This window comes from Erythranthe guttata, chromosome 14 (genome assembly GCF_056151865.1).
Source record: "Erythranthe guttata isolate IM_541 chromosome 14, IM_541, whole genome shotgun sequence".
In the NCBI taxonomy this organism is placed as follows: domain Eukaryota; kingdom Viridiplantae; phylum Streptophyta; class Magnoliopsida; order Lamiales; family Phrymaceae; genus Erythranthe; species Erythranthe guttata.
In genome coordinates, this window is record NC_142546.1 from 5778976 (window position 1) to 5851064 (window position 72089).

General features: G+C 34.8%; 3 protein-coding genes and 1 long non-coding RNA gene across 5 annotated transcripts; 2 read left to right on the forward strand and 2 right to left on the reverse strand.

The window, feature by feature from the left end:
* Positions 1-4023: 4023 nt before the first annotated feature.
* Positions 4024-5365, reverse strand: LOC105956603 (transcription factor bHLH149). The gene is made up of 2 exons (XM_012980457.2): positions 5019-5365; positions 4024-4950 (listed from the first exon to the last, which is right to left on the reverse strand). Exon 2 carries the CDS (start codon positions 4895-4897, stop codon positions 4280-4282), a length of 618 nt encoding a protein of 205 aa, XP_012835911.2. The 5' UTR covers positions 4898-4950; positions 5019-5365; the 3' UTR covers positions 4024-4279.
* A 21562-nt stretch (positions 5366-26927) lies between these two features.
* LOC148765004 (uncharacterized) lies at positions 26928-28400 on the forward strand. Its single transcript, XR_016029773.1, has 2 exons — positions 26928-27058; positions 27933-28400. It is a non-coding gene; the product is annotated as an uncharacterized LOC148765004 (long non-coding RNA).
* Positions 28401-36722: 8322 nt separating this feature from the next.
* LOC105956602 (haloacid dehalogenase-like hydrolase family protein) lies at positions 36723-51403 on the reverse strand. Its single transcript, XM_012980456.2, has 28 exons — positions 50947-51403; positions 49449-49549; positions 49296-49352; positions 49121-49215; positions 48784-48883; positions 48389-48447; positions 47806-47930; positions 47379-47496; positions 45960-46047; positions 45781-45853; positions 45498-45558; positions 45289-45364; positions 44733-44843; positions 43253-43348; positions 42488-42610; positions 41548-41745; positions 41149-41253; positions 40948-41012; positions 40606-40699; positions 40273-40430; positions 39963-40012; positions 39760-39881; positions 39570-39677; positions 38832-38924; positions 38445-38481; positions 37627-37874; positions 37319-37468; positions 36723-37090 (listed from the first exon to the last, which is right to left on the reverse strand). Exons 1-28 carry the CDS (start codon positions 51302-51304, stop codon positions 36959-36961), a joined length of 3201 nt encoding a protein of 1066 aa, XP_012835910.2. The 5' UTR covers positions 51305-51403; the 3' UTR covers positions 36723-36958.
* Positions 51404-56242: 4839 nt separating this feature from the next.
* Positions 56243-59726, forward strand: LOC105956601 (uncharacterized). 2 transcript variants are annotated; one of them, XM_012980455.2, is made up of 9 exons: positions 56298-56567; positions 56993-57130; positions 57226-57298; positions 57540-57689; positions 57804-57877; positions 57971-58089; positions 59176-59259; positions 59386-59511; positions 59621-59726. In XM_012980455.2, exons 3-8 carry the CDS (start codon positions 57292-57294, stop codon positions 59480-59482), a joined length of 531 nt encoding a protein of 176 aa, XP_012835909.2. In that variant the 5' UTR covers positions 56298-56567; positions 56993-57130; positions 57226-57291; the 3' UTR covers positions 59483-59511; positions 59621-59726. The 2 variants fall into 2 exon arrangements, with proteins under 2 accessions (XP_088669829.1, XP_012835909.2); XM_088813703.1 differs by having other exon boundaries at positions 56243-56567; positions 59386-59726.
* The last annotated feature ends 12363 nt before the right edge of the window (positions 59727-72089 follow it).

A 72089-nucleotide genomic window follows, 5' to 3' on the forward strand; every position in this document is an offset into this window, starting at 1 on the left:
AACTGAGGGACCAAATGTGATATCGGCACAAATTTGAGGGGTGAAAACTATAATTGTCCCATATATTATTTATAGGTGTACTTTCCGGAAAAAAAAAATCAGAACTTTTCAGAATTAATTTTGGAAATTAAATCGGATCAGAAATTCCAATTTTTTTTTAATATAATTCCATATTCCAATCCAAAATATTCGGAAAAATTCGAAAATAAGAATTTCAGAAGTCGGAATGAAAAAAAGTTGATCCAACATCGAAACTTTTCGGATAATAACCGGCGGAAATTGGAATTTCCGTTCCAACTTGCACCCCTAGAACGGTTTTAAGATGACCGTACCCCTCGAACGGTTTTAAGATGACCGTACTTTGGCTTTTAGATACTCAATGTATGCTAGATTCTGTATAGAAGCAGATGTCTCTAGCCCTTTACTTTTGAAGTTATGGGTTTGAGCATCGTAAGAACTTGGTTGGTGGCAAAAGATCGAACATGAGGGCAACACACATTTGTTACAACTGTGGCCTTCTAAGTCACGCAATAGGTTCATGTAGAAAGCATCGGGTTCCTGTCAAAGTCGGGTTGCTGCCAAAATCCCGCTCGGGATCACGAAAAAAAATCTGAGTAAAGAGCAAATCGATGGTAGAGTCCGCCCGAAAAAAAAAAAAAAAAAAAAAAAAAACCGTTTACGAGCAACGGACAAACGACGACATCCAAATACGCCAGACTCTTGATGAACGTGGACTACGCCATATCTTGAATCTGATTCGTAATCTAAGAGGGTCGATTCCGCGCCGTCCAATGTGCAAGAAATCTTAGAGTAGCTAGTGATCAATGCCGAAGATTCAGATGTGGACAAACTGAATTACCATGTTGAACCAGATGTAGATTTAAAGGATCGAGATGCAGTCGTTGATTCTTTAAATATTGCTAACATACCTCAGGAACTGATGATTATGCAAGTGCACACAAACTCTTTTGAAGGTTTAGAAGTAGAAGAAGAATATCATCGGGGAGAAAAAAGGGGAGGCCTTAACGAAACTCAACATGACAATATGTTGGAGTAAATACTTATACGCAAGTGCACATATTGTACAAACAATAGTGAACAAGAAGGTCTAATATCGATTCCACAAAGAATATTTAACTATTTAATATAAGTGTTAGACTCTCCCAATTATGTTTGTACCCACTCCACACAGTCGAATTTGATTTGATTTATTCTTACTTGTAACTAAACTCGATTATCAAAAGCAAATTACATAGCAAGCTGTAAACATGAAAATTTGTCAAATTTAACAAACATAGGATTTTATCTTCCCCGTGTGTGTTTATTGACTCCACAATTCCCCTCAAGTATGCAACTTATTAACTCCATATATTAACCTATGATGCTATTTAATCACAACCCACTCCACGTGTATTACGATTCTATTATTGAAGACCGAACTACTATATTCGTATGGGATTCAAACAAAAATAAAGTATTAAGCATAAATTTCAATTATGGTTAACGAAGGTGTTAACTATATTCCTATGATAACACATGCCGATTTGACTCGAATATTCTTCTGACACAGTCCTAATTATTAAACCAATCTTCTGATGTAAATATAATAATAGCAATAAGCGCATAAAGTGACTAATCTCATGCACTTAATAAAACAAGTAGAAGAATTATTTACATATTGCATACATCAGGAAAAAGGGTTCACAAATCCCATACAGGGTTCGAATAAAATCCTATAAATAAAAACTTAACTACTCATAATTCCTACGATAAACAAAGTAGAATTTATAAAAAAAAAAAACTATGCTTGAGTCTTCATGAATATTAGTTCTTCGCACGTTGCTAGTTGCTCTAAAACTTCGTGCTTCAGTCCCCCAAATTGTGCCGAAAGACTGCTCTTATATAGTGGTCAAGACTTGATCAAGAAGGTAAGAGATTCCTTGTGCAATTAAAACTTTCTTTATGTGCAGATTCGAGGTCTCGGATGGCCCGCCGAATTTAAGTACAGATTCTCGGACGACCATCTCAAAATGCGTGGGTTGCTTTCTTCCTTCACCGGCTTGGACGGCCGTCCTAGTTTCCAGGTCAATATTGGAATGACCGTCCCAAAATGTGAGACTGGGTTTGCATTTTTTTCTCAATTGGACGTCTTTTCAATTAGTACCCGTTTTGCCTTTCTAATGTCCAATTTTCGAACTTGCTGAAACACATAAAAAAGTCATTGAGCACCATATACTCGATAAAATCTAACGAAATTTCTCGTTATAGAATATAATTTGAGTGTAAAACCTACATTCAACAAAATGCTAGACATTATTTCACTAATCAATTGACTCGACGTACGACAATACTGATCATGATAATTTCTAAGCTTCTTCGGGCCAGAAGTATAACATGTACCAACAGTAATCACATCATTCGACATCCGCATAACCCAAATGAGAAATGGGGTTACCATCTCTAGTAGAATTAAGCATACCCGAACAACGGCGGTAAAAGGGACTCGAGACATCTTGAAAGGTAATCAGCGGCAATCACATAGAGAGTCGGTGAGAGTGTGTTCTAAGACCCCGAGTCGAAACAAAATAACACGTTAATTACATGCTGATCAGTAAGGAAACTGACACGAGGAAACACATCGTCGAATCCATGAACGGAAACAACCGGAAATATCATGAACTCGAGCACTTGAAATAAGAATTGCCACTGAACCCTATCATGGGCCTTCGCCATGCCTATCTTAAGAATGAGATTCTGATTCGGACAACGAGGCAAAATCGAGTGGACCATATCCTGTGCCAATAAAATATTTTCACTAATTAACCGACCCTGAACAAACCCACTCTGAGATGAAAAAATAATATGAGGCAAATGAGGCCCCAGTCTGCTCATAAGGATCTTAGTAATGTTTTGTAGCAAAGGGCATGCAAGCAGGGGGAGTCTACCCTTAGGCAAGGGTGGACTCAAGCCCACCCTCAATTTACAATTTCCCCCTATATTATACTATATATCTATATAGTTCACTCAATTTTTATTAATTAGTCCACCTAAAATTTAAATTAATGCAAAAGAATCCCCATTTTTTATTACTTAGCCTACTCAAAATCCAAATTAATGCAAAAAAAAAATCTCAATTTTTATTAATTAGCCCGCCCAAAATTCAAATAAGTGCAAAAAAAAAAAAAAAAAAAAAAAAAAACTCTAAAGTTAGTTTTTTTTTTCTTTTTTTTCATTTCCTATTTTCTGATTTTATCACAAAAATTCTTAAAAAAATTCAGTGTCGTTGCCCCCGAACCCCTGAAAATTTAAGCTCACCCTGGAACAAATTTCTAGACTCACCACTGCATGCATGTGAAATATATGTTGTAAAATATATTACTATTAGTGTTACATATACTTTCTACCTGTCAACTTTGTAATCTTGTAAAAACCTTTGAAGTTAACATCACAATAATATCGCTAAATAAAAGCTACAAGGACAAAATCAGGTATATTCATAGCTTTTACATAAGGATGCAAATGTGATGTTAACTTCAATATTCTTTTTGAAGATTTTGATATTTCATGGGGTATTTTATAAATGAATGGATGTAAAGTGTATTTAATTCTCTGTATTAATGTTTTTCTTTCATATTTATTTACCTGTATAAATCAAACGAATACCCAACATGAATAAAATATTTTGTATTTGTTATTCATTCAACTATTTGTTTACCAAATATTCCACCTAAAAGAGCTTAAAAACAAGCAAGAACAAAGCTTTATGGGAATCAAATGAATAGACTCAACATTATTATACCATCATATTAGTTGGCATGTTGATTCAATTCATTTGACCAATATAAATCGATGCACAAATAAATAAATTATGTTAAAAATAAATTGAAAAATGATAAAAGAAATATAAGCAAATTACGGCCACCCATGAATTATGGTTAAATTATGAAAATCCCGCTAATGTTTGGTAATTAGTTATATTGGTAAAGTCGAACAAAAATTTCGATACGCCAACATTTCATACTGTTTACCGAACTGAATATACGATTTGGTTCGATAAATAACTGAATTACATAAATTTTGTGTAAAAATATTTAAAAAGAGGGTGGCTGTTATTACCCAAATAAGAGGGGGTTTTTTCGTAATTTGGCCAAGAAAATATATATATCCACAAGAATAAATTAATCAATAACCTTCTCAATTATTCACACAATAAATAAGCATTTTGAAATTAAAAATTGGTAAACGCCAAAATAAAGTAGACCCCCCTAACGTGAACTAATTACTGGTCGCTATTGTTCAACGACCCGCCTCCGCCTCCACCTCCACCTCCGCCGCCGCCGCCGCCGCCGTTGAGGAGTCCCGTGATAAAAGTCATAGCTTTGACTTGCATTTCCAAAGCCGCAATATAATCAGTCGTTTCTTCCAGAAGATTCGGCAGCGATATCTTATGACAGCCTGGAATCAGCCGGCTCAACACCCGCACTTTCCTCTCCAGCGGCGGCAGTTTCTTCCGACCCGCCGCCGCCTTCTTCAACCCGGAATCCGGTCTAGCGGCGGCTCTCCTGTGCTTCTTCTTGATCTGAGAAAGCCGGAGGCTGAGCCGGCGGCTCATTATGGCCCGGCTCCAGCGTGTTCTGCCCTTGGCGGAGACGGCGAGGACTCGGTCCGCCGCGTCGCGAACGGTGGCGCCGGAAGAATCGGCGCGGCGGAGGTGGCAGAGCGCGTCGACGAGCTTCGACGAGTAGATCTGCTGCTCGGCTTCGGTTCTCCACCTGGTTCGGCACGGCGGCTCCGCCTGAGATCGGGCCGCTGAGCCCGGCCCGATTTTTCTCCGCTTGGTGCGAGATGCGTGGGGATTCGTATCCGGATTCAAAATTGACGACGACGCCTCCACCATAACTGCTCTTTTATCCTTTCAATTCTGAATCAAACTCCGATTTTATTTTAGGCCTGCAAAAAAAAAAATCAGATTATTGATGAATTAAAAAAAATAAAAAATAATAAATTATGATATAAACCTTAATTGATCGGTGAATTCGAGAAGTTGTGAGTTGTGCGTGTAAATATATGTATGTATGTATAGCGCACATACAGCTGGGGTGGGGATGGGATATGTGAAGAGGAGAGAGAGAGAGGTTATTTATTTGGGATTTATATGTAGAGAGAGAAAGAGGAGAGAGAGAGAGGGGGTATGGAAAAGGTTAGTGGAGAGGTAGTGGGGGCCTTGTTGTAATGTAAATGTTTGATGAAAAAATTGAAATTAGAGAGAGAGAGTATTGGGAAGGAAACGACAACCCACGCATACTCTCTCTCTCTTTATTGCATCTCCACAAACAATAATCTCTCTTTTTTCCCCTTTTCCCTCTCGTTTTCATGTGCCTAGGTACTAGTAATAGTAGTTACCTTTTTTTCCATTTTATCAAACACTTCTCTTGGTGGGAAATTTCTTTTGTATTCGAGCCAACTCATTTTCTTACATCATAACTAAACTATTACTTGTAATATTTCAAAAGAATTAAAACTATGATTGCGGCCATATGCAGTATTAATTCCACTTGTACAAGATCAAATTATTGAAAGATTCCACAAGATTCCATTTTATTAAGATGAAATGACAAATATACTCATAAATTAAATTGACTTTTGTTTGCTCATGCAAGACCAAATAACAAATAATTAATAAAAAAAAAAAAACAAAAAAAACGTGAAAATAAACCCCCCACCCTTAAATAACAAATAAAATGTGAAAATATATGTCCATAAATTCGACACCTAATGTCAAAATTTAGTATATATTTGGACTAATTTGCTAACTGTTAAATTTCGACACTAAGGTGTCGATTTTGTACTCCGGTATCGACAAAATCGATATTCTAGCTAAAAAACACATAAATGCGTACTTTATTGGGTTCTTTCACCGTAGAATCTTCTATTTTGATGTCTTCTGACTCCATATTTGCCATCTTTGTAAGATTTGTTGAGTTTTGATGATTTTGAATGTTTAGGTTTTGTGGGTTTATGGAGGAGGAAGGATAAAGGTTTTGTGGGTTTTGGAAGATGGAGAAGATGAGAGTTGGTCTTGTGGTTTTGTGATATGTTTTTTGTATTTTTGAGTTTTTGGTTTTGCACATTTAGAATTTTTAATTTTTTTTAACAAGGGTATTATAGTATTTATACATGAAAATTTTAATTTGGTCTTGCACAAGTGGAATTAGTCTTGCATATAACTGCAGAATTAAAACTATTTGGTGTCGAAAAAGCCGCAAATCGAACTCGTGACCTTGGCTAGGAATTTGTTACAAAATGAACTAAAATTTTCGAGGGTTCGGGGGCAGCGCCCCTGTTTATTTTGGATTTTTTTGTGACCAATTAAAAAAAAAGGGGGGAAAAGGAAAAGTAAAAAAAAAAAAAAGTTTTTTTTTTTTTTTTTTGCATTAATTTGAATTTTTGGTGGGGTAATTAAAAAAAATTAGGGCTTTTTTGCATTAATTTGAGTTTTGGGTGGGTTAATTAATAAAAAAATGGGGATTTTCTAGCATTAATTTGGATTTTGAGTGGGCATTTTAATAAAAATATGGTGGGCTAAATAGTTATATATGTATAAGAGCATCTCCGACCGGTCGTTATATCGTTATTTTTCATCTAATTTAGGTGTTTTTAGCCTCCACCCAAAATTCATATATCACCATTACACCTAAAATTATGGAGATTTGGTTTTAGCCTCCCACCGTGGTCAACACCATATACTAAAATCCTATTTTTCCACCAATTTTTTTGTTGAATGAATGTTCATCTTTCACCGGTCCACAATTTTCCTATTTTTTTTTCACCAAATCATATTTTTCCTACTAAATATGGAGGTGAAAATAGGATTTGGTGTAATTAACACCATTTTATTAAGTAGCATATAAAATGACGATTTTAACTAATTGCACCTGATTACAAATTTATTAGCATATTTATTGTAAAAACATTGGTGTTAATTACGAAGTTAATTTTTAAAATATAAATACATTTGTTATTATTAATAAAAACATTAATTCTAATAATATAAATATGTTTATTTTTAATTGATTTGTATATTTTTTTTGGTATCAATGTTGATTAGTTCATTTCTTTACTTAACTGATACACTAATTGTTATTAATAAAATATCATAAGCAACAATAGAATAATTAACGAAACATGCTGTAATTGATAAAATACAGAACGAGGCATTCAAAATTGCAAATATTATTTTTAGAACTGATAACATTATTTTTAGATTATATAGTTAAAAACATTTATTAGTTAACATTGAATCTATAATTAATATTTATGAAATAAAATATAATAAGAGTACGATTAACATTAGATTTATAAATTTGGGGCATATATGGCGAAATGCCATGCGTGACCAAACCAAATCTCATTTTCTGCAAGTGGTGAAATGGTGAAATATTATTATTTTAGTATTTGGTCTAAATTTTGGTGAAACCCATTGGAGACCAAAAACGACATTTTTCCACCAAAAATAGTGGAAGGGTAAAATTATGTGCTACCAGTGGGAGTTGAACCCATTTTTTCACCACAAAAAAATGGAATTTGGTGGAAAAAATGGTGAAACTGGTTGAAGATGCTCTAATACAGGGAAACACATTAGTTGAGGGAAGGCTTGAGTCCACCCTTACCCAATGGTGAACTCGCCCCAACCCTTGGCTCTTGTACTACTTATAGGAACTCATGCGCTGCCAGTTCTCCTGAAACTTATTATTTTCAGCAATAATGCAAACTCTAGCTTTACACTAATTCAACACACATGCGCCCACAACATTTGATTGTGGGCCGCCATACCCATATCTCGTACATGTGGACTATTGTTGTCAAATCCATATTAACAATTTTAATTTGGGATTTTAGTTTGAAATTTGACATCGTAAGACTTCAGATCTGTCGATTATTCTGGAATAAAGTTAAAACACTATCCATGTATAAGCTTTAAACAAGTTCATGTTATAAAAAAACTAGCTAAAATCCCCCTATTAAATGTTTCACATAAGACACTCAAACCATTAACTATTTACCCGTTGACTGGTGGTGAAAACACAAAATTACCCGGGTTTTTTTTTTGCATTTAGAAAAATATATGATTTATGTTTTCATGATTTTTTTACTATTATAATATTGGGCAAAATTTGCAGAAAAAGTATATAACAATGTCACTTAATTAAAAAATGAACATTCTATTAATTTTGTTTGCAAATATATCCTCTCATCGAACACTCATTTGCCTCCTCCGTTTAAGGACAAAAAAACAACAACAACAACAACCTTGATTTTAGAAGAAAAAGTTTCTTATTTAGCAAAATTACCCCCATTGAGTTTTTCAATTTCTCTTTATTGTTGTTTTAATATGTCATTGATGTTGGGGTAGGTAGAGTTGGAGAAAAATAAATTGTGCTATATTGAAACTCGAAAGTGACACTTAATGTGGGAAAAATAAAACTGAAGGAGTACTAAAGAAGACTCTCTCATATATACTAAAATTACCCCAAACCATTTGAAAAACTATAATTTAACCCAAATTTCATGCTTTCCAACTTAACTTGAATTTCACCAATAAACAGATTGTGACCCCTGACCCAATTTTGATCGAAATTTTGACTATCACCGTCGGTCTCTGTCGTTGAAATTTTTAATTTTCCAAAATTTTTTTATAGCTATTTGACCAGCAATGACCGTCATTTAGTAATATTATTGTATTAGATTGCAATATTATTATCTCAGACAATAATCTAACTTTATTAATATTAATATTAATGTGTTGACAATAATATTGTTGCTAGTACAATAACCTTACTGTGTTAATATTATTGTTAACGCAATAATCTTACTAAATAAAAGTTAAAAATATCAATGTCATTGTGAACACAGTAACAACATTACTGTGTAAGACAATAAGATTATAGTGTAAGACAATAAGATTACAATAATATTATTGTGTTGACCGGTCAACGGCGGTAAATAATTAGAAAAATGAGGGGAAAATCAACGTCTGTCAGCGGTCGGAAAGAAACAAATTCTTGAGAGAAAAAACAACTTCCAAAAAGTTGTGAAAATGTGAGTTAATATGATATAGTTCTTTTTAAATTGGGGTCAATGTGCATTATTGATTAAGTTAGGATTTCACGAATGAAATAAATGTAAATTATATAATGAAGTGCTTCGGTTCATTTTTTCGCTTTCCCACCTTAAAAAAAAAGTTGGACGTTCGCACCTGAACTCGTTATTTTGCTACCCATTGCCATATATACTTTATTTTCCAACAATTTGAACATAATTGGAAACATGTGCATTGCACATGACTATTTTAAGTGGAAAATTGTCTTTTCAAATTGTAAACCTTTAAATCTTCCATATCTTCTCATCTTCTTCTTTCTTTCGCTCTCAATTGGTTCTCTTATTCTCATAAAAAAAAAATATAACTCGTGTTTGAAGAACAATTTGTTGTAATCTTGTTCAAATTAGAGAAAACAAAATGCATCCATCGTCAATTTTCAAGAGCCACCTCAAAGAACAAACTAAATCCAGCAACTCCTTCGGCCCCAACAGCTTGTACGCGAAGCTAAGAACCTCAATCCTACTCCAACAAGACAAAGAATCAGGCAAATAACCCATCGAAAAATCCAACTCAAATTCAAAATCTGCAAACCATTCCACATCCCAAGTCCTTCAAGTATATACCCCATGGGCTGATTATTAAGGAACAAAACTTCATTTATTCCAAGTTTCCCACACTGAAAGGATGTTACCATTAATTTTAGGGCAAATTACGACCACCCATGAGTTATGGTCAAATTACGAAAACCCCCCTTCTGTTTGGGTAATTATAGCCACCCCCTCAACTATGTATTGTCTTTCAAAAATACTCCTCCAGAGGTAAATTTAAGAATGTTAAATCGGTAAAATCGAACCGAAATTTCGGTAGGCCAACATTTCATACTGTTTACCGAACTTAATTAATGTACGATTTGGTTCGGTAAATAACCGAATTACATAAATTTTATGTAAAAATATTTAAAAGGAGCGGGTGACTCTAATTACCTCAAAAAGAGGGGGTTTTCGTAATTTGGTCATACCTCAGGGGTTGGCTATAATTTTTCCTTAATTTTATCATAGCATATAAATTAATTACACATAGTAGAGGACTGACGTCGAAGAGGTTGTTGTTGAGAAAGATTACGTCAAGTTTCTAGAACAAATTTTGAGGGATTGAGACTAAAAATCATTGGATTTGATATATAAATAGATGAGATTTGAGATGTAGAGTACTTGTCATAAAAGAGCATGGGAAATGGTTGTTGTTGAGGTCTAAGGATATGTGAGGTGAACAATAGCCAAATTTGTTCCATATTGTTCAGGTCAAGAATAGATATATTTGTTTCATTACAAAGAAGAAAAGAAATTGAGGGAAAGAAAGAAGAAAAATCAAGAACACAGGAAAAAATCAACGATTAATTATGGTTTAGAGAATTTTGATTTAAATAGACAATTATGCCCATGAACTTAGTCATGTGCATCGCCCGCGCACCATAATTTGTCAGCATTCAGCTAAAACTTCACCCTTGGTGGTTAGTGAGCACTACTCAAACTTATTTTATTAACTCTTATGTTATTCACTATTCTTGAACACAACTCAAACTTCTTGTACTCATAGTAGTTCATCAATATGTATGTACTCTTGGACTCCCTCAGTGTAGAATTTCCCTTGAGACGGCGGATCGACTTCTCCCAATATCTATTAAGCACTTCTTGCAAAATGCTGATCTTCTTTGTGGCCTAATAGAAGAAACTGTATAATGTTGAAACTGGCACAATGTTAGTACACTTGCTCCTGACGGACACCCTTCAAAGCCTTCTTCGTTGAGATGTATGTTTTGCGAAAAGCTCTGCCCCTAGGTTATAAATTTTTATTTACAATATTATTTTCTATATACATCTCCCTACCTTTAAAAGCATTAATGTTTTATGTTTCTTAACTTATTTGTGATACCTATTCTACCCTTATTAGTAAGTTATTATATATCTATGTATATTACATATTGTTATGTACGTAAAAATATTATGTATATTGCAATCAATACATCCAATTAATATATTTGCACTTTACTGCTTGTTGGGTTGCTAAATACCCACACGCAAGTGCACGTATCGCAAACAAGTAGTAAAGTAGACTCGTGAGAGTCGGATGCCGATCCCACGGGAATACGCAAATTATTTAATCCTAAGTACCAAATCCTAACAATTATGATTTTTATCCAGCCTACGCAGGGTTGTCAAATTAATTAACTAAATAAATTAAACTAATTAAGAAAGCAATTAAGCACGAGAAAATATCAATATAAAACGGATCTAGGATTTTATCTTCCCCCTATGCGATAATTCTTCACCCAATTAATCTTCTATCATGCAAGTTACGATTCCCGATTATTAACCCAAGACACGAAATTACTCATAACCAGCTGTCGTTGTATTATAAGTCTATTATTCATAAAAGATTCACTATATGTCTATGCAAACCTAGTATAAATAAAACATTAAATAACAAGTCTCGTAAACGGCTACCTAAGGTATTATCTATATGTCTACGATAATACATGCAATCAACACACACATTCGGTGAAAACTACTCGAAGACTCTTCTATCCCTGTTCTAATTATTAAAACGATCTGTCAATCAATTTTAACAATAACACATAGCAACATAAATTAGCTACGTTCATGCGCTAAATAAGATCAAAATAGAAGAAATAATCGAAGAATTAAACTTGCATAAAAGTCGAAAAAGGGGTTCGAATTACCACGCAGGGTTCCAACAAAATCCTAGAATAAAAACTTAGCTACTCATGTTCACTACGGAAAGCATAATAAAAATATGAAAATTCATCAAAGTCGAGAAATAAAAATAAAAGGAAAACTAGGATGAAGATTCGTCAAGTCTTCGTCTTCGTTCTTGTGGTCCTTGATCGCGTGTAGAAAGATGAAAAATAAAAACTCAAGATTAAAAGATCCATCTAATTGTGTGCTTTTGGCCTTTAAATAGGGTGCAAAAATATAATAGGGCGGGTTTCCTTGTGTAATTAAACTTCCTTCACTGCGCCACCTCGCCAATCCGGACGGCTGTGCGAGAATACGCTTTAAAATCCGGACGGCCGTCCGGTCTTTAATTCTTCAGAATTTCGATATTTTCACTTTTGGCCCACCTTTTCTCCGAATTTGCAGTTTTCACCCCATAAGTTGCCAATTCTTCAATTTGCACATAAAATACAAATAATAACCATTTTAAGCACCAATTATCGTTAAAACACACCAAAAGTTCCAATTAAAAGGTATAATTAAGTGTATAAATATACACTTAACACACCCCCAAACTTGAACTTTTGCTTGTCCTCAAGTAAAATCAATTTCAGAGCACAAAACACAACTATACATCTCATTACATAGATCGATTGGTCAACTTCGTGTTTTCAGAACTTGCAATTATGATGATAATTCCTAGGTATTCGCAAGCTTAACATCAACGGTACTTAGTCACTCACTATTACCAAAAACCACAAATCATACAATCGCTTCAAGTATCCAATATTTGCAAGTTAAAGATAGAAAAAATTTATACTTACATGCATATATTTGACTCTAAATACTCACCAAATTATTCTACTCAACTAATATTGAATATTAAGCTATTGGGATCATTGGGACTTTGTGGCTTTCAATTGTTAGGCTCTTTGGTCCGAGGTAGGTAATATGGGTATGTGTGGCTAATTTTTCTTGAATTGAGGTGATTACGCCGAATTTTTAAAGATAGGCGTTTGAAACAATGAATTCACCTCTAGGGACGTTAATAAACTCGATTCTCCAAAATTCACACATCAATACTTTTGCCTTTTAGGCAATGGATCGAGTTTTCAACCCAATTCACAACTAGTCCTTATTTCTCCCTTCTAATCTATTCTTCTTCTTCTTTTTCTTTAAATATATATATATATATATATATATATATATATATATATATATATATATATATTAATATATATGTATATATTTTTTTGACTCGAAGAATTTAGATATATATATGTATAAAGATGCAAATATATATCTATTCTTTCTTTTTTTTCTTTTCTTTTTTTTTTTTTTTTTTTGAAGAAGAAAGATTTTATAAGAATTTTCGATCGACCTCCAAGGGATAATTATTCAACAATCTCCACTTTTCTACATTCCACATATTGGCTAAAAGAAAGAACACCTTTTCTCCGAGGCTCAAATCAAGGTTCTAAGGATAAATTCAACAAAAAGGGTAGGCTTGAAAGGCTCAAACGGTTCAAAGAAGGCACAAATCATATCCCAAATCACTTACTACCCAACACTTCGTATCATAAATGTCCTAAGGTGAGATTTAAAACCGAACAAAGCATGATTTAGCACAAATAAATTCCAAACTTAAAATGCAAAACATTCAACCAAAGCAATGCACAAGGTGTGATTCCTAGCAATAATTCACTTCTACGTTCCGTTGAATCGAAAGCTAAACGAATACATACTCCTTATCAACATAAAACAAGTAATCTCATCATCAAACATTGACCATCTCCCATCATCATAGTTCATCGATGCATCGAACAAAAGTTTTTTTTTTTTTTTTTTTTTTTTCATGCAAACTAAAAAGCAAAACATAAATAAAAACGCACATAAAAGAAAAAAAAGTATTTAACCACTCCCAAACTTAAAATTCACATTGCCCTCAATGTGATTCGCCCGGAGTTTAAGGATAGAAAACACCTGTTTAAACGTCGGGACCATCATCGGGTTGCTCACCAACGCCACCTTGCGCATGAGCATCACCATCCTCCTCGTCATCCAAAAGCTCGGGTACCGGCTCAAGAATCGGTGCGGGCAACGGAGCCGGTTCGGCGCACTCGGGAGTACCGCACGCCAAATGGCGCACTATGGCTTGGAGCATCTTCCCCGACCATCGTTGAAGGGATTCGATTGTGCTCACTTTGTGCTCCACCGTTGCAAGCCGATTTCTCGTGATCACCAACTCTCGCTCCATTCTTCTTTGAAATCGCCGGTCCGAACTTGTACTTGGACCCTCGGGTGGAGCTTGTGGTTGGTTATCGACGGGTTGCTCGCCATCTTGGATGGGTGCCTTGTATTGTCGGGCCGCGAGATTATTCATTGGCTTCCGAATTTGTGTGAGAATATCCGTCGGTTTGGTTGGGACCTTCGCCTTCTTGCATAGCCCGGTAACGAGGCAAGGGAAATAAAACCCTTTGGCATTGTTGACCATGGAGATCCAAAAACGTTCGGTTATGATTTCGCCTATGTTGATCGGTGTGCCCTTGAGGATGTAGTATGCAAGAGCGCACCGTTCGGGGTCCACGTGAGTCCACGAGCGGGTGGGAATGAGGTTGGCACATATGAACGTAAGGCACGCCTTGCCTACTTGGTTGATGCATTTCCACTCCAACTCGTACGCTTCTTCAGTTGAGAGGTTGGACCAAATTGGGGGTCCATCGCAGAACACCTCGGCGATTTGATCTCTTGTAACCGCGAGTTTCATTTGCTCCCAATTGAATGGTGTATGGCGGAGGTGATAGAAGGCGTTGATTGCTTGGGCACACCAATCGACCCGCTTTCCTCGAACCGTGCTCGACTTCCGATCCGTTGTTAGGAGGATACGAGTGTTGGCGTAGAACTCGCGGACTAATGATAAGTTGATCGACCCCTCCGGTTCCCATAGTGCTTGCCACCCTCGTCGTATGAATTCTTGATGTAACGGGGCAAATTGTGGAAGGGTGATCTCATAGGCACGCTCCGTCACTAGTTTCTTCACCTTTTGCTTCTCGAAACGAGCACTGGCGCCTTCGACACAAAAAGCGTCGTCGTCGGGGGTCGGAATTTGGTCGGTTTTCTTGCCCTTCCCCTTGCCTTTTGAAGTGCCTTCGCCCTGTGAAGTGCCCTCCCCGTCACGTCCTCGTTTCTCCATACTTTGAGAATGCTTGTGGAGGAGATTTGGAGTGAATTGGTGTGCAAAATTTCCCCCAAACTTGACTTTGGCAATTCGTCGAACACTTTGTGGGCGTTCTTGGTGGAATGGGTGTGTGGAGAAATTTGCACCTTGCTTGAATCCTCCCTGCACAAATCAACAAGAAATCACCAAGATTTAGTAGTATGTGTGTGTAGTTGGTGGAATTTCGGTGAAATTTGCCAAAGAAAAGAAAAAAAAAATTGAAAGAGGAAGGTGGGGGTTCGAATTGGGGGAGAGGAAGGATGTGAGATTGTGAAAATTAGGGTGTGGAGAATTTTATTTAAAACAACCCGTTTTTTTTTTCTTTTTTTTTTTTCTTCTTTCAGACGGCTGTGCGGGATTTAAGCCTGAAATCCGCACGGCCGCGCCAATTACCGGTTTTGGGCAGTAGCCCCTTGAACTCTCGGACGGCCGTGCGAGATTAAAGCCTTAAATCCGCACGGCCGCGCCAAATTGCGATTTTGGGCAGTAGCTTCCCCGAAATCTCACACGGCCGTGTGAGATTCCTGCCTCTTTCTTGCACGGCCGTGTGAATAATTGCAATTAGGTCCCTGAAAAATAAAAACTTCTTATTAGTGCCCCTAAAAATTGTTTTTTTTTTTTTTTTTTTTTTTTAAAGCTGAAATAAAATAAGAACTAACACTAACAAGCTAAATAAATACAAAAAAAAAATACAAAAAAAAAAAATAATAAAGAAAAACGAAAGATCGGGTTGCCTCCCGAGAAGCGCTAAGTTTACAGTCTTCAGCCGGACTTTGTCTGCTTCTTTGTTCAAGCTAACGTGACCGAAGTCACTTGGCGATTGAATTCCTCTCCCCGATGATGCTCGTTTGATTTTTTAGGTGGCCACATCCTCCTTGCACGTTCATCACCGTTGGCGCCCCAACTCTTTTGACTATCTCTCGGAGGAGTTGAACTTGAGTCCGCACAATAAATGTGTTCCTTCCGATTCCCTTTTCCGTCGTCATCTCCTGCACTCAACGATGCTTTCCCATGGTCCAAAGTTGAAACATCAATTTTTTCATGATTTGTAAAATCCATAAGCTCAATAGTAAAACACTCATTATTCTCACATGGATTTTTATTAGCATAAAAAACATTAAATTTGATCGTTTCATCATGCACCGTCATTGTAAGATCAGCACAATCAATTAGAGTTTTCGAAGTGGCTAAAAACGGTCTCCCTAAAATAAGAGGTATCTCCCTATCTTCATCTATATCGAGTACAACAAAATCAACCGGGAAGATAAATTTGTTCACCTTTACTAGCACATTCTCTTAAATACCTTTTGGGTAAACCAAAGACCTATCGGCTAATTGAAGAGTTATAGCCGTAGGTTCAATCTCACCTAACCCAAGATTTTTATAAGTGGAATAAGGCATAAGATTAATGCTAGCACCTAAATCAATAAGCGATCAAAATTTTTACCTCATATAGTACAAGGGATAGTGAACTTACCTGGATCGCCGAGTTTTTGTGGGAGGGGCCGTGTAAGAATTGCACTACATTGTTCCGTGAGTTGGATCATCTCGTTCCCTTGCAATTTCTTCCTCTTTGTCACGAGATCCTTGAGGAACTTCACCCACTTTGGCATCTTTTGAAGGGCTTCAATGAACGGGATATTTATTTGGATTTTCTTCAGGTTGTCCAAAAATCTTTGATAATCGGCATCGAGCTTTTTCTTTATAAGCTTCTGAGGATATGGAATTGGAGGGGCTCGTGATTTCACTGGAGATGATAGTGGTTCTTCGTGAGTTGCTTCTTTTTCCTCTATCACGCTCGGCTTCTCACTCACCGTGTTTTTCTTCTCTTTTCGTGGGGCTTCCTCCAATTGTCTCCCATTCCTTAAACTCACAGCGTTGCACTGCTCGACGTTGTTCTTCCGAGGATCTTCTGTATTTGACGGCAGTGCTCCTGATGGTCTCGCGGTTAGCTGGGTTGCCAGTTGACCCATTTGTGTTTCCAAATTTCTGATGGAGGCTTGGGTGGTTGTCATAAATTGCGCCAAGATATTTGCGAGATCTCCACCTTGAGGTTGAGCTTGAGCTTGAGGCGGATTTTGGAATCCGGGAGCTGGTCGTGAATAATTAGGCGGTTGACCTTGAGGTGATGCTTGCCTTTGTCCTTGTTGATTTCCTCCCCACCCAAAGTTAGGGTGATCCTTTCATCCCAGATTATACGTGTTGGTGTACGGGTTCCTCTGTTGTCGGTTGGTGTCATGCACATAATTCAGAGACTCCGTTTCTTCTACGCGTTGGTCGGGAACTTGGACTGCGTGGACTTGTTGAGTCTGCAAAGCCGCTACTTGCTTCGATAGCTTCTCCAATTGGGCCGTGATTGCAGTGACTCCGTCTAACTCCAAAATTCCTCCCGTCTTGACTGCTCCGCTATTCGACCGGTCCGATGCCCGCATGTATTTATTTCTAGCGATTCGTTCCAAGAGCTCGTATGCTTCGTCGTAGGTCAAACTCATAAACATACCTCCAGCTGCCGAATCAAGCACGGTTCTCGAGTTGTCTTGCAATCCATCGTAAAATATTTACAATTGGCGCCACTCTTGAAGTCCGTGATTCGGGCACCTCCTTACTAACTGTTTGAACCGCTCCCACGTCTCGAATAATGCTTCACCGGCTTCTTGTATGAAGTTTTGAATTTCTCGCCGGATTCTCTCAGTTTTTGTTGGGGAGTTGTATGTGTTCATGAAAAGTTGTGCTAGCTGGGCCCAAGACGAGATGGAGTGCGGTGCGCGAGTTTGTAACCATTCTCGGGCTGCGCCTTGTAAGGAGTGCTTGAACAGACGGAGTTGTAGTGCTTCGGGGGATACTCCGTTCATCTTGTGTGAATCACAGTTCTCGAGGAAGTTGACCAAGTGGAGATGTGGGTCTTCATGAGCCAATCCGCTGAATAAACCATTGTTTTGGAGCATCGTGAGGAGTCCCGCTCGAATTTCAAAATTGTTGGCTGCAATGGGGGGCTGCTGGATGCTTGATTGGAACCCATTGAGTGTCGGGACGGTGTACTCATGCAGTGCTCGTTGACGAGGTGGTGGATTAATTATCTGGCGTTGCTCTTGCTCGATAACGACTTCCCCTGCCGCATTCGGTAGGCGCCCTTGGTCATCTCTCCCACGATTATTCTCTTCTTCCATCGTTGCCGGAGTGTTTTGGGCTAACCATTGATGTCTCCTGGCTTGCCTAAACGTTCGCTCAATTTCGGGATCAAGAGGTAGCAAGTTCGTGTCGTGTCCTCTTCGCATAAAAAGTACCTAAAAAAAAATAATTAAATAATTAAATAAAAAAAAATGGCTAAAGTAAGAAAAACGGCTCAAATTTAATATTAGGATAAATAAATAATTTAGCCGTATTCCCCGGCAACGGCGCCAAAAACTTGTTGGGTTGCTAAATACCCACACGCAAGTGCACGTATCGAGACAAGCAGCACCTTCTTGTTTGTTCTCATTTGCCTTGGGTGCACTCGGTTATTTGCTCTTCTTTTTGTTTGGCTAGGAAATGTTTCTCTTTCTCTTCTTCGACTTAGAACCATTCTTAGCCGAGGAAAAGGGTGCCACAAACAAAACAGACTTCTCTTTTTTTTTTATGGTCGACTCATATGTCTTCAACATGTAGCAGTTCCAGAGAGGAGGATGATCAAACAAAACAATATTTGCTTTGGTTCAATGGTTGGTTCAGTGGGCACATTTGCGAAATGAAGAAGCAACATCGGAAAGCGCAGTAGAATACAACGAATTAACAGTTTGTTGAAGATTGGTACGACGTTTTGAACTAAAAGAATCGTTATTGCATCAATCAATTTAACACCCTTTTAAGTTATTATCTGAGGTGGTTTTACAATGCCCGTTTTGATGACAATACATAGAGTCCCACACACTTTGTTAGATCGCGTAGCACCTGAATCACTCCGTGTTTCCGTTGAAGATTGTCGATAAAAGGACGACAGCTGCAGTGCTCATTTTTGTCGATTATCTCAGTACTTTAACTTAGTTTGAAAATAAGAGTAGCTTTCCTTCCAAGTTTGTTTTAATTGCACTGCAAAACCCTAGTTCTTGAAGTGCAAAATAATTCAAATATTTCGTTCGATCCATTATGTATTTTCTACCTATTTTGTGAATTATAATTGAATTCATAACAACGGGAAGCCCTTGTGACCGCCACCGAAAGACACATCACTCGTCTCAGCCGCCACAATCTCCAGTCCAATCTGCATGTGCACGTGATCCAAATGGTTAGATTAACCCAATGAAGGTTTCTTCTACACTTTCTTGTTTGTCTGACTTTTTAGTCGCGCCCCCGTCCGACAAGGCTAAGCGAAAGTTGGTTGATGAGGATATTCGATCCTCTTCGCAATGGTTCGTTCAAGTTCCAAAACCCCATCATCTCAGTTTTGCGTTGGTCTGGCGGTGGTTGGTGGTGGGATGGCTAAGTCTCTGTACAGAGTCGGCTCTAAGGTTTCTGGGGCCTTAGGCAGATTAAAAATCGGGGCCCCTATGTTATAAATTTTTATTTACAATATTATTTTCTATAAACACACACACACACACACACACACACACACACACACACACACACATATATATATATATATATATATATATATATATATATATATATATATATATGGTTTTTTTTATTTAATTTTGGGGGCCTAGATTAAAATGGGGTCCTAAGTGATGGCATATCTGGTTTCCCCTCAGGACCGGCTCTGTCTCTATATATGTAAGTTTTGTGTGTGTTTTCCGCCGATTTAGTACTAATTTTGTTGGTTTGAGGGAGAAAATATGAACATGGTAACATTATATAAATTATATGTGTAAGAAGAATATCTCCAGATATCATATATGTCAAGTTGTGAAACACTTTTTAGGGTTTGGGGTGAAATAAAGTGTGGAGGAGAAAGAAAGACGATGGGCAATTCTATCTTTTTATGTCTAAAATGTTGTCACTGGTCGCCTAGGATATACGAACTTTTCAAAAACAAGAAGAGTCCAAGTGTTGGACACCCGACTGCGCGGGACTCGCCAGGACACGGCTTGGACATGGCGTTGGGCCGTATCCGAATTTACATAAAGTATTGGGGTGGGGTGTCGGGGCCGTTCTGCAAAAAGTTGGACATTTCGAGTCCAACTTGGACACGGCTGAGAGGTTTTACACGTTTTTTTAAAAACAAAATCTATAATTGTGTTTCTTCTATTTGGAATCTTTCACTCTTTTGTGTATTTATTTTTTCTTTTTCTAATTAACACGAGAAAGAACAAAAGACAAAAACATTAAAATCTTACATAAGATTTTCTATCGTTTCTTATCTGCCCTCCTCCATTGAACAAAAAACCAACCCTAATAAAATCAACTACGACGGCGACATCGAGTGGGTGCCTAGACGGTGACGGTAAATTACAATTGGCTGATTGCAGATTATTGTAATACAGATTCTCAATATACCGGTAGTAGTGTTAATTCCACATCGGCCACTAAAAAAACTAAGGATAACGATCTCCATCGTTTGTGGAAATATATGGTTAAACTTGGTAAACCGAGGAAGGTGCCGGTGGTAATTGTAGATGGTTGTGTAATTTCTGTAATGAAGAAAAAATAGGGAGTTACACTACAGTTAGGGCTCACCTATTCCAAATAAGTAATAAAGGGATTACTAGATGCAAAAAAAGTGAGTAGAGAAAGTATCACCGAAATGTGTCTTTGCCTATTGCTGGAACTACAACCATGAGTTCGTTGTCAGGTGGTACAAGTGAACAAAATGCTTTTAATGATTTGAAAAGGCAAAAAGCTGGCGATAATCATGTTGCTAAAGCTTTTTATGCTAATGTTAGGAATCAATTGGTTGCAGAGATTGCTAGAATATTTTATACTGCGGGTTTGCATTATAATTTTGGTAGGAATACTTATTATGTGAGTGTTTTTTTATTTGCTTGTAATCACTCGATACATGGTTACAAATTGGGAACCACATTGCTCAAACAAGAAAAGACGCATGTCTAGAGGTTGTTACAGCTAATCATGAGCACATGGTCAGAAAAGGGGGTTAGCATCGTGACCGATGTTTGGAGTGGCCCACAAAGAAGGCCGTTGGTTAATGTTATGGTTGTTTCTAACTGTGGGCCGATGTTTATCAAGGTTGTTGATTGTTTTGGTGAAGTAAAAGATACAAATTTCATCGCGAGTTTATTAAAAGAAGCTATCGATGTGGTGGGGCATCAAAATGTGGTCCAAATCATTACTGATAATGCGAGCAATTGTAAGGCGCCTGGTGAACTCATTGAAGGATGGTATTATCATATTGTTTGGACTCATTGTGTTGTTCACACTCTGAATCTAGCTTTGAAGAATATCTATTCAGCTGGAAATAAGGAATCCAATCAAGAGACATATAATTTGTGTAGTTGGGTTACCATTGTTCATGTGGATGTTGTGCAAGTCAAAAAGTTTATCATGAATCATTCGATGAGGTTGGCTATGTACAATCGATTTTTCCCTTTAAAGTTGCATTCAGTTGCCGACACTCATTTTGCGTCTATTGTTGTCATGCTTAAAATATTTAAGCTTATCAGACATGCTTTACAACTATTGGTGACGAGTAACCAATGGACAAAATACCGAGAAGATGATCAAAGCAAAGCAAAATTTGTCAGGGACACAATGTTGAGTGAACAGTGGTGGGAGAAAGTTTCATATATTTTAGCTTTCACTAGATCTATATATAAGATGATTAGAGTTTATGACACGGATAAGCCATGCCTTCATTTGGTTTATGAGATGTGGGATGCTATGATTGAAAAGGTGATGAAAGTTATTTATGACCAAGAGAAAAAATCGATGTATGGGCTTTCTGCTTTCTTTGATGTGATCCAGCAAATTCTAGTTGACCAATGGGCAAAAAGCAATACTCCTCTTCATTGTCTGGATCACTCTCTAAACTCAAAGTGAGTTTTTAATTAATTATTTTTGTTCCTTATGAGTTTATTCTACTTTTTTTTTAACTTGTTTTTTGTTTTTCTTTTTTTTTCCCCTTTATTGAAGGTATCACGGTGAAAAATGGCTTTTTGAGGGACAAGATGGATTGGCTTCTCATATAGATAGGGAAGTTTCATCCGAAAGAATCACATGTTTAAGAAGATTTTTTTCCAAATATAGAGGAGCGTACGAATGCAATTGATTAATTTGCAAATTTCTCCCTCAAGACTGGGCCATTTGGAGATCCAGATTCGATTGTGAGTAGAAATGATATTAGAGCCTAAGAAATGGTGGGCATGTTATGGTTCGGGTGCTCCTTTACTTCAAAAGTTGGCTTTCAAAGTGCTTAGACAACCTAATTCTTCATCTTGTTCCGAGAGGAGTTGGAGTACTTATTTCTCTGTTCATTCATTTAGAATGAATAAGTTAAATCCTAAACGTGCAGAGGAATTGGTCTTCTTTAATTCATACCAATCTTTGTCTTTTGTCTAGAAGTAACGATCAATACTATGATGAGAAGACAAAAATGTGGGATGTGAGTGGAGATGGTTTTGGCAATATGGAAGATGTAGGAGTTCTTGATACGAATTGGAGGGAGTAATTTTTGCCGAAGATGTGGAGACTGTGAATGTGATGAAAGATGCTAATTGAATTTTTTTTTTTTAATTAAGACTCGAATTAAGTATTGTTTTTTTTAAGCACTTGAATTAAGTATTTGAATGATGAAATTTGTAAACATTATCTTTTGGATTTTGGACTGTTCGTTGTTTGATTGTTTGTTGATTAGTTAATTACTCGTTTGTTTGTTTTTTTAATGTTAAATTGTTAATTGTTCAATGTATAAAAAGAATATACCTAGTGTTGCCGACATTTGCTGCTTTATTTCCTGTGGGAATATATATATATATATATATATAATTTGTAATTTCTAATTATACTCCTATATTTTTAATAGTTACGCTTATCCACCCCAGTGTCCGTATCCTAGTTTTCTAAAAATGCCGTATCGCGGTGTCTATATCCACGTATCGCGGTATCCGTGCTACATAGCTAGTCGCACAAACAGTGAATGTACCTGCCACTCGAACGAACGCGGGTCAGGGGTTTACGCCTTTGACTAAAACTCATAGGGCCCGCGGTTTTTGCTGGATTTTATTTTTCACATAAACATAAACATTGCATTAGGGGTAATTGCCGTTTGCTCGAAGTTAATTTCTGCATAAAGACCACAGCAACTAGACAAACAAAGGAAAGCTAGAAAAATATATATACCTGAAGCCAATATCTTTTTTATATTACTGAAAGTAAATAATAAAAATGTTCTTTTTATTATTTTACCTCAACTCACAAAACATGAATTACGAATTTCTTTCTAATCCAGTATTTCTTTTTTAATTACAATATGGAATAATGTAGATATCATAATGTGTATAAAATGTGCATCATTCAAAAATTACCGCAATATAATAAAAATAATAAAATATGAATAAAAAGAAAAACATGCATTAATAAAAGATACTGGCATGAAAAAACCAACATGCCTCCTCGTTCTCTACTGACTAAATAATTATGGTATGGTAAAATAAAACAAACCGGAATGGCCCATCACCTACTAAGACTATCTCGGACCGGTTTCACCATTTTTTCACAAAATCTCATTTTTTATGGTGAAGAAATGGGTTCATCTCCCACCGGTAGCACACTATTTTACCCTTCCACAATTTTTAGTGGAAAAATAGTGTTTTTGGTCTCCAATAGGTTTCACCAAAATTTAAACATATATAATTTAAAAATATTGATTAATAATATATATATATATATATTAAGAACTAAAAATATAACTCATTTTTACCATACGAAAGTATATAATTGGCTTGCTAGGCCCGATAAGGAGACATGAGACTGCTATATATGTTTGCTGGCGCATCTGTTTTGTCGTTACAATGGGTGTCTGCCGACAAAATTGTGAAACATATTGTGGGTGTAGTGTAGCTACATTTGGATTTATGTTGCTTAAATGTTTTTTTTTTATAATTTAACCCCATAGCAAATGTGAAATTTTACTGTAAAATTTATCTTAAAAGTAGTGGAAAATTAACTATAAATTTCGATGGTTCGTTATTCAGAGATGCAGATATATATAGTCAAGGTATGATCTTTCTTCTCTTCTCTTCTCTATGAAATAGAGGATGGAAATTGAAACGTAAATTTAATCATATGTTCGTTTTTTTCCTATTCATCATCTGTTTCGCGCTTTGTATTTATGGTGAAATTGAAATTATTTAGTTGTGCACAATTTTTTATCTAATTTTATTTCATACAGTGACTAACAATTGTTTTCATAAATTAACTTTTATTGAGAAGAAGGGAGAGCGAAAAAGAAAAAAATAGGGACATCACAGTAAAATTTATGGTGGTTGATGATGATAATTTTCTACCTGCAAGGGCTTTAGAATCTCTTTTGTTGGAGTACGTTGGTGTCTCTTTTGTTTGTGGACAAACGACTTTAAAATCTCTTTTTGTCTTGTTAATTGATTATGATTATTGTAATTTGTAATATTTGTTTATAATAGACATTTTAATTTATTATGGTAATGAAGGAAGGAACTCGCAACCTGCCATATAGGTGTACTAAGTAAATTTAGGGCTCGTTTGGTTATCTATATTGGATTAGATTGAATTACAGGAGATTGGATTAATTCCCTACTGGCTAATTAATTATTTAGTTAGTAGCATGTACGGTTTCTTAGATTAGATGTTCTATTAAATTTGTTAAAATTAGTTACTATATATGAATTGTCTATAAAACCACTTAGTTTACAATAATAAAACATAATTTTAAGAATAAAATTGTATTTTTTTCTTTTTAGTCACCCCCTATTAAATTAATCTCAGGGGGAGGGGTGCTACTAATTTAATGAAATAGTAGCATTTAATAGCGGGCTTTGAATTTAGTAGCGGGTTTGAAAAAATGTGAATCTTCTCGACCTATCGACCGTTGGCAAGGGGATTCGAACTTGAGTCAATTGACACAAGCTAACTTGCTTCAACCGCTAGGTCAAAAAGTAATTTCAAGGGTCCATTTGATATACACCCCTCACATGGAAAATATATAGGGATAGGTCCACCCCAAAAATCTTCCTTTGAGATACCCCTGGAGAGGCAAAAATACTATTGCGCCCTTATTTGCAATTTTCGCCCAACTCCATTCAACATTTTCACCAACTTTATTTATCATTTACAACATCTAGTATTTTTGTACTGCATATATCATAATTGTTAATTTAAAAAAAATTTATTCATGTATATATATATATATATATATATATATATATATATATATATATATATATATATATATATATATATATATATATATATATATATATATATATATATATATATAGGGAAATGTGGGATAACCCCCTAATTTTGAAAATATATATGAGGAGGCCCAATGTTTTTTTCTCTCTAAGGCAAAAACCCAAATTCTGAACTTAATTAGGTAGACCCCCTGAGTAACTTAAAATACCTACTTTACCCTTTTAATTTTTCAAACCCTGGTTTCTCTCCCACCCATCAGCCGGGGGAATACGATGCTACACCCGGTGATTTTCACCGGGTGGCTCTTTTCTTGACATGTGTCCTTTTTTATTTATTTTATAATTATATTTCTAAAACCCATTGGGCCATAACTGAACCCGTAGTGGGAATCTATTTAATTAGGGTCCCCATCAGCCGTTACATATCTCCCCCATCTCTCTTCTTCTCTCTCTAACTCTCTCTCTATCCACACTGTCATACAACCACCTCTGCTCATCTCCCGACTTGCGCCGCCCAGCAGCCGCCGCTCCCTCCACCGCCGTCCGCCGACTTTGCTTCATTCGTCGTCTCCTACCGCTATTGCTCCATCCGCCGTCGCCCGCCGCTACTGGTCTCTCTGTCGTCGCGCGCCGCTACTGCTCTCCTGCTGCCGCTGCTCCCGACGCTGAGAACAGAGCCGCTGCTCCCTCCACCGCCGCCTGCAGCCGCTGCTCCCCGCCGCATATATATATATATATATATATATATATATATATATATATATATATATATATATATATATATATATATATATATATATATATATATATATATATATATATATATATATATATATATATATATATATATATATATATATATATATATATATATATATATATATATATATGTGTGTGTGTGTGTGTGTGTGTGTGTGTGTGCACATATATATGTCACTCTGTTTTTCAGAAAACTAGTTTATCATGTATCATAGTTCTCTTTCGAAACCATTAACAGTCTTCTGATTTATTGTTTTTGTGATTTGTGAATAGATGCCTTTGTTTATGTTATTGTACATTCAAGATGCATAATGCAATTTTTCGTGTTTCTCCGTGTTTTGAATTGAAGAGTAATGTGTTCCGATTTTTCGTAATTGTTTTCGATTATTTTGGCGCCTGTTATTTTCATTTTAGGTTGCTATCTCGCCTGAGGTAACCTCGAGAAGGTATGCCGGATGATAATGGATGAGCTTGTCAAATCCTTTAACGCTTCACAATTGGGCAAGAGACAATTGGCTTACGATTGAAGGAATATTTGCTACACTGCAGGGCCATTGCCCTTTGTCTCTAAGGACTTTGCCGTCACGCTTGATGAAGATAGTGGATTCAGGTGAAAGTACTCTCACTTGAAATATATATATATATAATTCATACAGATTATATATATTTATACAATTCATACATATTCTATATATATATATATATATATATATATATATATATATATATATATATATATATATATATATATATACCAAAAAGAGTAAATATATACAAATCTGTTGTCGTTGCAGGGAATCCGTATTTCGACGATGATCTGTATTGCCGGAGAATAGGATCTGTATTCCGGCCGCAATCGATGAACATAATCAATATCAATATTCCGTCATATTCCGCCGCACAAGTCTCTAATCTGTATGAGGTAATTTGTTATAATTTTTTATTGTTTCATGAATTGATGTTGGACACTTGTATTAAGTTCGAACTATGTGAAAAAATTAGAATTGATGATTTATGCAATTGTTTAGGTATTGTTTTTGTGTAATCAAATGAATTGCTTGATGAATTGTTTTCCTTGAGTTTGGTGGTGGAGTAGAACGGTGGTGGGAGATTTTTTATTTTTTTTTTTGTATATATTTACTGCATTTATAAGATGAAAATTACCTAGTCATATATAGTCACATATAGTAACAAGAAGGAACATAACTACATGTGACTATAGTTGATTATATAGTCACATGTAGTCATATATAGTCACATGTTGTAACAAGAAGGAACACAACTACATGTTTCTATGGTTGACCATATGGGGTTATAGTTCACTAAAGTAATTGTGTCAAAAGAAATGATTTTCATTGTTTCAGTATTTTATAAAAATTCATGTAATGTAATTCGTTTGTTCTATTTTTGTTCTTCGTTTTCTTTAACTCGTATTTTTTTCTCACAGGTTTTGTTATTTGTATAACTTGCAGAGAATAATTTAGCATTTGATAAAGTTTTAATAATTTTCCGTTAATTTTAAACCATTTTCCGTTAATTGTATTTCAAATTTTTTTTTTTTAAACGGTGAAAAAGATATTGGATTTGGTTTTGAGGTGAATTATGTATGGAATACAACAGTGGAGGAGTTAATTTAAGATGGGGTACTTGGAACAAATTGCCTCATCTCTCTAAAATGGAATATATAGTAATATGTAGTAACGTGTGGATGTGATTGTGTATTTTCAATCCGTATTTTGTTGTTGAGTTGATTTATAACTTCAATTTTTAAGGTGAATTTGATTTTTTTGTCACAGGTCTTGGTGTTCGAACAACTTCTATGCAATAAGTTTTTGTCGAGAGGACATGGTGCAGTTCTTTTGCAATCGATAGATTGGAATTGTTGTCGTGTTGAAAAGTAGGATTTGAAGCTATAAATACAGACTACACTATATATGACTATACTCATATAGTCACATGTGGTCATATACATGCAGTCATATATAGTCAAATGTGGTCATATACATGTAGTAATATATAGTCACATGTGGTCATATACATGTAGTCATATATAGTCACAAGTGGTCATATACGTGTAGTCATATATAGTCACGAGTGGTCATATACATGTAGTCATATATAGTCACGTGTAGTAGCATATGGTAATATATAGTTATATATAAGCAATGTGATTTTTTGTATAGTGGTCATGATGATAGTGTATTTTCAATTTTTTATTTGGTACTAATTGAATTTATAATATCAAAATTCAAATTGTGATTTTAGTTGTTGGTGAAGATGAATTTTTTTTATATATGAATTAATGGTTTACATAATCGGTCGATCATAATTTTGGGATAAAAAAAACTGTACATGATTATATATAACTATACATGATTGAGGTATACATTAGACATGTGTAGTATACTATAGTCATGTGTACTCAATTTCAGTACAGTAAATTTATCAAAAAATTAAAAATAAAATTAAAAATTAAAAATTAAAAATTAAAAATTAAAAAAAAATTTAAAAAAAATAAAAAAATAAAAAATTTAAAAATTTAAAAATTAATAATTTAAAAATTTAAAAATAAAAAAAAATTATAAAATTAGAAATTAAATCAAAAAATACAAAAGAGGTATATATAAAAAATAATAATAAAATAAACATTTATATTTTTTTATTAAAAAACTCTATAAAAAGTGATAAATGCAGGTCCAAAAACTGCTGAATGGAGATCCTAAAACTGTTGAATGCAGTTTGTCATAATGCTGATTGCAGTTCAAAAATACTGAATACAGCTGGGCACAAATTGCACATAAGGGCACAATTGTACTTTTGCCTCTCCAGGGGGCTATCTCAAAGAGAGAATTTTAGGGGTGGACCTATCCCTATATATTTTCCATATGAGGGGTGTATATCAAATGGACCATATATATATATATTACTTTTTTTAATTATTATTATTTTATTTTTTTATTAAAAAAAATTATGTTTCGATTTTTTTAAACCTTTTTAATTTTTTTAATTTTTAATTTTTTTTTATTTTTTAATTTTTTAAATTTTTTTATGGGTAAATTACAACCACCCCATTGAGGTATGGTCAAATTACGAAAACCCCCCTCTTGTTTGGATAATTACAACCACCCCATCAACTCCTCAAATTTAGTGGAATCTTCGAAATCATATGGAATATTATCACTTTTGTACCCGTTTTATCCCATTCGAACTGTACATTTTAGAGAAAGATGATCATAATATGTGTTTTTCGGCTTGTATATATCAGATTGTGGTACATCAGAAACTGTTTTTTATATAAAACGAGTACAAACTAGAGCACATTCCACAAAATCTAGATGATAATGTTGAATTTTACACCATAAGGGTGGAGGTGTAACAAAAAACACATAGTTGATGGTAGATGTAATTATCCAAACAAGGGGTTTTTTTTTGTAAATTGACCATACATCAGTGGGTGTTTGTAATTTATCCTTTTTTTTATTAATTCAAATTTTGGTAAATTACTGAATTGAAAGTATACTACACATGAATACAATGTACTACAAGTTCAATAGTCATGTATAGTTATATGTAGTCATGTGTACTGTCTTTTTACCCTAAAATTCAACTACATCAACAAATAAAATTCACAATTTAGATCTTGATATTATAAATCAACTAACAAACAAAAAAATGAAAAAATAAAATCACATGTGTATATTCTTCAAACATGGACAAGTATTACGTACTGTACATTAAAAAACCTATAGCATACATATAATTGTATGTTACTACAGGTGACTGTAGTTATTTACAATTATCTATAGTTATATATAGTGACATAAAGTCTGGATTACGGTAGCATGAATCCAACTTTACAAGGCACTTCATCGCATCTTATTCTCTGCATGTCATAAAATTATAATAAAAGCAAAACCTGCGACAAAAAAATACGAGTTAAAAAGCAAAATGGAACATGCAAAGATTACATGAAAAATACAAAAAAAAATATGATTTTTTTTTTTACTGTACATTAAAAAACCTATAGCATACATATAACTGTATGTTACTACAGGTGACTGTAGTTAATTAGAATTATCTATAATTATATATAGTGACATAAAGTCTAGACTACTGTAGCATGAATCTGACTTTACAAGGCACTTCATCGCATCTTATTCTCTGCATGTCATAAAATTATAATAAAAGCAAAACCTGCGACAAAAAAATACGAGTTAAAAAGCAAAATGGAACATGCAAGCTAGATTACATGAAAAATACAAAAAAAAATGATTTTTTTTTTATTGATAAATTTACTGAACTGAAATCGACTACAAATGACTATAGTATACTACAAGTTATATAGTCATGTATAGTTATATGTAGCCATGACTATACATGACTACATATGACTGTATATGTTTAAATATATAATTGTATATTCACCGGACTAAAATCACCCATTTAAGTAACCACTACTGATTAAATTTCTATACAGACAAACAAAGCTCTCACACTTGAGGCATTTCGAATCATCTTCAAATAAATACAAAAAACAAATTACATATGATTTATAATAAAAAAAATCAAATTATTCCAAAGAAAATAATTTTAATATTAATTGTTCACAGATCTTCAAAAATATAGTAGATCTGGTTTTTTTTTTTTTTTTTAATAAATGCAGTAAATATATAAAAATCAAACACCACCGGTTCCAGATCTGAAATTCACCATTAGATAAGACTACACATCGTCGGATCACGATTTGAAATTTTCGAATTCAGTTGGTTTTCATAAAAAAAAAACAATAAAAAAAGGTGAAATAGTGATAAGAATTCCGATCTTAAAAAAATCAATCAAAATGGATGGGCATTAATAAACTAAAAAAATAACTTAAGAGGTAAAGTGGATGGTTTAATACAAAGTTCAAGGCGGTGGGGGGAGCAACGATGGCCGGCACAACGCCGTGGCTGAGCAGCAGTGCAAGGCGGTGGCGGAGCAGCGGAGCAAGGCAATGGCGGAGCAGCGGAGCAACGACGCAAGGGGGTGGCGGAGCAGCGGAACAGCCAGTGGCGGAGCAGCGGTGCAAAGCGGTGGCGGAGCAGTGGCGGTGGGAGGTGAGAGAGAAAAGAGAACGAGAGTTTTGAGAGAGAGAAGAGAAAACGACGGTGAGAGGAGGGAGAGAGAAGAGAAAACGGCTGGGAGGAGGGAGAGAGTAAAGAACGAGACTTGAGAGAGAGGGTTAGGGTTTTAAATTGTAACTAAAAGGGCAAAACGGTATTTCAATTTGTCTAGAAGGTTCTATCAAATTATGATTATAATTTGGATTTTTGACTAGGGAAGAAAAATTCATAGGACCTATCCCTATATATTTTCAAAACTAGGGGGTATCCCAGATTTCCCGTATAACGTTAGTTAAATAATTGGAGTTTATAACGTTAATTAAGTAATTTATATAAAGTACGATGTGTATACAGTGGTGTACGATCGTACAAAAAATCAATGGATGAGATTAAAATTGAAATTTTGTATGGACAAGATTAAATATCTTGCGGTTACCGGTATAAGATTCTACTGACGAAATAGTAGGAGCAAGTAACACATTCGGTTGGCAAGATTCATACGTCTTCAAAACTGCTATTAAAATCAAAATCCCTATTAAATGCTACTATTTCATTAAATCGGTATCATCCTTGCCCATAAGATTAATTTAATAGGGAGTGACTAAACAAATAAAAGACTATTTTATCCTTCAAACTACATGTTAATTTTATTAGTAGTTTTTATGCATAAGTCCCTGATCAACCATCTTTGTTCTTCTAGGTTCAGGGGTTTTTATGGTAGGTGGCGACGGCTATGGTGGCGACGACATGGGGCTATGCGGTGGGTGGCTGTGGTTATGGTTGTGATGTTATTGATAGCATATTTCGAATAATTAATTGCATCTGATTTTCTAATCTTTTAAGAGATTTTGCTTAGTTTGTATTCAAATGGCAAATCTAGGTTTTCTCAATATTGGTAGGTGACAACGGTCGCGGCGACTGTGAGCGTTAGCAGCTAGGGTTGACGACGGCTGGGAGTTGTTGGCGGCTAGGGTTTGGTAGTAAAACATAGTACACCATAGTCTGCTACAGTACACCGTAGTATACCATAGTCTACTACGGACAAATAAAAAATATGTAAATTGAAAAAAAAAAAAAAAAAAAATTATTTTTTTGGTAATGTTCAATATTATGTAGAATTAAAAAATAGAAGTTTTTATAGTAGATATAAATGCTAAAATGAATAATGAAAATAAAGGAAGATAAACAGATATTATGTAAAATAAACTTAAAAAATGTTAAATGCAAATATGAAATATTAAATGCATAATAAATAAAATGATAAATACAGTTTGGAATTTACTTAATGCATATTTCAAATTTGTGAGAGGAGTGACATTTTTTAAATGAATTTTATAAAGGAAGTGAAGCATATGTCTAGTTAAGCTTGTCATTTAGTTCTAATAAGTTTTGTCACTAGGGACCTATATACTATGGCCCCTTATTTCTATAAGACTATAAGTTTTATAATGGGTTTTTTTTTTTTCACAAGTCCCTAACCAACCATCTTTATTATTCTAGGTTTAGGGGTTATATCTCTTTCACCAATAAGCTCATCCCTTTAATATTTATTATAAATAAAAGAAAAATTCATATATCTGACAAAATTACCCCTAACCCTTTACAGCCAATTCTTAAGTGTAACCCCAATTTAATCAATTTTGAACACAAAAATCTAATTTTAACTTTTCTTTTTCAAAAAATATTTTTTTCCGCCGGTCTCCGGCGTTGACTTTTATATTTTTTTCTGGTCTGTTTTATCCGCCGCCGGATTCCGACGTTGACTGCCGGTCTCCGACATTGACTTTTTTTTTCTGGTCAGTTTTTTTCCGCCGCCGAATTCCGCGTTGACTTTTTTAGTGTTTTTCTTTTTTACACCCGTCGCTAAATGTTGACCGTAATTGTGCTGTCATTAACGGTAATTATACTGTCACTGACAGTAAATTAACGTCATTATATTGTCACTGACAGTACATTAACGTAATTGTACTGCCGTTGACAATACATTTATGTAATTGTACTGCCGTTGACAGTACAATTAGAGTCAATAAAAATATTTTTATTTTTTTGTTATTTTTCTAATTTTGTTTGATTTGTTGACAAATCAACGTACTTATATTATTGTCATTGACAATAAAATAACTGTGAACACAATAATATTACTGTCAACCACATCAATATTATTATTTTTTGATTTTTTTTTTGTTTGTGTTATTCACGGAGTAACGTAATAATATTACTGTCTATTATTGTAATATTACTGTAAACACAATAATATTATTGTGGTTGACTGTAATATTACTGTTGTTATAGTACTATTACTGTCAACCACATCAATATTATTATTTTTTTGGGTTTTTTTTTTGTTTTGTTTGAGTTATTCACGGAGTAACGTGATAATATTACTGTCTATTATTGTAATATTACTGTAAACACAATAATATTACTATGGTTGACGGGAATATTACTGTTGTTATAGTAATATTGCTGTCAACATATTATGTTTACTTTTGTTGAACGGTCAACATATTAATATTACTCTATTACACAATAATAATGAGTTTTGTTGTGTTAATATTATTGTACTAGATATTAATATAACAATATTATTGTGTTAAACTGTAGTATAGTTAATTTTACTGTGTTTAGTAGTAATGTAGTTAATATTATTGTCAATCAAAGGAATATTGATGTTTAAACGGGGGAAAAGCTGTTAAAGGGAAAAACAAATCGAAAAAGTCAACGCCGGAAACCAGTGGCGGAAAAATCAGGAAGAAAAAATAGAAGTCAATGCAGGAGATCGGCGGTGACGGACGAAATTGTGCATAAAAATGTGTTTTTGGTCAAAATTAAATAATTTGAGAAATTTGAGGTTAAATTGAAGTCAGATTAAATTAAAGGATAAAATTGGAGCATATTAAAGTATGATGGGCTATTTTAGTCTTTTACAAACTTCTAGACCATGTGTGGACTTTTTTATGAAAGGGTTTATTGTCTGGACCTCTTTATGAATATGTACCCATTGATGGGCTTATTTGTAAAGTGCTCTTTTATAATCACTAGCATTTCTCCCCGTGCGAGTGAAAAGTCATCTATAATTTGAAGACAAATCAAAGTTACAAAGATGTCATTAGTTGTTTCGTATAAACATAAAACTAATTTTTTTTGTAAGAAAAGAGAGAGAAAATAATTAAAAAAATATATGATATAAAAAGGAGAGAAAAGTTAGTGGTGGAAGGGAAAAAAAAAAAAGAAGAAAAAAGAAAAAGGAAATAATATAAAGAAACGTATTGCATAAAAAGGAATAAAATACAAATCAGTTTGTATGTGTGCTATAAAAGAGGAGAATAGAAAGGAAACAAAAAAATTAAAACTAACGTGCATTTCGAAATCCACAAAACACGGCAAAAATAAAAAATAATTGAAAAAGGAAGAAGAAACAAAAACAGGTTGTTTAAGATTGGCTATAAAAAAGGAGAAATTAAATGAAATTTTTTTTTAGAAAAACTATTTTTAGGGTTTCGGGACAAAACATTTCTTTTATATATAAACTATACACTGTAGCGTTGTGATATATGCGCTTATTGTTAAGTAATTTTCAATAATGTGTTGTGTCCCAATGTTAAGCCTTCTTGAATGGTTTAATGGGGTTACTTAATGATTTTTATAAATAAATGTATAATTGACTTTACAAATTCAACAATAAATAGATTTAAAATTTATAAAAGTACAAGGGATACATAAGACAATTCGCATAATATTTATTGTTTATGTTTTTAAATATTAAATATTTGTAATAAGGGTGTTTTAGACAATACACAAATTATTAAAAATTCAATTATTAAAAATTGCTGAGACACGTGGCGCGATTTGAGAGGCATATCTCATATGAGCTGTTTTGCTGGGTTCACACCGTAGACAAACCCTAAATAATAATCAACATGTAGGATTAATGCAATCTCATATAATCTAAACTAATCAGATATGGGTAACCGAATGAATTCTTAAGATATAGATCTCTCATGACAAAACTTACTAGAACTAAATTACAACCCAACTAAACATTTGCTTCACATTTTTTACTATATTCATTCAAAAATTGCCACTCACACGCGAAAAATAAAATATGCACCAAGTAATATTCAAAGTGCATTTATTATTTTTTATTGTGCATTTAATATTTTTTTTTTTCATCTAACATTTTTGTTAAAAACAATTACTTATGACAAGTTTCTCTTCTTTTTTTTTTAGTATTTTACACTATTATAAAAACTTAATTTATTTCCACATAATATTAAAATTATGAAAATAACATAATTTTTTTTAGTTTTTTTCAACAGTAGTCATCATCTATCGACATCTATAGAAAATTGTACTTACTCAGTCATTCGTAGTTACACCATTTGAAAATCCACCCATCCATAGACACTTATAACAATCCATAGTCACTCGTAGTCATCCGCACTCATCCAAAATGGAACACTAGATCCGCTACCACTGCCGCCTGTGGAAACAGATCTCCAAAATATGCCTCTAATCCTCAAACATTTTATCATCTTCCTTTTCGTCTCACTCTCTATCTTAGCATTCCTCTCCCTCCAAACCCCACATCAAATTTCAACCACAACCAATGCCGTCGCTGCCGCTGCTGAAGAAAATCTGCCCTCTAATCTCAAGATCTAACCCGGATACTCCTCCTACGTCAAGTACCTCCAACGCCATCTCAACAAGACACTCGACCCCAAACTCCGGGAAATTTGGACCACACGCGATTGGTACCGAAAGGTTTGGGTTTTTTCCTAGTTTTTCAAGAGTCTGAAGCAGAGGGATGCAAGAGAGAGACAGAGAAAGAAAGCGAGAGAGATACAAAGAAAACAACAGAGAGTGAGAGAAAGACAGAGCGAGAGAGACCAAAGAAGAGAAATGAGTTGGAGAAACATGGATATGTACGTTACAGAATTTAGGGTATAAGGATAAATTAGGAATAACAAACAATATTAAGGATATAGATTATATATTGATTCAAATAAAAGGATTTAATTAAAAGTTGGAATTTAAGGTAGTCATCTAGTACAAATTATGTTTGATTTGAGGTGCTCATGGCATATTACCCCTAATATTATTTATAGATTAAGAAAATACACTATTCACACAAAACACACAAACACACATTTCACACTCAAAACATGCATAGCCACGTTCACAAACAAGACGCAAATATACACATCTTCGGCGCGCACACACCATATTTCACCCACGCACGCGCACACACACACACACACACACACACACACACACACACACACACAAAACACAGATTCTTTTACACCAAATCAATTGCACTTATCAAATTGCATAAAATGAAGGACACATCTCATTCCACCTCTACTTTTTGTCATTTCAATTTTTTTTTTTTTTTTGTTAAATTATCAGAAAATTACCTCTATTAACAAATGAATAATAATATTGAGTAGAGGATGAATCCTCATTCTATTAACAAAGGAATAAGTTGAATCTAATTATATTAATTAATATCCATCACTTTCATCTTTATGAAGCTAATTTGGTTTGTCTGTATAATCAAAAACAAAATGGTACATAAATAGATACTATGATCCTTCATTTGAGGATGCGTTCAATCTTGGTCTTTATTCGACAACCTTTGCAGAAGAGAGAGAAAAAAAATATATCGATATTTTGTAACGGATCACGGATTTTATGTACCTTAATAATTACGAGAATCATGATTTAGGTTTGACGAGATAAGCTAGCGTTATCTCTGCTGGAGCGGCATCGGGTACAGCTTCTTTGAAAGATACTTCAAACATCAATGGCTGATATAAACAAACCTCATCTTCCTTACAATAGTATACCTGCAAATCAATCACATTGTTTAAATGTGTAGTAATGAAACATTTAACAGGCAAACAAACATGTCGAATAGACTGTATCTGACTAGTTTGTGGTGATTCCGTAAACTCAGCAGCAAGCCCAACATATAGAACAAAACAAAATTGAACAACTACTTTGGTAAAAAAAAAAAACAGAAAAAACGAAGAATGGCATTAATTTAATATTGAAATAAAATACAAGGCACGCACCTTGCAGTAAATTCTAGTCTTAGACGATGAAGGGGAGGATCTTTTAAACTGTACAATCGTAGATCCTTCACGGCTGATAATCCCGTCCATGGGATCAGCCGATGTCGCATTCTCTGGTTCAAATTCCACACTGAATTTACTTTGTGCTTCCTACATATAGAATTCACAAACTTAATGAGTATTTGATGAAAAAAAAGGGGAAAACACAACGATAACAAGATTAAAATGCACATCGAGAGAGAGAGAGAGAGAGAGAGAGAGAGAGAGAGAGAGAGAGAGAGAGAGAGAGAGAGAGAGAGAGAGAGAACCTTTGAGAAATGATAGCCTTGTGGCACGGATATATTTAGACATAGTTTGCCCTCGTTGGAAGAACCTCCATCAATCATTACTGTCTCTGTGTCGGTTGAGGATCTCCTCCTAAGGCGCCTCAATGATTTTGATTTAGGGGCAGGAGGTAGGACACCTTTCAACTCCAAAGTAAGCAGTAGCGGTTCTTTCTTGTTCAGGTCCAAATACCGTATTATGCTGTTATTTGTATCGGCTACGAATAATCTTCCTGAATTCCCAAAAAAACATTTATATGGATTTTAATAGCCATCGGAGAACAAAGGAAAATAAATACTCTGGCAGATACCAAGTACCCATTTCATGTTTGTCATCAACTCTTTTAATACCCTAACATATTATTTATTTTGACCAGTGCATGTTTTCGGGGATTTTTTTTTTTTTTGGCAGCGAGCACTAGAAGGATTCGTATAGCTCTAACTAAGTACGCAAGGAGACTAAAGAATATGGTTCCATTACCATCGTTAACTGTATACAAACAATAAGCTTATGACTTCTTTAATGAATGTAAAGATAAATCAAAATGCTAAAGTGCTATATGTGCTATATGTGCTATATGTGCTTGTTTTTATGAGGTTAATAAGCACAATCTCTTTGGCATCTATGAGCACCTTCCTAATATAAACCATCAGTAGAGTTTGTTGACTTGCCTGGAAATAAATCAAGGCTTGTCCATAAAATTGCAATTGAATACTCATATTTCACATCAGAAAACTCACAATGAAGCACGTTGTAATTGCAAATAAATAGAATAAGGATGAAAGGTGCAGCGCAAAATTACCGTTTCCCGCTTCAATAAGTCCGGAAGGCTCTGAAAGCTGCATATTTAAAGGGCATCAGGATTAATATTTCCCCTTATAGGTCAAACAAGTTAATAAATCTATTTACTTAACTTTATATTCTTACATATTTCTATAATTTAAGATTTATGTCGTGCAAAAGCAACTGTAATTTGCCACCTAAGCATTACTTTATACGATATTCTAGACCCAAATGCATCTTAGCAGTTCCCGATAGCAATTTCAGCACTTACCATATTTGTACATGTGATATAATCAAATAAATGTGCATGCTCGCAACCAATGGACACACTCGAGTAAATGCCTTGAGGTAGGTAGTGTAAGAAAACTGCAAATATCTGACAGTAAAGTAAAGGATGTTCTTCTACCTGGGCTTCTAAGGCTGCTCCATCCTTGAATCCAGCCTTTCCAGTACCTGCTAATATACTGACTCTCTTACTAGCTAAATCCAGCTTCTTAATCTGAAATTCAAACAAGAAGACACAAGATGAAATCCAGCTTCGTATTCAATATTGTTTTACTAATTAATATTTGTGTATAACCAAACGAGACAACAATGTATAATAAATAATATCAAAAGATTCAATTGATATCCTAAATTATAAAAATAGTTCGCAATTGCTAGTAAATGGAAGTCATATATGCAATACTAAATAGAAGGCTGATAATTTAGTCATATTTCTTTTACCACAAGTAGAAAGACAATTGACAGCCAGAAAATACTACAATTCAAGCCACAATTCTATTTGAAGCTAGATACTTTTTGAAAGATGCTTTCCCATAGAAATATACATCAAAATTGGGTTGTTTGGTGGCATAAAATGTCTCAAAACTTTAATAACTAAAATAATTTGTATCACTCTAATGTAAAAATTCGTATGTGACAGAGAATCCAAGATTCATTTTCCCGATGCCAGGCAGCCTCAACTGTCCTTGCCACCTCCATAACTTTTGATTATTACATCAAAAGTACCAGAAAAATGAATACGCAACAGATACTTACAAGATAAACAATTTCTACGAATTATAGAGAATGGAAGCATTGTAAAGTCCTGGTTCCCAAGCAAAAACTGCACTGCTATCATTAACATTATTACGTCAAGTACCTTGTGATTGTACGAATCCGCAAAATAAACTTGACCATCACTTCCACAAAAGACACCTAAAGGATGTTGAAGAAGTACTTCAGAACCTACTCCATCGTGGTCCCCAAACTGCAATGTCGAATACAGTCGAATGAATATTTTTTATGTCCAACTAAGAGATGGATAAGGTTTCAAATTGTACCAGACTTACCTTAAATAAATTGTCAGAGAAAATCGGATCACCACCAGCTAGGAGTCTCGATCCACCTGTTCCTAGATCAACTGCTCGAATAGAGCTACTCTCGCTATCAGCAATGTATGCTTCCTTTAAATCTAATCAAAACAAACAAGTGAAAATAATAATACATGGATTGCAATTATATAATAATAGAAGGTCACTAAGAATACACATACCAGGTGACAATGAAATTCCAGAAGGTTGAGCGAATGAAGAGCTTCCAGAACTGTATCAACATATATAAGAAAAAACAAAAATCCATAAATGGAAAACATGTAGATGTTTTTAGGAGAAATGAGTAGAGTCGCATATAAACATAAAAATAAAAATCCCACGAAGGCAAAGAAGACAAAAGACGAAGGACTAAACCAATAATGTGTTAAAGTGCACTAGCGGTCGCATGAAATTCTGAAGATGTTTAGAAGGTGTATCTTCTTCTACACGGTGTCTACTGAAAACACTTGTAACTGAAAGCAAGTATATTACCTGGAGCCATTCAAATTTCTTTCATAGCCATCGCCACTAAAAACTCTAGTACTTCCGTCTACTGTATTATGCTTCCAAATCTGATGCTGGCCAGCCATTGCAATGTAAACAATTTCATTTGCAGGCTCAAAGCAGACATCCCATGGGGAATTCAGGAGCTGAAAATAACATAAGAGAACATCAAGTTACATATTGAATCTTATCAGTGTCTGAGTACATCCTGTTAATTGTTTTCCTATCGCATCAATAATATTATATTACTAACTGCATAAATAACAGTATCCACGATATTAACTGCCCGTAAATAATTTTATGTTGATGTAAAAATCTTGCCTGAGTTGTTCCTGATCCTCCTCCTTGGTAGTCAGAACCTTTGGTTCCGTTTCCAGCAAGTGTTCGCACAGTCTCATCGACAAAATCAACCACCCTACAATAGTGCACGTTTTCAGATGCAGGATATTTACAAAGTTTGCTATGAGCAAAACTAACTAGTAACCTTAGAAAATCATAAAGAATGATCAACTCACTAGTATAAAAGCAAAACATCTATATAAATTTAGCAAATTCAACACCAGTGCTATTATCAGGAAGACAAAATTGGAAACAAAATAATTTAACCAGAATAAAAAAGAAAATTAGATGAAAAACAAAAGCACATGCCCCAGCCACTGCTACCTTAGAGCATGATTTTCAGTGTCGGCTACATATAGGAGGTTTTTCTTTGCGTTATAAGCAAGTCCCTGCAAAACCAATCAGTACATACATTATATCTTTAAGAATGTAAAAGAAAATATTTTAATGCAAAAAATCACGAAGCAATTATTTCTAAGAGAATAACAGTGCACTGATATCAGAAAGAGTAATGAAAATAATTACTTGTGGGCGGTTGAACATGGCATCCTCAAAGTTACCATCACGAAGACCCTCTTCTCCGCTGCTTCCAATTTGCATTTTGAAGTTACCATCAAGGTCAGTGACTACCTGCGTACAACCAATAAGCTAATGAGTACACTTTGGTCAAAATACATTTTTCGACAAGCATTTACAGAGAATGTAGAACGACAACACAAATAGTGACACGAGTGTCTATCTTAGTAAAACGATAAGCTATGGATGTTATAATTAATCATCACTAGCGAATCCGGACAAAGTTGAAGTATAATTAAGCATTACGAAAATTGATACAAACAGAGTAATATCAAAACAAACGATCCAATTATGAGATGAGTGTGCATGAATATTCTATTACACTGAGACATGATTGGAAGAACTTACTATGCGATTGTGGTTGCTGTCAGAAATGAACAGTCGGTTGTTGAGAACATCAACCTCCAGCTTACCAGGAAATTTCAAAGGAGATGTCAATAATCGAGGATCAGTGTCTTTCTCCAAATTCAAGGGAATAGGTGTGCTGTCCAATACATTCTTTCCACCATAATACGATAATGCTGCCTCAACCAAATCATCAAGATCCTAGGAAAGAGAAGTGTGCAGAGAAGTCACTTCAGCATTATGAGTCAATGACCCCATTACATATTCTATGAATAATAGCTAGTTCAGAGTTGTAACTTGACCTAAATTCAGACATAACGAGAACAATGTTTTATATAGGAACAAGGGCAGCATGTAGCCTCGTATAAACAAATTGTAATTTCTAATGGGATGAATAGAGCTAAATGATTATTCGACATCAGAGAAATGAAACTCGGGGATTAGTATTTTAACTAGTTCAATAGAAAAATGAAATAAATGAAAGCAGAATGTGGGCAGTCCAAGCATTGTGTCATGGAATTGAATAGTTTTACTCACTAAAAGAAGTAAAATAAATGAAGCGGGATGATCATTTGAAAATAACATATATGGTCAGAGATTATGTGGCATAATCTAAGAAGAAAAAATATATAAAGTTGAAAACTAGACAGTGTAAACAAATATGACATTGCAACTAAACTCAACAGAACTCAATCACTTCTATAGTTCTCTTGAAACAAAACTGTCCATGGAAACATACAATATATAGTAAATAGCACAGACGTAATGTATAACTTCCACTTCCCTTCTCATCTATATGTAATGAAACCCAATAAAGAAATTTTACACGTAACGAACTTATCAGATGCTGAAACGTTATAACTGAACTAATTTCCTTGTACGTCAACAGTCATCACAAAGTTCTTCAATATTTTAGCTAATATATCAGTGGAGAAATCAGTACCTTGCGGCGACCTTCACCAGATACTTGTGTTATAAGCTTGCCGTTTGGTCCGACGAGGGCAAATGTAGGCCATGAACTTATACCCAACTCTCTCCACAAATACATATCACCATCATTCACAACCTGGTATTTTTCACAATAAGCCTTCAGTCATAAACTCAACAGGTTATTGGACCTCACATAAAGCAGCAGTAATAAACACACACACACACACACGCACACATACAGATTCTATTGTGCACATGCATGAGCATGTGTGTATAAGTACGACTAACATATGTATATATGACTATAAGACCATCTCCCATACTCTATATGTTGGTGAAAAAAACAGCAAATAAATGAAGTTGAATCACGAATTAGATAGAGACTTGCAGATTGCAATGTCCTTTAGACCGAATTACCAGGATACAACTATCTTAATCCAAAGAATTACCACTAAAACATTGAATTCTACTTTGAACGCGCACAATGTTTTCTCTCTTGTAGGATTTGAATTTTCATTAGTTAAAATGAAACAGAATATCTCATATAAATAGAAATAACAAAAAGGTGTGAATCTGACGGACACAACTGTTGGAATTAAACCGATACTTGAATAGTTACAACTCTTGGACGTATCTTTTGGAAACTAACTGAAATTCCAAAGCTCGCAACTCTTGGCAGTGCTACTCAATACGGGCTTTTCCAAACTATATCCTAATTTTGAACAATAAAAAATTATTACTACATCAAATTAAGGATCGGTTAACTGCAAGAACTAACCGGATGAGTGATTCCATAGCGTAAAACTGCATTCCGAATGGCGTCCAAGTCTTTCTCATTGTCAAATTTTGCAGAATGCACTCCTACAACAACAAACTGCAATAACCAAATGTTAATCGATTGAAATGTTTAGATTGCACATGTTACATTCGAGTTGAAAGTAAAATAGTATATCATCGTGGGATCTTTCCCCGATACAAGCATATAAGAAATTGCACTTTTGAGCCAATCCTATGCAATGACGGTGTATTTTTCTCATTATAAACTTCTATTGTTCATGCTTCTATTTTTCACATCAAATAAACATATCCGAAAAATTCTTATATAATATTATCTGCTCTTCATGGGAATTTGCCCGGTTCTATTCATTCCATGATACTAAAGTAATACATTTAAACAAACTGCTACTTTTCGTTCTCAATACAATTTGTTTCAAATTCATAAAATTTTCACTGAATGGTTCTTGATTATCCGTTATCGTGGAATACGAAAGTCAGAAGTTCTCAGATTTTACACAAGCCACGCGTATTCCTTCTCATTTCCAAACAAATATCTACTTGTTGCCATGAACCTTTCATAACCCAGACAGAATAAAGGCCCCTGAATAAAGAGTTATTGTTCTTGATTAATCAACATTTCATCTTTTTACAAGTCATGATTTTTTATCTTCGTAATCAAATCATGGTCCAAATTAGAAATCCAGAATTTCCTTCAACGTTAACATATTGGAAGATTTAAGAAATGTTCCATCTCAATACAGCTTTGAGACAGCTAGCATGGAATGAAGAACAGCAGTACTGGGGAAAGAAGGGGAAAAAAAAAAAAGGCATGTACAAAATAGGTGAGATTTCATCTTTGCAACTGAAAAATTGAACTAAAAATCAAATTCAAAGAAACATAAAAAATAGCAAAAAATTGGTTGATGTGATTATCATCCTTCAAGTGAAATTTTATTTTATTTAGCACTACACTGGGCCGATGGAATAGAAGGATTGTTGCAACTGCTCGTTAGAGCAATACACTTCTCCTCGAATGTTCAATCACAGCTCAATCTTACAGGCTATGTTTCTTATTCTGCTATGGGTGTTATTTTTTAAATCATTCGCGACCATGCACTAGAAGCCTCCACACTTTTCGATTTCCTTTCATCAGATTATATATAACCCGTACAGAATGAGGGACCCATGTTACAATAAAAACAAGAACGTAGGCATGCATGTATATGATTTTCTCATTGCCAAAGAAAATGCATTTGAAACCAAATGCAAAGAATCACAAAGATCTCTGTGCTGAATACCACGTGGTTATTATAATTACAATAATACCACTGTTAGAAAGAGCTGTTGGAAAGTATGCCCAAGTTAATTTCCAGAGTAACAAGTTTCTGCAATTATAAACTTTATCCTAATATCTGAAGGTACTGCTGTAACAATTGTAGAATTAATAACAAGCAAAGACAACAGGAGAAACAGGATCTTACCGGCATATCTTTATACTTCTTCTCAAGATAATCTAGGTCTGGTAACACATGCATGCAATTTATACAGCAATAGGTCCAGAAATCAAGAAGAACCACTTTTCCTTTCAAATCCTGTCCAATAAGAGAATTTGTCAGAAACGGCATCATATTTTGAATCTTATCATGCTTATACTGTTTTGGATGATGTATGCACACCATTTGGTACATAGATTTTAACAAATCCTGTTTTCGTATAAGAACTAAACGACCAATAGAGATAAGTAAGACCAAAAGAAATCAGTACTCGTACTGCCAGCAGTGTTGGTCTTCATGGATTAATCTATGCCGTCAAATGTTTAATAGATGAGCATAAAAGGATACCAACTTTACTATCTGCATAATTATGTCATGGAAAAGTATACCAGACAACGAGATTTCAGATGTTTGGTACAATTCTAGATTGAATAGAGGCACATGAAATTTAGAGAAATAAGTTCTATGTCAAACAGAATATGGATGGTGGGATGTGGATTAAATTTAACATATTAGCACATCAAATATTACAATCAGGATTTACCCTGCGCAGCTGAAGAGGAGCTGTGTTGAGCCAGTCAAGTTTAGATGGAAACTCTGGAACAGTTGTTCCGGTACCCCTTGATCACACAGAGTAGGAGGAGACATCATATAAGTTTTTAAAAAAATTAAAAAATATATATATAAAGCCACAACTAATTAGAGGTTTACATCATTGACATGTAACAAATAAAGAGAGTATATGAATTACACCTTTTCTCCAAATCGGATATGTAGTTCACAAACAGTTGGACTCTCTCATTACGAGATCCTTCTGCAAATCACCAAAAAGGCAAGAGAATTCAAATTTTAATTTCTTCCTCACTTGATCAGCAGCAAATTTCATGCAATAACATGCACTGGGTTGTCAATCAAACTACTGAACAACGAGTGAATGAAATTTAAATAGAAGAAACTGGGAATGATAAGTAAGATGGACAAAATTAATCATTACAGTACAGTGCAACAGTTGACAATAAGTATGTTGATGATAGACCTCCTGGTCCAAAAGGAGTGCTAGCCCCGAAAAACAAATTCCATATAGCTTTTGGAGATGTATATTGCATGGCCTACAAATACAGGTGATCATCCAGTCATACATCCACTGTTAAACTAAATGAAGGAACGGTGAACTTAAACTTAAGTTCCAAGTTGCATCACAGAACGGTAATATACTTTCCAGTTTGAGGCGGTGAAGAGAAGGCAAGAAACAGCAATTCCCAAGCTTCCATACCTCACAATATCTCGTCGAGAACCCTGAAACCTGTCAACAAATCATATCTGCAATTCAAGGATTATTGGTTGGATGTCCTTGTTACACTTCTGAGAGCATTTACTAGAAAATAAAGTATGGGTTTGTTAGAAGATATGTAGGAGTCTATTTTAGTTACGAGATCTGAGGAAGAGTCTATTTAAGAAAGTCCATCACCCAGAATTGGCATTTCAACAATTGATTACATCATTTTTAGAGCTTTCTACTACACATAGAAGTAAATAAAAACTTAACAAAAAGGGGAATAGAAAACGACATTGCAACCTCATGCATGTGCACGAAACTAGTTAAATATTTGAGTTTCGGTACCTCTGAATGTTAAACCACTCATGGCGCTTATTAGATGAATACAATTAGAGATTTGATTGCAATCTCTTTGGCCATCTTAGGGTTGAACTCTGAAATGTGCATCCATAAATCATACAGAAAGGAAAAGGTATGGACGATGGAAAGTCAAAGCAGTACATCGAAGGTCATAGAAGAATTAAATACTACCGTAACATTACCCACGTTTACTTGCATATCCTATTTTCCTATTTCTATTGTTGTCTGAAAGAACATGAGAACGTTCCGCTGAAAATTCAGCATCACGTGAAAGTAATAGAAGTTATAGTGACTTCAAAGTAGTAATCTAGTCAATTAACAAAGAGTTAGTCCAACTTGTTTTTGGCATATAGTCAGTCATATACCCACTTTTATAAAACTTTTGCAGGAGAGTAAGTAACTGTTTTCCTTATATTTGGCATTATATTTATTATTCTTGAGCACAAAAACTTGCTAGTAGTATTTCAAAAGTTCAGTTTCTCGTGCGGTTAAATGAAGTTTTACCCCTAGTATACATTCATCAAAGTGATGGAACTCACAGTAATGTTTAGTATGTATAGAGTTTCTTGAGATTGATTGATCAGAAAGTATCTTCCTACTTAAAACTCAATTTTTATGTGGTTTATCTTTTACTTCTTCCAACTTAATAATAAATTGGTAAATAGTTGTTCAAAATGACTATTAATAATGTTATCCTTAGTAACTTCACGATTTGTCTCCCTATACGAGATTGTACAATAGAATGATTAAACTTATTTCTGCAATCAATTTCTTGACCACAATATGATACTTAAAGATATCTGAACTACTTTGGATTGACAACAATTCCTGCCACCATACCTTTGAGAAAGGTTATCTGAATTAAAGTTATGGTCTAATAATATTGAACATTTTATAATGAGGAAGAGAAGTGGAGAAAATAAAAGGTTATTTATAGATAAGAAGAATGAGCCATTATTTTTTAACACGAGAATTTATCATGAAAGAATCATCCTTACCCTCCAACTGAGAAGTCTGCCGTAGAATCTTTATCCTGAAACGATTTAATTTGCTTAATGGTTGAATTGGGCAGAGTTTGTGAAGAAGCACTAGTAGATTGAGAAGACAGCTCAGGATCTGCAATATTTTCTCATCATCAGATATTATTTAAATCAACTACCTAAACACAAAGGCACTAGGAGCTTTCAAACTAGCTAACAAAAAGAAGAAAACAAAAAAAAAGCCGAAAGCTAGGGCAAGAAAAGATTATTGTAGGAAACAAAATCTCAATTCATTACAACAGAAATGATCTTTATAGTATAGACTCATACAAGAAAAAGAATCCTTAGTTTTGCTTTGAAGTCTTATACAAAAGGAGTCTGCACAGAGTACATTAAAATAGTAATGCAAAAAGGCACTCTTAAGTGTACTTCTGTAACTACATACTATGGTAAACAGAGCCACCAGTGAGAATATCATCAAGGGAAATATCTCCTATCTCCTTTCTGACAAGTGATGGACCAGCTGCTGTCAAAGTTTCTTCTCCTAACGTTGTTGTTACAGCTATGCATCTGCAATGGAAGCACAGCAAAATGAGTAAGAACTATGGAATTGCCAAATATCGAGATAGATGATAGGAGAGAAAATGGATGGAGCAATACACATAATCATTGAAATAACAAGTAGTAAAATAAAAAAACGCCAAAGCAAAGGGAATGAGAGGACTAATCAGGGGAAAGTCACAACTTCAAAATGCACAGATGGTAACAATTATCGTGCTCAATTTTTCATTTCTCAAACATAAAACAGTACCTCATATTAAGTTTTATAAAACATATGAATGATATAGAGTCCAACCTCAAACCCTTTTACTACACAATCCTATGAAGGAAATACAACGGTTATATAATTATAAATCCCAAACATAAAATAATCACATATTACATTATCGTGGACAATGTAATCCTATCAAATTCAATCGATATTATTTATCCCATCAACATTCCCAAACGAGGCCAAATAGTACTACCTCATATTAGCTGATTTTGCAGCTTGCACTCCAGCCAATGCATCTTCAATCACAATGCACTACATGAATAACAGAGCATCAGAGTAAGTTCAGGTTCTCTGCATACCTTATGCTTTGCTTTCACAAAATATGGCTTCCCACCGCGTTCTAAAAGAACAATTCTCCAAGCATAGATGACCACGTAACAGGTAAAAGACGAATATATGACATTATGAAAGAAAATTTATACATATTATATATATGAGATGCTCCAGTTTGTGGAAGGCAATATCTATTTAATTGGCAACCTCACAACAAAAGACCATCGAACTATACCTCAGCACTTATGCCTCGAATATATGAGTGGAAAAAAAAAAACACAAACAACAACCAGAAATCACATTTCTAAAAGATACCTCATTTGTGGGCACATCTAAAATTTTTGATGCAGCTAAGAAAATGTCAGGAGCAGGTTTCAAGTTTTCAAATGCATCCGCAGATACAATAGCATCAAACCTGTTAATATAACACAAAAGTACCACAATAAAATTAGGAGAGCTAAAAAAGAGTTTAAAGATTTAGAAAATTAAAAGTATTACATGACTTGATGAACATACCGACAGTTCCCATAAGTGAAATCAGTTAACTTTCTCATCATTTTTTTATTGGATACACAAAAATGTGGAAAGTAAAAAATAAAAATTAGTGATATTACTTCAACGATGACATAGAATTCAGTGTAAATGAACTCACATTGAAAGCTGCAAACCAGCAGCTGCTAAATTGGCATCAACCTTAATACGATCAGCACTAGATGCAACAGCCACTTTGAGGCCTTTGTTTTTACACTGTTGCGCATCAGACATTAGAATCAATAGCATTTATGATACTGGAAAAGGGCAACCACAGTACTCGCTTGCTAGCATACCTGTACTATAAGTTCATACGCACCAGGGAAACCTATCCCAGAACTTGGCTTCGCATACTACACGAGGTGGATAAGTTCAAGGAGTCAAGCAGATCTTTTAACATTGCGAAATAATATACAAAAAAAATTGTGCAAAATCATTGTTCAAATCACCTTGTCCAGATAGATTTCGAAAAATCTCTTCTTTGCCGCCTCCGGATTAAATCCCTTCACACCCTTTACAGAAGCAACACCTCCTAAAAATTTGGCTTCACCTGATTCATATTGAGGGAGAACATAGATAGTTAGGGAAGGAAGAGGCACTTGTTGCTAGTGACGGTGAAAACCATTAAAACTAAGATCACGTCAGTAAGTAAAAATCAAACTAGCCATCACAAGACTCTCACACATGGTTGATGGTAGGATTTTAAAAAAAGAATATTCAAGCTACCTTGCTAAAAGTTAAAAGGGTTGGCATATTGATGAATAGTTCTTGGGAATCACGATACAAATTGAACTTTTGACAATTTAATTTGTTGGTAAGAACTATTCCAGCTAAGAATAACTCAGTAATGGAATAGGGGGGCTTTTCTCATCATCAGGGATTATTCCATCCGTTAGTTAGCTTGGATAATACATGTGCAAGCTGCATGATTTTGAAAGGAAAACAAGCAACTATAGTCCAGCAAACTGCATGGCTATGACATACAAGAAAAACTTTCGATAAAAACTTTGAGGTAAATATCATCTTAGGTTTTAGAAACCAAACTAATCTACATGCGCTTGACTTTGATTATATATGACCACAGTTTGCCTGCTAAAGCCTTTTTACGTAGAACTCTAAGCTCAGGCTGGAGTGCTTATATTCATCAAGCTAATAAGCGTGGAGCTTCTACATAAATTTTTAAATACGCAGATTTCATTTCACCAGTTCTCTTACATCAGCAAGATCCATAGTCGTTTCATCTAGGTAAGTGCATTCAGGAGTGCCACCCAAAATTAACGAATCGACATTTCAGGCTAATCAACCCAAGCAGACAAGGCTCTCGTCCAACAAATGAGAGATTTCAACGAAAACGGCGAAGAATGGACTTCCCGATTGAAATGGTAGAAAGTGCATCTCCAGCCTAAAAACTAAAAGTAAGAGGGATAAGGAGTAACGACTAAGATCCTCCTTCAAAAAAAATGGTCACTTAAAGAAATGGTCACTCAAAAAACGACTTAGTAGCATTGTTATCCCTAATATGACTCTCTAAGACAGAAAGATGCAGCTACAGTTAAACCTCTATAAAATAATACAGTCGGGACTAGGGAAATTCTATTAACTTAGCGAATTATTAAATTATCGAGTTAATAATTTAACACGTTTTCACCGAGTCGTGGACGAGAGAAACTATTATTTAATCGAGGTTATTAATTTATCGAGGTTCTAATGTATTTTAATTTCACTAGAAGATTTCTTAACTCTGTTGATCTCTCCTAAACTTCACAAAACATACAAATTAGATAATCCCCAACAATAAAATCCAAAATTAAGGATTATGATCTGAAAATAAATAAAATGTGAAATCGCAGAAAATTCCTACAAAACAAATATTGAGCAATAAGCACACTGAGAGATGAAGAGCATAAATAAAATTGCCAACATAGGGGAAGATATTTATAGATATACCTGTGCCCATGAAAGGAATAAAATCCTGAACGGTGACTTCAACCCCCATCTCGGCAAAAACATCGACGGCGGCCAATCTCGAAAGGTCTTCGCTGTTACACAGAACTCCGTCCATATCAAAAAGGACCGCCGAGACCTTCCCCCACTCTTTGTCTGTTTCCGGTGCATTTTTCTCTTCCAATTTCACGCACGCCTTCACCGTTTTGCCTCCAATTCTGCTCCTCCCGGAGAAAATCAACCGTTTGCCTTGCGCCGGCGGCCACTGGTTGTCGAGAAACCCTGATTTGGAGCTCGAGAAAAACAGGTTTCTGGAAGAACAGATTGAAGAAAGCGTGGGTAGTGGTGGTGTTAGTGCCATTGTTTGGGTGTGTGATTTGCTGAAACAAAGTTTTGATTATTTGGGTTTATGGTGAGTGGCGGGGAAAGAAGGTGAATAATTTTGGATATGTGAGGGAGCCCACATTAAGCCTCCAAACGGCGACGTTTCATAAAGGGGCAAGGCACAACTAATTAATAAAATCGCACTTCTTATTTTCAGCGTTTCTTCTTACCAGTGAGTTACTGACACGTGGCTTGCAACCTTGTGCTATGAATAGAGGAAGAAGGGGTTATGTTTTATTTGTGATGAGAAATTCACATTTGGGCACAAATACAAAAGGTTATTCATGATCATTGCAGTGGATAACATACCTGACACAGAGCAAGAGAAATAAGTGGAATCTCCACCTGAAGATAGTGAGCACGAGTTGTATAAGATTTCAGTGTATGCTCTAGTAGGGCAAGAGACAACTAGCACTATTAAGCTGCAAGGAAGAGTTAACACCTATACTATCACTATATTGGTTGATATATACTAGTAGTACTCTAGAGAGCTCAAGTGCCTGGTAGAGAGGTCAAATTCCATGAAAGTGATAGTGGTAGATGGTTGAAAAATTAGCAGTGATGGTAAATGCGATGAAAGCTATCACTGATGCACTCACTTATGAGGACAGGAAAAGTGATGATGAACTGCATATTCATGCTAGCTGGTACAACCAATACTAGACCAGTTCAAGGATATCTTCCAAGAGCCAATCTCTTTACCACCTGAGAAAGGTCATGATCGAACATCCTATTGTCATTAAACCAGGTGTTGATACTTTTAAAATGGTTCCATACATACAAAGAAGATAGATTGAAAAGATGGTGGATGAGATGCTGCAAAGTAGAATCATATAGCTAGTACTAGCCCTTTCTCTTCTCCAATCGTATTAGTAAAAAAAAAAAAAAAAAAAAAAAAGGTGGCACATCGAGGTTTTGTGTGAATTATAGGAAACTCAATGCCATCACGGTTAAATATAGCTACCCAATTCTTATTACTGGTGATCTCCTTGATGAGTTACAAGGGGCTACTATTTTCTCTAAGATAGATTTGAAGGCTGGGATACCATCGAATAAGGGAAAAGAGTGAAGACATACACAAGACTGCCTTTGTCACAGCCTCTTGCCACTATGAGTTTAAAGTGATGCCCTTTATATTGACAAATGCACCCGCTACATTTCAGTCCCTCATGAATGACATTTTCAGAGTTTACCTCGGGTATTTCATATTGATTTTTCTTTTTTTTTTTTATGATATTCTAATATGCAACAAAACTACAGAAGATCAACAAAACTACGGAAGACCACTTTAACCATCTCCAAATTACTTTGAGTATTCTGAGGCAACACCAATTACATGCAAAATATTCCAAGTGCAACTTTGGCCAATCCTCAGTAGACTACTTGGGTCATGTAATCTCTCAAGAGGGAGTCCGGATAGACATTAACAAGATTAGAGGAGTGCAGTTATGGCCAATACCAAAGACTTGGAAATAACTGAGAGGCTTTCTTGGTTTAATTGGATACTACAGAAAATTTGCAAGTCATTATGGGATTATTGCCAAGCCATTGACTGATTTGCTGAAGACGGGTTAGTTTAATTGGTCCAAGTCTGCTGATGAGGCTTTTACGGCATTGAAAACTGCTATGGTCAATACTCGAGTTGTCTATCTGTCTGACTTTTCCAATGTGTTCATTCTGGAAAATTATTCATGTTATAATTATGGAATAGAAGTTGTGTTGATGCAAGAAGGTCATCCACTTGCTTATCTTAGTAAGCATTGGTCCAAAGAATTTGGGTTTTTCTGTGTATGAGAAATAATTCTTAGTTATTCTCTTGACATTTCAAAAATGGAGAGTCTGTTTGTTGCATAACACTTTTATCTTAAGGACTTGTCAACATCACTTGAAATACTTGTTGGAGCAGAAGATCTATACACCCTTACAACACAAGTATTTGGCAATGTTTCTTGGCTTCAGTTGTAGGATTGAGTACACAAAGGGCATTGAGAATAAACCAGTTGATGCACTTTCTAGAAGGACACATGAATGAGCCTTCTTTACAAGCTACCAATGTGGCTCACTGAGGTCCGGCAAAGTTACGTTGAGGATGAATTATTTTAGTATAAAAAATTATACATATTAGGACCAAACGCACTTCGCCCCCTAGATATTTTCCATTTTCGCACGTTCCACCATGAAAATTCAAAAAATAGACAAGCCCCCTTTGAAATACTTGATTGGTTGCACTTTGCCCCAAAAACTATTTTCGATGGATTTTTTGTTGGAATCAACATTTTCTGGTCTTCGTAAGCGGTATATTCATTCGTCCTCTTGAGGTATATATATTATTTTACATTGCCCATTTGAAATCTCCAATTTGATTTTATTGTTATAACTCACGAAATGCAAAGTTAGGTAGGATTTTTCTTTCCAAAATCAGTTCTCTTTTCCAAAGGTGAAATATTCGATCTATTGCGAAAGGCGAAGGAATTATACAAACTAAGATTATTAATCTTTCACATTGGGTTTTCTATTGTCTATTTTCTAGGGGTGTTTTTTTTTTTCTTCCAAACTGCGCTATTGGGACGCCCGTTTTGGACATGGGATTGGGGGTTCAGACGCCCGTTTTGAGAGTGGGTTAGGGGAGCGGACACCCGATTTGGGCGTTGGGTAAGGGGAGCGGATAGTCAGATCGGACATGGAAATAACCGGTTTGACTGGACCGGTTGTCCGATCGTTGTTCGGCTGAATCGGTCGACCGATGATTTTTTTTTCTTAATAGAGTTAGTTTATTTCAGTTTAATTTATTTAACTTTTTAAATAGTATTTTTGTCTAAATAATTACTTGATTAATGAAATTGTATAGTTGATTTTGTAGATGTCGACACGTTTCGGATTCGGAATAGGAAAGGGTCTCATGACTCGTGCCATACGGACATACGAATTTGTCGAACATGAGGCATCGGCAGATAAGACTACTGCACACGAGGAATCAGAAGATGAGACTACTGCACAACAAGAGGGGACACACAAGCGTAAGGTTATTAGATCAACACAATGAGGCGAACGCAATTTGCGACCGGTGGAGTCAGAGCCACATGTGGATCCATCGCATGATGAGGACGATGATACACATGTAGATTTTCACTCCCAATATATTTATCCGGTGCCATATTTTTGATTATATGGTAATGACGATGACGATGATGATGGCGATGACAATTCTGCATCCTCGACTGCTTTGACTGGTGTTGCTGCTACTTCATTCGACATATTATTATGACGCTCCCTATTCTTCCGATGCGTGATTCTAAAAGGGAAAGAAAGCTTGTATCGTATAAAGTACGTTACGAGCCCAACGACCAGGCATGGAGTATCCAATATGTTCACATGCTTGATCGGGCTTACTACGGTCGGTGGGCTTATCCAACTTGGGGGATGGCTACCGATTAATTGGATTGGTATAGACCTCGTACCAAGTTTTTATTTGTCAACCCCTAGTCTGCTTTTTTCATTTTCACCTTTTTATTGTATAATTGTCTTGAATTCATATCCTCTGCCAAGTTCTACTCTTTCAAATGTATTAAAAAAAATTTTGGTGGCACATGACTTTTTGCCAACATTCAAGTAAGGTTCACCTTCTCTTGAGTCATATTACTAGACTCATGCCCCACAAATATATGGGATCATGATTATGCTTTCCCATATAATATTTTAAGCTCCCATCTATCCTCGTAGTGTTCTGCTCCCACCAAGTAAAGTTTACAATGACACTTTATTGTGCCATGTCATCTCTTATTTTTCATATCTATTTTCGTTGAAGTTACTCGCTCCTCCCCCCAAATAAATAAAAAAGTAAGATATATTCTATTTTTAGAACTACGACACTTCACCAACTTCACCTCAAGGTCCTTGGCGGCCGCTCTCGCACAATCTATCAACTCACTCTTTGAGTTAAATAGTTCTGTTACTACAAAATACTCACTATGATCAACTTTAAATGTAGATGAATTTTCTTGCTCTTCCTAAAAAAAATTATGAAATAAAATAAAGTTAAGGTAGTATCATGATAAATAATAATAAAAAAAAACCCGGACAGAGGTTGTCGGCGCCCAAACCATTTTACACGCCCAAAATGGGTGTGGACCGAACTTGTACGCGCCCATTTTGGGCTGTAAAATGGTTTAGGCCGCCCATTTTGGTCTTGAGTCACCTTTTCCGGATTTATAAAACAAAAACGAACAAATTTTACCTCATTGTATTTTGTATCCTGATCCTCATCCGATGCACTCATTTTTCTTTGTAAATCGCTCCAACAAGATGGGTTTCAGGACAACTCCTAACATAAAAGCTTGAGAGGTTTTTTTTCCCTAGAGAGATGAAGGGAGTGTAGAGAGTGAATTATTGCAAACCGTATTCGTAAAAATGGTACCGCGTTTACCAAGTCCCTGTATGATATGTAGTTTATACATGAAGTTGGACCCTTTTCTTATAGAGTAAAGCGAGCTTCATATTTTCAAGGGTAAATTACAACCACCTCATTAAGTATGGTCAAATTATGAAAATACCCCTCATGTTTGGGTAATTACAATCACCCATCAACTATAAATCTTCTTACACGTCCACCATTGCGGTTTCAAATTTAGTGAAATCGTCGAGATTATATGGAATATTATCACTTTTGTACCCTTTTTATCCCATTCGAACTCCACATTTTGAAGCAACATGATCATAATATGTGTTTTTTGGCTTGTATATATCAGATTGTAGGGCATCAGAAACTGTATTTTTACACAAAACGAGTACGAACTAGAGCACATTCCACGAAATCTAGATGATTATGTTGAGCTTGACACCATATGGGTGGAGGTGTAAGAAAAAATCACAGTTGAGAGGATTGTTGTAATTACCAAACTGGAGGGGATTTTTCGTAAATTTTTCCTATTTTCAAATTGAGCCCCAAGAGGAAAAAAGAAAAAAAAAATAAAGAAAATAAAATAAAATAATAAAGGTCCATATTCAGTCGCAGAAAATAGGCAGATTTCCTCGTTCAAGCAGCTTCACTTCTACACCGACTCCCACCATCAACCGTTCGTCTGACCCACCAAACTGTCTGCATTCTGCCGCAAGCCACCCACCGGCACCGTCGAGCTCAACCGTCACACAAAGTTCTCTTTCCATCAACCCAAATTGGCGGATTGATTTTGAATTGATAGAGTTGTAAATTCCAAATCTCAAACTTTTAATATAACCACCAGGTAATTTTTTTATCGTTTCAGTTAATTTCTGCTTTTGGTAAGTAGTATGTGTGTGAAGATAAACCAAATGGTGGGTTTGGTATATAGTAATTGACAGGAGTTTGTTTTAATTTATTGAAACAACAGACGCATTCATCTTGTTCGATGAAATGTCTCAGTCAATTTTTTTTTTTTTTTTTTGTGAATTGTGGAGGCGGAGAGATGATATTTCCTACTTTTGAAATGCACCACGTCGTTTTGGTATTCGGTTGCAGAATGCGATTTCTTCCCACATCAAATTAATCTTTAGTTGTACTGCTTCTAATGTTGAAAACGTGAAAACTTTGTTTATGTTGTTTAAATAGGCTTACACTCTTAGAAATTTGTTAATACCATTGTCGATGCAATACTATATATCTTCCTAAATCACAACACTCATTTGACAGGAAAAGCAGATTGCTGTAGAAAAAAAAAAGTCCGAGTAGATACTGCCTAAAGATTCAGTATCCGCCATCCTCAATGATCAGCACCAATGGATTAATTACCCATTGGTGATATTTGTTTCTCGTTGCCGACTTCTCTTGGTAACTGTTCTCTCCCAGTCATTTTACAAGTACCCTTATTCATCTATTTATGCATGGAGTGGTTAAAATTTGGATCTTTTATGTGTCCCTATCAGTTCATCAAGTTTGTTGTTATCAGAGGCATTTCGTCGAGCACGTTGTGTGTATAACAACTTGACGCCATGGATGGTAAGTGAGATTTTGTTTTCCACTCCCTTTTATTGTTATAATGTCAACTTAATATTTGCTGGGAGCTCCATGCAATGTTAAAAGGATCAGAACTGTTTACGTTAGCTTGTCGAAATCTGTTGTTTTGTTTTGAGAATAAGATGTGCGATATGCTCAACTTGGAAGACATAAATCTGTAGCCGAATTGGTTTCCAAATTTCTTATCCATTTTTTATTTATTTAAATGTATTTGTGGGTTCAGTGGATTCGAAGCCTTCCATGGAGGAAACTATTTTGGTGGGTGATGATCTGATGATGGGACCCCCCTCACCCATTATTCCACCTGAAATAGCGTCTCACGTGCTCGAAGGTGTTGATTTGTGTGATGGGATGCTGCGGAATCTATTTCTATGTAAAGTCTCGGCTCCTTTGACCTTTTCCCTTTTCGTTTGTCTTCAAGTTTGAATACTAACCTTAGTTTTGGAATGGTCAATGTTCGTCCATTTTCATTGGTTATGTATCACAGGCTTACAGATTAATGATATTGAGCCATTCTGTCAAGACGAGATTGCATTGTATCGGCAGTGCGCAGAGAGGAGGGTGAGTTATGACGATGAATTATATGCCTATATTTTTCTCTCTCTTGTATAGTTTCTTGCTCTACCGTTTTATGAAGTAATGTCGATTTTGCAGGATAAGGAACTTAGGGAACGGCTTCAAGATAGTGAGCGGCGATTAGGGATGTCTATGCCTTTAGAGCTAGCAACTGAGAGAACTAAGCAATTGGAATTAGAAGCAACATCGTTGGAGAGGTATGCTGATCAACCGCTATTAATAATTTAATAGGGTAAATTACGGCCACGCCCTGAGGTAGTAAGGTCAAATTACGAAAAACCCTTCCTATTAGGGTAATTACAACCATCCCTCAACTATGAATCTTCTTACACGTCCACCCTTGCGGTGTCAAATTTAGTGGAATCTTCTATAGATTATGTGGAATATTCTCCAGTTTGTATCTGTTTTCCCCCATTCGAACTCCACATTTTGAAACAAGATGATCATCAGACGTGTCTCTTGGCTTGTAAATATCAAATTGTGGTGCATCAGAAACTACATATTTGCACAAAACGAATACAAACTAGAGAACATTCCAAGGAATCTAGAAAAATATGTTGAATTTGACACCACAAGGGTGGACATATAGGAAGATTCATAGTTGAGGGGTGGTTGTAATTACCCAAACATGAGGTTTTTTTTCGTAATTTGACCTTACCTCAGGGGTGGTCGTAATTTATCCTAATTTAATATTGGGAATCTACCATCTATTTTCTTAATTACCAGATTATATCTTATAAATTAGAATGTACTTGCATACATGTTATTTGGTTGGTAAAACGTTGTGCTCTAGCATTTAGGTTAATAATGTTTACTTTTCTTTTTTTAGTGGTAGAAAAACGGCTCATTTTATTCAGCAATTATTAAACGTATAAGTGGAACCAGTACCTGTATAACCGACTCTGTGAATATCCCGAAAAGCAGCAATTATAAGGTAGCCAAAACCAAAAAATAAATAAAAAAATCCCGACTTCTATCTAGAAGCTATCTGAAACAAATGCCGACCAAGGATATTTGAGAGCAAACGTATATACCAAAGCCATATAAGGCATTTCTTCTTTTTTCATGCCATTTCGTAATTTATTTCCATTTAAGTAATGGGAAGGTAATAAAAATTCCTGTGTAGGATAAATTTGACGAACATCCAATATCTCTTGTTGTACATCACCTTTACTTCTTTGGATCAGCTTGCTAGACTGTTCAAAACTGCATGCTAAGTTTGCTTCTTACGTTTATGTCACTAAAATATTGTTGCCTCAATTCATATATCGTTTGTGTTTTAGACGCTTTATTTTGGCAAGTGGCGTTCAAGGCATGGAGGGGTTTCGACAAAGATGGAGTCTTCATGGTCGCCTTACTGATACCAAGTAATTCCGTTTTTATATTTTGCATTCAAAATGATGCCGATTAAATACAAGATTGATAGACTATATATGCATTCAATATTTCTAGATAGTACATCACGTCGTATATTGTTGTAAATGGTCTTGTAGGAAGCGGCTCGAAGCCCTGAAGCAAGGAATGGAGAATAAAAAGAAAGATGAATCAGTTGGAGAAATAACTACAAAAAAGAGATGGTTCTTATGGTGAAGCAAGGAAGGAATATTCCTTAATTTGAGGTTAATAAATTCTCTCACCTCCATGCTTTCGTAGCTCAACCAAGTCTTTTGAAATCTGATTTTCATTTATTATTTATTGTAATATTTGGATTGAACCTTCAATCTCCAGGAAGTCGCTCGCATAAACAAAAACGTTTTACAAGAGTACGAACTATATAAAAAAATGGCTCCTTTATACTGTGAGATTTTGATATGATGATGAAGTTTTCTTTAGATATTTTTTTTTCCCGATATATCTTTTGGGATTGACGACGTTTGTTTACAGATAAGGGGGAGACCATCTCCGAGGTCTCCGAAAAATGTTACAACATTTTTTTGCTTAATATGTTATAATCATGAAAAAAATTGGGTCATTTTGCTCTTTCTGGCAACCACATCGAAACAACGACTCTACTCTACTTCGCCCCGATGCTCTTTTGCTCTTTATTGACTCTACAGTAGTGTTGTGATTTAGGGAAAATTAGCTAAATGTACTTTGAGTATTTACAATAATTAGTAATAAGGACAAATATTATTTTTTTCACCTATTTAACACTAATTTCACTGACCCTCTCTCTATCATACTCTCCATCTTTCCGAGATTATTTGTTTCTTTGGAGTGTTTTTCTTGTCTCAAATTATTTGTCATTTTAGAATTCCAATAAAACATTAATTGCATTTTTACGAATTTTGCCCCTTATGACTCTTAGTTAGGGTTATTTCTATACTACACCCAATGAAGGTTACACCGGGTGAATTTTTTATGTTGATCGACATACATCAATGTGGATGCGTGAGTTTGTGTGCTTATGAATGGTAAAGATATACCCGGTGTATTTCACCCGGTGTTACATAGTATAATTTGTTAATTATATAGTTGAAAAATAAACAATAACAGTTATTTTAGTGTTTACTGTGTTTTTTTACAATCTATATATATTTATTGAGTTTTTTAATATGTGTGCAATTAAAAAAAAACATATAGTAATATAGAAGGAAGGAACGTGGGACTGAGTCTTAATTTATGCACCCAATAACAGAAGGCCACTAATTAATGTCCAAAATAATTAGTCAAGTTGAAACCAAGCGAGTTATGATTATCAATGTTTTGAAAACCGGACCGGACATCGAACCGGACAAGTAACTGGGTCATGGTTGGACCGGTTCAACCGGGGTCCAACCGGGTTTTTTACTTTTTTTTTTATTTAATTATTTTATTAATTTAATACCTAAAATATAATTTTTTTTTTTATATTTTCTTCCAACTTTAGTGAATCATCCAGGTTAGTCAACGTTTTTCAAGAAAATAAAATAAAATTCAATCATTTTATCCTCTCTCCTCTCTCACTCTAGTCTCTCCCCTCTCCCCTCTCTCTTTCTTCTTTCTGCTACTTTCTCGCCTGTTTTCACAGAGCCTCCCATCCCCTTATCTTCTTCCTTTCTTCTTTTCTTCTTTTTTCCTCTTCTTCTTCCTTATTTCTTCTCCGTCGGTTTATTTTTTCTTCTCTATATGGCAACCACCACTTGGATTGGGTCACATGCGACCCAGATCCATCTACATCCGTTCACTCCCAACCATCTCCGACAAGATTCAGTCGCCTAAGACGACCATTTATGTAGATCCGGCCATTTCTAGCTAAAACCCGGTTCTCGGACTGGTTTCCGGCCGGTCGAACCGGGTTTTTAATAATTGACCCGGGTTTTTGAAGTTTTTGGGTTTTTACATGTAACCGGACCGGACACGGCGGCGGTTCGCGGTTGAACCGGTCGGACCGGCCGGTCCGGTCCGGTTTTCAAAACATTGATGATTATGTTAAACAAGCAAACCGGTACATCGATTCAAGAGAGAGATTTCAAAAGTCCTTAAACCTTTCGAGCATGTTTGTTCATGTTTCCAAAATTATTTCTAACTTCTATACTATTCGATCATGTTTGTTTAAAAGAACTTTACCTGAAAATACAAACTTTTTCCTATCAGAATTTTCAATGAAAATATAGGAATGACCATGGGGCGGGTTTGAGGCGGGTTTTGCATTCCCCGCCTCCGCCTCGTTAAGAAACCGTTCAACCCGCACCCGCCCGGCCCCGCCCCATAACGGGTCTAAAAGTTACCAACCCGCACCTATCCCATAGAAAACCCGTAGATACCGACTCCGCCAAAAAACCTGTGAAAGCTGAAAAAAAAGGTAAATTAAAAAAAACAAATAAACTATCAGTAGTTAGTAGAGATTACATTAATTAAAAAAACCATTCTACCAAATATCAAATCCAAATCAGCTAAGAAATAATACCAAATCAACTATCCGATAGGCGATAATATTACATCCAACAATTCAACATACTACAAATAAAAAATATTACCAACTATGCATTAAATTTAGGGCAAAATACATTTTACCCCCTTGTACTATGTCCTATGTAACACTTACCCCCTGTACTATGAAAAATACACTTACCCCCCTATTTTAATGGTCAACCTATTTGACTCTTAACGGTGTTAGTAGTAAAATAAATTTAATATATTTTTATTCTTACTAAACGACACATTTTCTTTACTTCAAAAAATATTACATGTACTACGAAAATATTAAATAAATATTTAAGATAGCAATTCTTTTTTAAAATTCGGATTAAATATAATTTACTTGTTAAATATTTATTTTAAAAAAATAATATTTAAACAGTATAATTTTTCATGTATTATTTTATACAACCAAGTAGCAAGTATATTTTTTTTCATATTCTGAGTTAAATTATTTAACTCGTTAAACATTGTGTGCATTGAATTTTAACATTTATTTGTGACATTAAATTTCGTATAGTTAATCCTAAATGTAAAAGGCTTAAACGATATTTGATGTTACAAATAAATAAAATAAATTATTAGCATATATCGTTAAAAAAACACTACCGTAGAATTACAATTTTTAATATAAATATCTAATGATTAAATATTTTAATCATATATGTAAAATTTTATACATGTTAAATACTTATTTAATATAATTATCCACAATGAAAAAATATTTTTTTAATAAAAATTAGGTGTCCTTTCTTATGAATTATTAAAAAATATATTGAATTGAAAAAGTAATAATATTTTTCTTATTTAAATTTAAAATATATTATTATCTTAAATATTTATTTAATTTATTCATAGTACATATATTATGTTTTTAAATAAAAAAATTGTTATTTAGTAAGAATTATTAAAAATATATTAAATTTATTTTACTACTAACACCGTTAAGAGTCAAATAGGTTGACCATTAAAATAGAGGGGTAAGTGTATTTTCCATAGTTCAAGAGGGTAAGTGTTACATAAGGTATAGTACAAGGGGGTAAAGTGTATTTTGCCCTTAACGTATGTTTGTTAAACACTTCATAAATATACTAAAAATAACTAGATTATTTTGTTACTAGTCATCAATCAAATCCACTTCATCTCCTCCATCATCACCGTCGTCGCCGTCGGCTTCACCATCAAAAGCATTTTGCATTACTTCATTAAGTACCGTTTGCAAAGATGTACCTACAACAATAAAATTATGAATAAATTAGCACATGAAATAAATTATATAAGAACACAAAAGCAAAAAAATAATATGAATAACTTGCCTTTAATTTGAGCCCACAACCAATGTTGGCAACACATTAATGCCTCCACTGTCTTCGAATGAACCTTACTACAATGTGGACTCAATAATCTACCACTTGTGCTAAAGGTGGACTCCGAAGCAACCGTAGATACGGGAATGTATAGGACATCCCTTGCAATCAATCTCAAAGTTGGGTACTTCGCTCCATTATTCTTCCACCATGACAAAATATGAAATCATTACTCCATGGTAGAACATCATCCTCTAAGTAATGATCCAACTTCACTTTCCCATTTCCAACCCTTCTTTGGCTACTAACAAGCATATCATAATCAGAAAGAAAGTCACCTCCCACGGGTTGATTATCATCCGTAGAAGACAAGGACACAAGTGCATTACCATCCATTCTCTTGGAGTTATACTCATCAAGCAAATCATGGCAAATGGTTATAATGTTACTTATCTCTATAAAAGCACGATCCCCATACATTTTCTTAAACATATAATCCATTGGCTTCATCTTGAATTGTGGATCCAATATTGCCGCAAACCCCATGATACCGTGGATCACATCCCAATAAGAATCAAATTTTTCGAACATGCTTAATGCCATGTTCTTAATCACATTATCTGTAGAAGTCGACCACTCATTTAATGAATTTTGATTTGACAAACTTGAGGAAAAAATAAAGGTTTGCGGTAGGACAAGTAGTGCCAGAAAATAACCGAGTTACTCTATGAAACAACTCTAATTTTTGACAGATGAGACTTGCTAAATTCCATTCCTCCTCACTTGGCATGCAATTATATGACGACTTCCGTTGGTTCAACCGAAAAAAGACATCCTTATACACTAATGCAATAGAAAACATCAAATAAGTTGAATTCCAACGTGTTTTTACGTCAATAACTAACTCTTTGGTGCATGAAACACGAACCTGCCGAGTAACTTCCTCAAATTTTTGTCTTCTTTTTGTTGAACCAGTCCAAAATACAACACTGTCACGTATTTTCTCAATGCAATCTTTAATAATCACCAAACCATCTTGAACGATCAAATTTAAAACATGAGCAGCACAACACATATGAAACAGTGGAACATGCGAGAATAGTGAGTTAGATGGAAGATTTTCAGAGATAATTCTTACCATGGCATCATTAGTGGTGCAATTATCAACAATTAAAGTAGAGAGTTTGCCATCAACATTCCACTCTAGCGAACAATCGAAAAGAACCTTTGAGAGAACTTCACTGGTGTGTCTAGACGAAACGTAAATAAACATGCCCATGTATTAAAAATCAGTACAAGTTATTAGAATCATTTATGATCTAGAAAATACAAAAAATTAAAACTCTAAAAAGTAATACTTTAACACACGGCATTGTAAGGTCCAACATTCATCAATATAATGACCAGTGACAACCATGAAACCTCATTTCCTGTTGCTTGAAGTCCACATATCAGTGGTGATTGCAATTCTATTTGCATTTTTTTCAACAAAACGCATAATCTTCGCTTTTTTCGGCCTCGTAAATCTTAAGTATATCTCTCTTGATTGTGTTCCTAGAAATCATCTTGAATAATGGTTGGAGAGCAAGAGAATAGTTTCTAAACCCAATATAATCCACAATGCTTAGAGGCAACTCATGTAAGATAATGGTACAAGCAAGTTCCCGTCAAGTTATTTCTTGATCAAACTGACCAGATTTCAAGTCCATCTTACCATCGACCTTATTTTGCTCATTAACCAATACTTGTTGCCTCATGTCTCTAATGTCTTTAAACTTTCTTTTAATACACCGTAATGTAGCATGATCATGTAAATGAGTTTTTCCATCTGTACTTTTTGCAACAAGACATTTCTTACAATACTTGCATTGTGCTTTTGGATCTCCTCCAACTGTTACTCTGTCAAAGTGCAACCACACATCCGATGTTTTTCTTCTCTTCACAATAACCACATTCTCATTTGTGGTCTGGGAGTAGTTGTGCTTGGAGTAGGTGTGTTAGGAGTCGTTGTGCTAGGAATTGTAGGAGTATTTATTCCTTGTGGAGATTCCTCTGTACTTGCATCTAGCAAGGGATTAACATGAGATGAACTCGTTTCTTGCGACATCCTAATTCAAAGTATAAACCTGAAAATTTAGAAACAAATAATAAATTAGAGACAAATAACATAAATAAATATAAAAAATCTAAAGAAATTAAAATTAGGGGTTTTGAATTTTTTTATAAGAACGAGAGAAATTAAAGCGAGAGAATTGAACGAGAGAAATTACCGTACCACCGGTAGTCAACGCCGGAGATGGAGAGAACGGCGGCAAGGCTCAGTAGTTGTAGTTGACGTGCGGGTGAGTGGTGACTCTTGAAGAACAGAAGAAGAAGTTTTAAGGAGTGAAAGAAAATTGAAAAAAACGGGCTGGTGAGAGTGACTCTTGAAGAACAGAAGAAGAAGTTCTGAGAAGTAAAAGAAAACTGGAAAAATGTAAAAAGTGGCGTGCGGAAGAAAAAGAAGGGGATAACAAATAATATCTAGGGTTTCTAGTTTAAAATATAATATATATATATATATATATATATATATATATATATATATATATATATATATATATATATATATATATATATATATCCGGGGCGGGTAAACCCGCACCCGACCCGAACCCGTTTTCGGGGGAAAAATTAGGACACGTACCCGCCTCATTTATTTGCGGGGTGGACATTACTCGGAAATTTCGGGGCGGGTAAAAATTGCCATCCCTATGAAAATACACTATTCATATTTTTTTCAACTTTTAAACCTAATAATGCCTACTAGCCTATATATTTTATTCATGGGGTTTGTACCGATAAATGCCCTAGTGCAAACATAAAACGTGAGTCAGTTCCCAGCCACGTTTCACAAGCGGGTCAGTCCCTACAACAAAAATAAACATGCAGTTCAGTCCGTCGCCCTACTTTATTTCACTTTATACTCTCTCTCCTCTTTCCTCCCTTTCTTCTCTTCTCTTTCTCTCTCTTCTCTCTTTCCTCATATTCTCTGTTACTACTTCCTCTTCCCCGACCGTGAAAAAAAACTGAAATTTCTCACAATGGCAGCAAATGGTGAATCAAACCCCCTCCGCACTCTTAGAAGTTGTCGGTACAGAGATAATATGCACATCATTTCCGTTAAGAATGATTCGACTTTAAAGGAGATCTATGAGTATGTCATAAGCAAGTGGCACGATATCCATGCCGACAAATTGGTGCTCCAATACTTGGCTCATCGTGAAAGAATGTTTGTCACACTGATCTGTAACGAAGACGTGGTGAATATGGATACATTGCATTTGATAATGCACATGAGTGTGGTCGACATTGTGGTGAGCCGCAGTGATGAACCAAATGGGCGTGGAAAGAGGGTCCGAGCCGAAAACAGGTATGCCCCCATTATGTTTTGTATGTATTTTTTATTTGTTTCTGCGATCATAGCATATAATATAATATTTAATAGTATCGTGTTAGTATAGAGATAATGTGGAATAACTAGGGTTGTATGTAGAATCATATAAGGATACTGATGGTATGAAATGATTGTACGTCTAGTATCTTAGAAATGTAGTTTTCGTAGGGATGGGTTTATTACGGTTGCCAAACATTTGGCTCAATACCGTGTACCTACCGTACATTGTGGTATTGAAAATATTTGTACCGTTATCATACCAAAAAGTTCTGTATACCGTTTTTTCGGTACGGTACAATCAATACGTGGTACTTTACCGTACTTGATGATGCATTAAAGATTAAAGAACAAATGTGTTAAAAAGTATATGTATCCTAATTGAAAATAGTTCTAGTTACTCTTGTACCTAATTTTCTAAGAAGGTTCGGTATAATGGGGAATAATTAACATAATTTGGCATAATTTGCTTCATTGAAACAAGAACATATACCATAATAAAGTAATGTGGTTTAATAGAACACCTAGGTATTTGTTAGGAACTTGATTGTACTTAATAATTACTACATGCAATAAATACTTTACCAATGCTATACATGCATGTATGTAAAAAAAATATTCATACGTCATATATAATAAAATTAGTTGACAATAGGGAACATAAAAGACAATTTAACAAAATAGTATATGTTCAATTACAAAATTCAACTTTGTGTTGGAAAGAACAAAAAACAAATACACTACCACTAACTTAAGGTAAAAATAAATTGTTGCTATTTATAAGCTTCCAAGTAAACAAAATAGAATTAAAAAAAATAATATCGAAAAAAAATTATTAATCGGATTAAAATATAAATTGAGGTACGATACGGTATTACCGTGGTATTAAAAATACAATACCAATACCGTACCATATTGTAATGGTACGGTACTAATACCGTACCGTCGACAATAATAACCGCTCTTTCGGTAAATTTTTGGTGATTTTTGGTTGGTATACCATTATATATGGTAATTTGTATTCTTTTTCCAACCCTAAGTTCTCGTATGAAAGCATTCCACTCAAAGTAGTAATTTCAATTGTTACAATTTATTTGTAGTTCATCGTAATAATCCAATTTGTTTATTTTTTTTTTTGTTTTTTCAAGTGAGGCTGTCAATTCCAACATTATATTGCAAATTGAATTCCATCAGCTTGGAAATTCAACTGATGCATGGATACATTGCATGCGTGGGGAGAATCAAAATTTTGAAGATCCTGATGATTTTTAGGTTTATACTAAAAAACTACTGCATTACTAATAATCGAACCTTTAAGTACAAGAAAAATGATCAATAAAAGAGCATAGCCGTATGTATTGGAGGGTTTATGCATCAATTCATAAATAAGACTAACTATTCGGCGTTCGCAAATGTATTCTTGAGCACAGTTGTGGTGATGCTACTCATCGTACTAGGGGTCATACGAAAGCCGATGCTACATGGGTTTCACAACTTATGAAACAAAAATTGAGAGCGCATCTAGGTTACAGACCAGTTATTAAGTTGGATGATGTCCAAAGAAAGTACAGTCTGGAGCTTAAGTACTATACAACATGGAGAGGTAAGGAAAAAACAATGTATGACATTCATGGGGACGAGTCAAGTTGTTATGATAAATTAAGACGTTATCGTTGTGCATTAAAAATGCATAACCGTGGGTGTAGGCAAATGATATGTTTGGATGAGACTCATATTAAAAATAAGTACAAAGGTTGCTTACTTTCTGCTGTGTGCAAAGATTCAAATGATGAGTTATACAAATTGGCCTATGCAATTGTTGATGCTGAGAATGATAGAAATTGTGAGTGGTTTTATAATAAGCTGAAAGAGATTCATGTTTATCACAATGGGGGTTTATAGAAAAGTTACACAATTTTCTCTGATCGTCATTTGGGGTTATTAAATCCTGGTAGCAATCATGCTTATTGTTTGCGACATTGAAGGATAAATTTAGAACAAAGGTTTTAAGATAGTATCCGTTGCACCAGAAATGACATTGGGTGAGCATTCTACATAAGGCTGCTTGTGCTCTTACTCGGCAAGAGTTTGATGAAATTATTTCTCTTATAGTTCAATCAATGCCTCGTACGGAATCATTTATCTGAGAATCAGATCATAATCCTTGGGCCAATGCATACTTTTCTGAAGATGGATGGGGAATAATGAACATTAACCAAGTTGAATGTTGGAATGGTTGGGTTAAAGATGCACGATGTTTGTCAGTTTCATCCATGGTTGATCAGATACGGATCAAAGTAATGGAGATGATAGGTAATCGAAGTGAATATTCTTAACCATGGTTGGCACAATATGTCCAAGAATTGAAAAAAATATTAATCAATTATACGGCCTCTCGTCCTTTAAAATATACCAGATCCAGTGGCACGCTTTATGAGGTGTATGAAAAGGATAAGTCGTATGCTGTTGATTTAGATAGTAGGACTTGTAATTCCAAATCTTGGAAATTGAATAAAATTCCGTGCAAACATGCATGTGCATGTATTGAGTCGAAAGGATATTCGGTATTTGAATTTTTGGATCCTTGCTTCCGGGTTGATTTGTACAAACAAGTATATAAGTACACAATTAATCCAATTCCTTCATTTGATGAGGAATTTGACTTGTACGATGCACAAACAAATCATGGTCCGGATGATGTGTTTATTAATGCACCTGCATAGAAAGCTCAACCAGGCCGTAGAAGGACGGAAATAATTCCCTCGCAAGTTGACACCCGTTACGAAGTGTGCAAGGTGTGGTAAACTTGGACATAATCGTTGTACTTGCAAAGAACCAATCCCGTAGCAACAAGGATTGAAGTGACTCAAATGTGGTTGTTTGTACTTTCTTTTTATGTTGTTTGAACTTTGTTGATCTGTACTTCATAATATTTATCCATTTGCATTATGTTTTATCTATTTGTATTATGTACAATGGTATGACTGCTTTAGTTATAATAGGGTGCACTGCTTTAGTTACAATAGTACTGTTGTCACGTTCATATGGTATGACTTACAACATAATATAGTGCATAGAATAAATACTAAATGAATCGATTTGAATTTTATGACCGTTACAATAATATAGTCGTTATTTTTTGTCAGAACTTATAAATAGTACGTAACACGTAGTTAGGTTCATTTGATTCTCATTCATGGCTTCTTCGAGTAGTACCTCTCAATAGAGTGGCTTAAAATATAAAAAAAGGATAATTGCAAGTGTCGTGATTGTGGGAAAATAATAATAATCATGGTTTCAAAGACAAGTCTGAATCCCGAGAGGCTATTTTACTGTTGCCCAGACCATGGCTATTCTCAGTGGTGTGAGTCATTTGAAATTGGGCAAACTTTCTCCCACAACTACTCTCGATATGAAGAAAGTGAAACTACGAGTGGATCGACAAACCAAGTTCATCAAGAAAGTAAAGTAAAGAATTCCAAAGATGAAGCTAGAGTAATTCAAAGTTTGATAGTGTTAAACCTAGCAATATTTGCAGTTTACATGATTTGTCAAACATATGTAATGTTTCTTAATTAATCACCATAATAGTACGAGTCATAAGTTAGTGTCGTGTATTGTAGCGCGTTAAATCGTATCGTAATGTAGATGTGTATTGGGTACATTTAAATAAAATAACTCTTTTGATGAAACAATTATTGTTGTTCGTAAGAAACGTACTCATATAATGTAGTTATCATTTTGGGCCTAGCAATTCGAGCAATTCAAGTCATCAACTGTATGGTATTCATTTTTTTACGGCCCAGAATATCACGTGCACAAAATACACATAGATCGTACAATATCTAGGTATTATGGTTCAGACGATATAGTGCTTACGTACTTTACTAATGGTACCCTTGATATCCTTTAGGGTCAATACGACCATGGAAAAACATCTCATCACTCATTTATTCATTTTACGACTCATTTACAAGAATTGAAACAACGTGGGAGTTGATAGGTGTTTAATGTGATCACTTGTGATGAAAACCATCACTTCTACATACAAGTTTTGCACATTAGTAGTGTGTTTTATAAGGAATTCGACACATTTGTTCCATTTTGGACCCCAAAAGTAAAACTAACGTGCAAATATCTTACAACATTCATTTAAAACGTATTAACAGACACATGTATATATCGATATCCCCACTCAGATGCTTATCAAACAAAAGATAGCACATATGCTTTCCAGTCAATACTAGGGATGGCAATGGGGCGGGTATGGGGCGGGTTTTGCAATCCCCATCCCCGCCCCGCTATGGAAATCCCCATCCCCATCCCCGTCAAAAATCCCCACGGGTATTAAAAGAATCCCCATACCCGCCCCATAAAATCCCCACGGGTATCGGGGCGGGTAAAAATCCCCGTCTATTTTTTTTCTTTTTTTTTTTAATAAATAAATATGAAATTTACTTATAATTAAAATGTTTATTTCAACAAATAAATCAATATTTAATTATAATACTAATATTTAATTATATAATGGAAACCTAAAAATTTCCATTTTAACTAATATTTAATATATTACTACTATTTAATTATTTATATTTATTATTATAATTAAAAAATGTATATTATATATATAAATAATGCGGGGCGGGTACGGGGACGGGTACGGGGCGGGTCTACGGGGCGGGTATAGGCAAACCCATCCCCGTACCCGTACCCGGTCAAAAAAAATTCAATCCCCATACCCGCCCCATTTTTTTTCGAAGCGGGTAATACCCGAAAATTTCGGGGCGGGGCGGGGCGGGGATCCGTCGGGGCGGGTCAAATTGCCATCCCTAGTCAATACATTTGGGCCTCTTTCGATCACAATTGCACTACAATGAGAAATAAACATGCATTATTTCCTAAGTACACCGATACTACATAAAAAGTTATTATATACCATATGTTAAGTAAGTTAGTGATGTTACCTCAAATTCGCATCAACCAAGTACCCATCAAGTACTACCTTCTCTTAATCATTCAATTCATCTCGACATACATAGTCCGTTCTTCCCTTGTATGTAGAATTATCCACAACAACCTATATCTAAAGTAATCACACCAGTTATGACATCAATAGTATCAATAGTGATAATAGTAATAGTAATAATACTAATATTAATAATAATAACAATAATAATAATAATAATACTAATAATAATAATCATAACAATAATAATAATAATAATCATAACAATAATCATAACAATAATAATAATAATAATAATAATAATAATAATAATAATAATAATAATAATAATAATAATAATAATAATAATAATAATAATAATAATAATAATAATAATAATAATAATAATAATAATAATAATAATAATAATAATAATAATAATAATAATAATAATAATAATAATAATAATAATAATAATAATAATAATAATACTAATAATAATAATAATAATAATAATAATAATAATCATAATAATAATCATAATAATAATCATAATAATAATCATAATAATAATCATAATAATAATCATAATAATAATAATCATAATAATAA

Excerpts from the sequence above, each read along its gene's own strand:
- LOC105956601 (XM_088813703.1), top strand. Across the intron at positions 57,690-57,803 it reads GCTGCGGAATCTATTTCTAT|GCTTACAGATTAATGATATT; the intron begins GTAAAGTCTCGG and ends TATGTATCACAG. Across the intron at positions 57,878-57,970 it reads GGCAGTGCGCAGAGAGGAGG|GATAAGGAACTTAGGGAACG; the intron begins GTGAGTTATGAC and ends TCGATTTTGCAG.
- LOC105956603 (XM_012980457.2), bottom strand. The coding sequence starts at position 4,897 with ATGGTGGAGGCGTCGTCGTCAATTTTGAATCCGGATACGAATCCCCAC.
- LOC105956602 (XM_012980456.2), bottom strand. The coding sequence starts at position 51,304 with ATGGCACTAACACCACCACTACCCACGCTTTCTTCAATCTGTTCTTCC. Across the intron at positions 45,365-45,497 it reads ATATCCGATTTGGAGAAAAG|GGGTACCGGAACAACTGTTC; the intron begins GTGTAATTCATA and ends TGTGTGATCAAG. Across the intron at positions 39,882-39,962 it reads TGGAATTTCATTGTCACCTG|ATTTAAAGGAAGCATACATT; the intron begins GTATGTGTATTC and ends TGTTTTGATTAG.